The sequence below is a fragment of the Festucalex cinctus genome, chromosome 12 (genome assembly GCF_051991245.1).
Source record: "Festucalex cinctus isolate MCC-2025b chromosome 12, RoL_Fcin_1.0, whole genome shotgun sequence".
NCBI lineage: Eukaryota > Metazoa > Chordata > Actinopteri > Syngnathiformes > Syngnathidae > Festucalex > Festucalex cinctus.
Window position 1 is genome coordinate 23,612,347 of NC_135422.1, and position 72,089 is coordinate 23,684,435.

At 39.1% G+C, this 72,089-nt stretch overlaps 2 protein-coding genes and 1 long non-coding RNA gene across 3 annotated transcripts; 2 read left to right on the plus strand and 1 right to left on the minus strand.

Annotated features, from left to right (window-relative positions):
• Positions 1 to 1,652: 1,652 nt before the first annotated feature.
• LOC144032130 (uncharacterized) lies at positions 1,653 to 28,836 on the minus strand. Its single transcript, XR_013287693.1, has 7 exons — positions 28,707 to 28,836; positions 27,859 to 28,151; positions 11,869 to 12,010; positions 8,567 to 8,659; positions 6,644 to 6,725; positions 5,301 to 5,399; positions 1,653 to 1,691 (listed from the first exon to the last, which is right to left on the minus strand). It is a non-coding gene; the product is annotated as an uncharacterized LOC144032130 (long non-coding RNA).
• A 5,629-nt stretch (positions 28,837 to 34,465) lies between these two features.
• On the plus strand, positions 34,466 to 41,227 carry LOC144032129 (ORC ubiquitin ligase 1-like). Its single transcript, XM_077539819.1, has 6 exons — positions 34,466 to 34,645; positions 34,841 to 34,976; positions 36,225 to 36,316; positions 36,650 to 36,871; positions 37,001 to 37,089; positions 39,143 to 41,227. The coding sequence occupies exons 1-6, from the start codon at positions 34,574 to 34,576 to the stop codon at positions 40,395 to 40,397; spliced, it is 1,866 nt and encodes a 621-aa protein (XP_077395945.1). The 5' UTR covers positions 34,466 to 34,573; the 3' UTR covers positions 40,398 to 41,227.
• Positions 41,228 to 42,519: 1,292 nt separating this feature from the next.
• LOC144031542 (POU domain, class 4, transcription factor 1-like) lies at positions 42,520 to 45,484 on the plus strand. Its single transcript, XM_077538805.1, has 2 exons — positions 42,520 to 42,856; positions 43,246 to 45,484. The coding sequence occupies exons 1-2, from the start codon at positions 42,734 to 42,736 to the stop codon at positions 44,242 to 44,244; spliced, it is 1,122 nt and encodes a 373-aa protein (XP_077394931.1). The 5' UTR covers positions 42,520 to 42,733; the 3' UTR covers positions 44,245 to 45,484.
• The last annotated feature ends 26,605 nt before the right edge of the window (positions 45,485 to 72,089 follow it).

A 72,089-nucleotide genomic window follows, 5' to 3' on the forward strand; every position in this document is an offset into this window, starting at 1 on the left:
TTATGTCTAATATCATGGTGTTATTTTACAGTTGTGTAGTCACTGAAGAATATCTACCCTCTCTTGTGTGGCAAATAATTCAAAAAATATTACAAGCAACCCCATGGTGCATCACCTTTTCAGTTGTTATCTATCAGTACAAGCTCTTTGTGCTTTATGAGCCTTTGGGCGAGGACAAGGTAGTTGGCGTCATTGGGCCCCAAGATGCAAGGCTCCACTCGCATGCCTTAAAGCAAGCCGCATATGCAAATGATTGGCCAATTGCAGATATACAAATATGTACCCATGGTCCAGGAGGTCTAATGGCCCCCGCTCCCCTCCCTCCTCTGGCTTGCTCAATGGCTCATTAAGATATCTGCTTGGTTTATTATGTGAATAAGTCACGCCTGGCTTGTTATGACCCTCCAGGTTCCTGTTTGTGCTGCAAGATGTGTGGCGCTCAATTAGGCTGCCTAGCTGGCAGTGTTAACCCTTCGCACCATCCACATAGCCTGTGTACAGTGTGGGGAGGCGGTGGCGGGTGTTTGAGGCAGGGATCAAAAGATCAATCCTAATACAGTGCTACCAAGCTGACCTCTCAGATGTAATAAAGGCGCCATCTTTCACCCTTGGGGCCTATTGGGCGCCTCACACCCCATGAACAAACCTGGTATCTTTAAATTAGCTGACTGCTGTGGCCTGCAGGTAATTGCATTAGTTTATCAATGTTCACCACTATTTATTACTTGCTGTGACAACGCTAGCATCCCGGTGTTAATGTCTACAGTGAGGGGACAGGGAAATAAGGCCTTTGTGTGGCGTGCCTCCTTGCAAATAAAGAAGAAGAAAAACACAAGACAAAAAATGAAATCACTTGTTATTGGTTTTAGCTTCACAATAAGTTCAGTTTTAATGATTGTCAGTAAACTTTAAAAAAAAAAAATAATCACCTTACAGTATTGAAACACAGTCCATTCCACCACATTGATCAACCTCTAATTTAGTTTCCATCTAAAAGTTCAATGAATTCATGCAAGGGAAAAACTTAATTGTAAAAATGTTTATTTAGTCAAAAATTGTCTAACCGGTATTTTGATTAACATTGCGTTTGTGGAATATGAATTCAGCAGCAAAATCCACCCGTTTTTACTCTATCTCGGAGACGGCCATTTTGCCACTTTCTGTCAATTGGAAATGATACACAAGGCCAAAGTAGCAACCGTCATATGTTCATATGGTTGGGTTTGGTCATGTGACAGTCGTTTATTGAGTATGGCGAAGATGAGGCATGGTTGCTGTTCAGTAGATCACATGGTTTCATTTTGCCAGGGCGGTTTATTATTGTTGCTTTTGTTTCATTGTACATTCACCCCATTGTACAAGACCAGCATGAACTTCTGTGACATGGATCAAGTGTTCAGTATTTGATCAGCAAGCACATCTGGATGGGGCTCTTTCAATGAGGGTCTTTTTTTTTTTTTTTTTTTTTTTCTCAGAGATCAGTTTGTAAGTCGGCACGTCACATGTAGGCCGGAGGTTTCTTATTTCATTCCTTTCCCAGAAGTCGCCTTTTGGTTGGTTACTTCCTGCACTGACTGGTGTGGATCCACTTTGGTGTTGGTGGTCAGCAGCACTTGAAATGACCCCGTCCGGCGTTGCTAATCCAAGGTCATCCTAATCTCCTGGTTTTAAATTGTGGAGCGGTCTTTCAACTGTTGAGAAACATGAGAGAGTGCAGTTACCAGCGACTTACAATATTGGAAATCTGTGTCATCAAAGAGATGTTTGGATGGTAGAGTTTTTTTCTTTCCGGCCTACGGGTTTAGATTCTGTCTAATTCCTTTTATCATTCTCATGTACCTGAGGACAATGGGCAGGATTGTGGTCCAACTCATTCCTGCTTCCTGGCAACATTTTCAATTTATTTATTCATTTGTTTTTATATTTTTAAAGTAACTAATTAGTTTACAGATTACTTGATTTTAAAAGTAACCAGTTACTTTACTGATTATTTGATTTCAAAAGTAACTAAATTACTTTAATAGTTATTTTTTACAGATACCAGCAATTCTGAACATAAAAAAATACAGCTGGTTTTGCCAGTACTTTAATGGCAGCACATTTTTTAACAGTAATGTTGAGGACAAGGTTGTTGCTGTGCAAAACGAGTCGTGTAAACTGTAAACACAGCAAAGTCTTCAAGTGGGTGGTCTTATCTGGTTTCTGAGAAAGATCTATGTTTTGTTCTTCTTGGTATCTTAATGAGGGATGAACTCAGCTTGTGTACTAGGACTGTTTTGTGATGTGAGGCAGAGATGAGGGAGTGAGATGCCTTTTTTCAAAGTGTTCTGTTAATCTGCTTTTCTCTGAGCACTAAGATGATAAATATTCTTAGCTTTAGTCTAAATCAGATACTGAGCTTTATTTCCTCATCACACCACCCTTGGACTAATAGAAAATTCTACACTGATCCACTGCATATCGACAACCATGTTATGATAGAATCATTACGAGATTAGCACCTTTAAAACCTTTATGAGAGCAGGCTTACTATATGTGATTAAATCAGTGGGATTGTCACACTGAAAAACAAGAATACAGCCTTTGAAAGAAGCAGCATTATGATCTGTCGGAGGTACTGCACAGACCCGTCATCATTCTCTGGCCTTCAGATGGATGAAAGCTCACGGTGCAACATGTAGATGAGTGGCGCTCCGTTGCCTGATCAGCCCTTTGCGTATTTACTGGCAATAAATCACAGTCTAACACATCCTCCCTCCTTCCACTTTTGAACCTCCCAACTCTGGTTCACACTTTCTTTGTCATTCACTCTCACTTTTTTTTTTCTTCTGCCATCTTTCACACTGCTTCCCTCATTTTATGCATTCCGCCGTCTCTTGATCCTGCTCCTTGCGCTCCCTGCTGCTTAATTAAAGCATGTATTATTAATGCGGCCATATCTTTGTCCATCCTTCTTCCCCCGTACATATGACTGCTACATTACATTTAAATTGTTTTGGTGTAATTCGCCTTTTAAAGTCCCCCATGTAATCAGTGTTTGCAGAGGCGAGGGAAAGTGGCCGAGATTACAAGCTTGTACTGCGACTTCCCGTTAGATGTGCGCCTTGCTCACTATAGGCGCCGTAATTAGGCCTGTTTTACAAAGCAAATCAAAATGGCTCCATTCTGCACAATATGAGCTTAATAAAAAGAACTTGTCAGAGTGTACAGTCGCTGCCTTTGCCAAACCCCAGGGAAAGAGCGGCAACACTTCAGTGCTTATAGCCTTTTGATAACGGCCACCATTTTCCTCCGGAAGCCATCAAAATGCAGAATTAAAGACTTGTGGGATTCTTAACGTTCAGACACAGTTTCCCGTTGGATGATTTTTATTTTTTCAATATCTCCTTTTGTCACGTTGGCTCGTGCTTTTTACAGAGTTTATTTACCAAGACTGTCAAACAAATTCCCACATCTATAGCTGTATTTTGTTTAGTCTGATTTATTTGCCCTACAAAAAGTCCTAGTGAATGAGTTAATATATGGAATTAATAACAGGTTAAGTATATTTTTTTTAGGCAGGAAATTCCCTATTGCTGTGAAGCAGACATAAGAGCAATTCGAAACTAATTAGTTCCATTTTAGAAGTCATGAGTATTAATTAAAGCCATTCGGGTTAGTTGTGATAATTTAACTGTTTACTCACCTGTGTGTACTAGATGGAAGTAGAAAAAGGAGATTGTAATTTCAGCCGTATTTCATAGTTTTGAAATCTAATTTCAAACACGACACTGGACTCAATGTTAGTATAGAAATATGGCGCAATTTGGTGTTTATACTGCAATTTTGGTGATTTTAATTACCCATTCGAATGGATTTGGAATTTGGTGGTTTAAATGGCATATATATATATATATATATATATATATATATATATATATATATATATATATATATATATATATATATATATATATATATATATATATATATATATATATATATATATAGTTTGTTTGTTTGGTTTGTTGCCATTGCTAGAGTTATGCTAAATTTTCTAGTCTTGTAGATGTAATGGCCACATTTGCAAATACTGTACATAGTTCTATTCAAATACATTTGACACAGAACACGTTAGAACTTGTAAATAAAAGTTATGTTGCTGCTGAATAGGTATTAAACCACATAGACGAGTGAAGTAATCCCATCAAAGTCACTTTCTTCTTGCCTCCTCTGACGATCATGCTTTTGACGTTTTTGCCCATTTATCACTCGCCAAAACCTTCTGGTCCAACATTATCGATTAAGATGGCCAATTGGCTGGATGATTTAGAATGTCCGTCCTTCATTGTCACATGATGGGCGCAGAATGAGATTGAAATTGAGGCCGAATGAGTGTAATAACAATAAATAAAGCAGATGAAGCAGAATCTGGCAGTCAGACAAAAGCTGTCGATAAGATTCTGCTACGTTCTACAAGTGATTACCAGGAAGTGCTCATGATTAGCTGTGTGGAGATGTTTGAAAAGTGTGCTGTGGGAACGAGATCTTCCTTTAATGGGACAGATGCTGCACTTGAGTAATGTGGTGCCTCTTCATGTAGAGGAGTAGGTATTACTGAAAGACTCAGTAATATTATACAAGAGTGTTTAAATATTTTAATTTGTCAGAGGGGCCCCTCCCATGTCCTGTATTACCCTGACAACCATCCTTCATCATCTGAATGAATACATTATTCATTAGCACTAATTATTTTCACATAACGTCTGCCCTGATATATTTAACCTCCACATTACACCAGGGATAATGGCCTTGTAAAATTGAATTGCAAGAAAGAAGTGGAGTTGGAAAGCTCATTTAAAGAACATAAGAGAGTGAGGGAGGCACCGGATGGGATGAGAGGGCTTTTGAAGCAATTGAAGAGGGACAGGAGAGGGGGATGATGGGAAGAGTGCTAAGCACTTTGGGACAAGGAGCCCCGAAGTGACAGGACATTTGTCCCTGTCTCATTTGCATGTTAAGAGAAGGGCCCAGTAGGTCTCCATCGGGTTTAGGATAAACCTTGACACCCCGCCGCTCCACGTTCAAATTGGCTCCCACTGACCTGATTCAAGACCTCACCCATTAAATATCGTGATCTCCACAGCGACCACCACCACCGTCCTCACTGAGAGACAGTCGTCACCAGAGTGGGGTCACCAAGCTCGCTGGTTCTGCCATCATTTGGGGTACGTTGTGATGGGGATCCGTCTCGACACGCGTGTACCGTTCAGATTTTATACTCATAAGTTTGACATTTCAACAATATTACAAATGTTCACCTGCAAATGTAGCCTTTTGTCTTGTCTGGCACTCATGGATGTGCGATGCCATGCACCTCAGCTAGCCCAAGCATCATGGAAGCGATATCTTTTTATGCTCTGTAATAATAAATATGAAAGTTGGTCATATACAACCAGTGTAACAAATGTAAAAAATACTTACTTGACAGATATGTGCATGTTCTTTAAGCAATGTCAAATATTGACATTCAATGGAATGTGAAATAAATACCGATAGGTATGAATGTAATGTTTATAATTAACATTTATAATTAGTGTTCTGTTAGCAGATATTGCTTAGTACTGACCTATTCGGGGCTATTCACACTTCTCACTGCATCGTGTCTGCACAAACAAGTTGCCACGTAGCTGTAGATGAGTCCAGTCGTAATCAACTCTCCTTATTACAGTCTTTCTACAGCTAATCAGTATAATTTTGCTTATCTGGAGGGTAAGTTGTGAAGAAAAAAGCCTGATGTACTGTACTAGAAAAAAATGAATGCAATTTTGGAATCAATAAAAATCTAACTCAACAGATTTTTTTCCCAATAGTTCCCCAGTGTTATATATTTTATCCCCCCCCACACACACACACACAGTCCCATGCAGCAAAACCATCCACCCATCAAGTTCTATACCGCTTGTAGAGTGATGCAAAACAAGGTGATCAAAATATAGAAACATCTCTAATTATGATGCACTGCCATTTTACATCAATTTACACGAAAACTAAATGATAAATATTATCTCTCTGTGTCAGTCCAGCGTTATTATCCTGGTGAAAACAAAAATGTTTGGCAACGCTTTTATATTGAATCTCATCATATTTCACAGGTGCGCTTACTGTTGTGGATGGGGAGTGTAGACATGTACAAATGCAATTTCATGCTAAGTAACACAATGATCATTTCAGAGTGACATTAATACGCATTTTTTCCCTCTTTTGTTGTGTTTGCTGCAGAGGCGACTCTCTGCAGGCTATGTGAGCATAAATGTGAGCGAGCTACTTTGTATGCTTGATGCCGGGTAATTGCAGTTCATTTCAACTGGGAAAAATCGGATTCTCACGCCTTTTTGTGTTGGAGGCCCAGAAGGCATCGCTCTCTTTGTGTAAAGTATCTGTCTCTCTGACATTTAGATTTGCCTTTTAAAGATGGCATTTTTCAAAACTGGCATTCCTTCATATGTTTTCTACAGGCGACAAAATTATTCTTTGACATCCCAGTCATTGTTGCTATTAAGTGACACATTTATCCAACCTTAAGCCATTTTCTTTTCCTTGGTAATAATGATATTATTTCATGCTATGGACAAAAATGGTTGTGTCTGAACATAATCATTACCAGCATTGCCCAAAGACGACTTTCCTAAATGTCAAAACATTCCTTGGACCTTGTGCCTGAAGCAAGTGGAGACGCAGCTCATCTGCAGACAAAAAAACAAAACAGAACAGACGTAAATATGTGCCACATGAGTGTGACTTATATGTCAAATAAATAACCTATAATGGCAATAGCTTGATGGGGCTTGATGGCTGCTGAGAGTGCGCACTTGTCTCACTGAGGAGTAATGATGTCTTCAGTGAACGACTGGCATGTTCATCCTTGAATGACTCCTTTGGATTGCTCGAATTTTCCAATTACTGCTCTCTGGTGCCTCACAATCGACCTTTACCTACTCCGAAAATTACCATGCTATCCCTAAATAATTTCCTCAACAAAGATGGTGCTTTGCATTATGAAATATTCACAACTCAATTTTCCCTGCTCTATCAGACTTTGGTGCGCGCCATAATTACATAATAATCCATAATGTAATTCATTTTGCGTGCTTCGGGAATTGGAGTCCCTGTCCCGGTAATATGTCAGTGGAAATATGAGGATGGCTGTCTTGCGGAACACTTTCTTTCTCTTTTTGGGGATCATCTTTAGAAAATATTAGTTTTAGCCAAAAAAGAAAACCCAACAACCCAATCTCAACCACCTTTTTCCTAAATTTGTTTATATTTAATTATAAATAAAATACATAAAACATTAGTGTCATGATTTGTGTTTTATTTTTATTTTATGATAGGTCTCGATAGGGTTTTGTGTCCACCTGTTCTCGTCACCACCTCAGCCATTTGTGTCTTGTCCAGGTTATTCTCGCCTCGTCAGTGTGTTTGTTTTTATGCTGCATTCGAGGATGGTCGGATGTCAGACTTTTCCGAGTTCAAACCAGGAAGTGTGTACGGGAACGCCCCCTTTAACTCGGAAATTCCACTTGCGAAGTCGGAAAAAAAAGGACTTCACCGTAGGACTGCAAGTGACGTCACTCTACAATGGTTTCCCCTTTGGAAACACAGACCGTGAGGGCTCCAGGTGGAGGAGTGGAACCGTCACTTGCCTTCGGTGTCGGTTGGCGTGGGTTCACTTCTCGGCCTGGGAGACATTATGTAAGTCGAAATCTGTGATTATCAGTTTTGCTATTCAACGTGTTTTAATGAGGCGCAAAATAAAATGAACAGATGGAGTCGAAACATCTAATGTTTATACCTTGTGTACCGGTACTCATTCTGCGACTAATTTTTCAAAAAATGGCTTTGTCATTGTTATCAAATTGTGACTCCCTTCATTCACTTGACACCAATCAGTGCTGAATTGCCATTCCTCAGAGTATTCCTGAATACTTTGCTCGGAGGAGGTGTAATTTAAATGGCATCAGTCACTGTACCCCTGTGTGAATGAGAATTATGTCCACACTCATATCTCATGTGACACACAGCAGAGGAAGGAAAGAGTGCTATAATTCATCAAATGTTATTATCAAGCTAATTATAATGGGAAATATAGCCGAGACTCCCCTTTCTGCTTCAATTAAGAATGGATTAACAAAATGATCCGCGATGCTAATCATGTTCAGAATAATTGATCATTCATCTGAAGATGAATGAGGCCGAGAACAAAAACGCAACAGGACCTTAATTCATTTTGAGGATTCAGGAAACATGTTTCAATTATTTAGAATTTACTGACAAACAAAATGACATTTTGTGGACGCACATAGGCTACTGCATCCAATAATAAATGTAAGGACAGCAATCACCACTTAACATTCATGTCACAAAATGGCTCAGTGGTACTTGGCCATGCTCTATTAATTTGCAGAGTGTGCTCACTTGGTGTCATGTCTTCGCAACGCGGGTCCCCTATGACTCTTACCTCCCAGACTCATGCACAAGGGGGGCCCTAATTAGATTCTCATGTGTATTTAATGGACTCACTTACTTTGGTCCTGTGAGAGAGCTCAGGATGCTATCAAGTACTTCAACGGTTGATGCGTGACCACGTTTGAGACCGAAGGACCAGTCACTGTTGAATCTGAGGAGTGCATAAGTAATACTTCAGTTCAGGCGTCTTTTTCTTTTTTCTTTTTTTTTTTTTTTAACTTGCATGCTGATTTAAAAACAAAAACACAAATTGAAATGAAAGAATTTTACCCCCACAAACCAAACTTCAGAGTCAATTTACTTTAAATGTGACAAACGTTACTTTACTATACTTTAATTACTTTATAAACACTAATATAACTTACATGTTTTATAAATATATTGCAGATTGAAATACTGTAATATTGTTTTATCATTTTAGTGTGTGCAAAATTTTGTACAAGCGTAAACAAATGGAACTTTGGCATTGATACTAGCAATGGCAAGTTGAGTTAGATTTATATGCTGGTTAAAGCTAAAATTGTCATGCTGAGTCCAAAATTGCAGTCATTTTAATTTTATTTTATATATATATATATATATATATATATATATATATATATATATATATATATATATATATATATATATATATATATATATATATATATATATATATCCTACCTGGGTGGAGTTTGCATGTTCTCCCCGTGCCCGCGTGGGTCTTCTCCGGGTACTCCGGTCTCCTCCCACATTCCAAAGACATGCACGGCAGGTTAATTGGGTGCTCCGAATTGTCCCTCGGTGTGATTGTGCGCGTGGATGGTTGTTCGTCTCTGTGTGCCCTGCGATTGGCTGGCAACCAGTCCAGGGTGTCCCCTGCCTACTGCCCAGAGCCAGCTGAGATAGGCGCCAGCACCCCCCGCGACCCTTGTGAGGAATAAGCGGTCAAGAAAATGTATGTATGTATGTATGTATATATATATATATATATATATATATATATATATATATATATATATATATATATATATATATATGTATATATATTTTTTTTACCAAAACATCAACATTTTTCAGCGTGCCCTAAGCAAAATTCCACTGATTAGATGTAGTAAGACCATAGTAAGAAGAGCTGGTTTATGGTCAAAATGATTTTTAGGTACAATACCTAAAATGCACCCGCCCCCCCATCAAAATGCCCACATAAATTAAAATGCTGCACTAAAATTAAAATTATAGTCATTTCACTCAACTATTTAGAATCTGCACGATTAGCAGAGCCACATAAGGTTGACGATGCAACACTGTTCTGATTGTAAATAAAAGGCGAACGTTGGGTCCTTTGAATTGTTGTCTTGTATCCTAATAAGGACAAACATCTGGACCGACGTGCTGTGATGGATGTGACCCCTGTGGTCAGCCCTTGGCCCCTAAACCCGCCAGGACCCATCAAGCAGAAGCGCAGCTCCTGTTAACGTGCTGCATGGCAACATAAATCGGTCCTTCCGCCACTTAACTGTCCAATTTGCATGCCCCTTTCACAAAGACAACTCTTAACAACACAACCATGCATGCATGCAGATGAAAATGATACGCCGCCCAATTCAACTTTGCAGAAAAATCACACTGACAGACTGACAGATGGAACTTTTCTTCTCTAAGTATGAGCACCACGGAAACACAAAGACAGAGAAAAAGAGCGAAGACGTCTGTTGGGAGAAGGCAAGATAAAGAGGGTGGTGAGCCGGGAGTCTGGGTAGTTTTATCTGGTGGGCAGGGAGACGGTGGCGGGAGGATCTGTCTCTGTTAGAGAGAACACGGCCCTGTTATTAAAGCCATTTATCACTGGCTGAATATTCCCCCTTTAATAGGCTCTGTCGTTAATTACCTAACTTTGTCAAGATAGGGAGTCTGGGGCTCTCTGTTCTTTTGGCAAGCACGCACATGCTCACGCACACATATCAGGTGAAGAGACATTTCACACATACGGAAGCAGATTATACGCACATGGCACACATCAAATGCTGTCACAGTTCTGTTGTTCTCGGTTTTCCAAAACATATCCACAACGTATTACAGCCAATAACAAACAGACCAAAAAAAAATTAAAAAAAAATCATGTTATTGTTACTAGGATGCCTAGAACTAATTATATTTTGGATTTTTTTTGGTGATGTAATTGAGATGATGAATGACTGGTTCATTAATCGGAAATTAACTCATTCACTGCCTTTGACAAGTATACTTGTCAATTGTATTTTTTAGAGCGGTGCTAAATGGGGGCGAATCTGAGCATGCTCCACTGTAAATATCAAACTTGGAAACAACTTTACTGATGCCCAACCACCGGTAGATGACATCATTGCCCCATTTTATAGGAAATAAACACAGTTTCAGAGTCCATGGGAGAAATGGCTGTATTTTGGCAAACCTACATTTTTCTGCTGTCAATTATAAAAGAACGGGACGGGACAAAAAGTAGGGAGTCTATTCTGTTACTTGGTAGATTCGGTTTATATATAATTATTGAATGTAATATCACGTGAGTATTGGAAATGTAAAAATTTTCTATAATGACTGGCAGTGAATGAGTTTTAAGAACTAAATTTTAATGTTGATTAATTGTGACTTCAAGAGCCAGATTCATTTTGAAGGTTTGGTGAATGCACATAGGAAACCGGTGGGGTTCAGTACCTCCAACAAGGTGTTAAAGACCACTGGCCTAAATCTAATCCTAACCTGCCTAACTCTAATCCTAATCCTAACCCTAACCCTGAACCGGCTACATGAAATCCGGTTGTTTTAACTAAGATTAGGCCATTGCTATAAATTCTCACATCTGAGTCTGGTGGCTGTGAAGTTGACAGTGTGTGCAAACTGATCTGGAAATGAGTACATCAGCAGTGAATATGATAATAAGCGACTCAAAGAGGGCTGCATAATATGGAGTCATTTCTCAGCACTACTGATTAAGAAGAGTCAAGTCAAGTGTGTGCACAGATTCCCACATGCAAAACAGAAAGAGTTTGCTATGTGTCCCAGTAGGTTTTCCACTAGTGTCCGATCGTTTACATTGCACTTATCTGAAGATAGGAACGCGAGGCGATGTGACAGCCACACCATTGATCCCTTTGGCCTGATTAGCTCCCCCGTCAAAGCAAACTAATCAGATACATTGATCATGGAACGCTTTTTAACGCTTCCCCCGGCAATAATATGATTTTTCTCCAGTCCAGTAACTGGTTATCTGTTGAGAAAGTAGTGCCAGATATTTGAGATTTCAAGATTTCCTAAGGGACACCGAGAGAGTCAGTAGCCTGATTTTTTAACACATTTAGCATCCACTCCAGTCACGGTGATAAAATGCTATTTCATTACCTGAACAACTGCCATGATTGCTGTAAACTTGATTTGTAGGACTCATAGCAACAAGGGCTGTTACACACCACACACCACCGACGAGGCCTTCATCATGCGCTTTGCAACTTTCCCGTTTGTCCAGAAGAGGAGGCTGTGTTTCCTGCAAACAACAGGAGGCCGTCAGGAAGAAATACAGTTTGGTACAGCCAAGAGACTTCACGCCATTAAGAGAGAAAAACATGGAAAAGTTGGTTTGAAATGCACTTGGTGCTATAAGACCCATTAAAAACAGACTTTTAAATTAGATTTTTTTTTTTTTGAGAGCTGTGTATGACTTCACCATTTTATGACTGGATCATATTACTCAATTAAACTGAGACATCATTAAATAATTTGTATATACTGTGCATTAAATCTTAAACTTGATTGATTTAGTAGTCATTAGTTACATGACCTAAAAACAAGAGTAACATATACTCCTCTGAAAGAGACATAGCCTACTGCACCAACATTTATTTGACATTTTAGGCTACAGTATATTACCAACATATATTAAAGCTATATAGCGTTCGCAAAGGCTCATATACATTTATTCATTAACACTGCATGTACTTAACCACAATGACATTAGCTACACACATGCGCAATATGATGAAGTCTGCAATTCTATCAATTTTTATTTTTATTTTTTACCTCTCTAAGAAGGGTGTTTTGACAACTTTCACCCTTTATTCATAAACAACCGAGAAAAATAGCAAAACAGCTCTCAGTATTATTGAGTACCGGTACACTTGTTATGACTTTCAGCTTAGGGAGTCATTCACAAGATTTGTTTGGCACAGTTTGTAATTTCTTATTGTTAAATAAAAACCTCTCCTGTGTCCCACTCAAAAGTGAACATGACTGTTAAAAAAAAAAAAAAAAAAAAAAAGTCAGAATATCGTATCAAGCTAAACTCAATTATTTTAAAGTCTCCAAAAGCAAATCAATAAAAGAGGAATCATTTTATTGCTAGTTGTCACTGTGACAACCCTTAACACTGAGCATCGTCTAATTGATTATAGATGTAATTTTCATTATTGACAATAGGGGGCAGGATCCATACATTGATTAACCATCCATTGTGTGCAGGACACGTAATTGTGCTGTGATGCCAATAAACGCACAGCTTTGGAGAGTTCAGCTTTGTTGTTGTCATCTGGATTGCACTTGACTGGACCTTTATATTCATGCTGCTGACATCATCAACGTGACACGTGTTCACCTGTTTACATGTAAACACGCTCCAGATCCATGTGTGAACAACACCTGACATCTTCTGTGATATTCGTGCAATGATGGTGATCAAACATTACGATAGCGCAACATCACATCCCTTCCTGTGTGCCACAGCCTCAGGCGAAACATCAGCACGGTGCCTTGCAGCTCTTCTTATGACAAAATGTAAATGTCTGCATTCATGTCTGCTTTATTGTCACTTGTCACTTGGCTTTAGCTGCTTATCCATCTTGTGAGTTTTTGTTGGAAACATCTGACAGTGCGAGCATGTCTTATTTAATCCCTCTCACTTTTTAATGGCTGTTCAAAACCATTTTGCTTGTAAAGTCAGCTTGTCAGAAAAGGTGAAGCTACCTTACAGCCAACATTATTCCAAGGAAGAATATTTCATATTTTATATTGCAGCTGTGATATTACACATAACATGGAAGATACCTACTGGAGAGTGCTAGTAGATTTTTGTACAAAAATATACATAAAAAAAATAAAATAAATCTACTGTATGGTGCCTGGCTGAAAATTTAAAAACACTTTTAATACCACCCCTCATGTTTTCGCAGACAAATGTGGCCAGATGTTCTCTGAAAGTTGACCACTCCAAGGAAGTGCACGTCCCATCATTATGCTCGACAGTTAATGTCTCATGCACCCATCAACATTTAAGCAGCCCTTACGCATGATGATGTGTGACTTAAAAGCCTGCCTGGTCACATCTGATTAGCGGATGCCTAATCAGACAAGTCCCTGCACACGTGGACCGCCGTGAAAAGCTGAGGTTGATTTAGGAGACGAGCACAAAGAGGGTCAGAGCGGAGGAAGGCTCCTTGGTGTAAACAACCGGAACAAAATAAGATTTCAAATGTAAACTCAAGAGCAGCAACTCTTTTTTACAAATTTTTTTTAAGCCACATTTAAAATGTAGGCCCTGTTTTTGCGGCGCATCTGTTCAATGGAGCACGAGTTAATCATTTCTGGCTTTTTACTGGACTTGTGAGACACAAACCTCAGTGTATCTGTTTACCGTTTGATTAACGAGACACTAACATGCATACACGCACAGGCCACAATAATTTGCTAGGGATGGGCAAGTACCAATACCAGCTATCAGTATTGGGCTGATCCCAGTCTTATTTTAAGGCAATGGTTCTTAACCTTGTTAGAGAAACTGAACCCCACCAGTTTCCTATGTGCAGTCACCAAACTCTTCTTTATTGACAAAAAATATATATAGTTTTTTTTTTTTTCTCAAAGTCAAGACATAGGTATAGTGCTTAATGGTGGACAAAATGAAGAGGGAAAGTAGCCTCTTCATCGAATTTGGCTCTGCACCTTGAATTCAGAAAGTGTTCTTGTATTCTCCATATGCCTGCATTTTAAGGAAGTGTTCCTTTAGTTTTACTCGATAGCTAGTAGTGCTGGAGGAGAATTTCTCAACTTGCCATTGCAAATCATGCAGTTGGGATGCTGACTGCTGTCATGCAACTCTATATTTATAGAGCAGTTTAAAAAAAAAAAGGAAACCAGGTACAGTGAAAACAGCAGAGGCCCCAGAAGTGAAGCGTGCGGAACACCATACAGTACGTTATACGTCAATACATATTGCACGTGTTCATCTGACCACTTTCTTTTATTCCTCAACTTCATTAGTATGACGACATTACAATAATAAAGAAATCATACGACATACCATCACAACAGTCACTACTCAACTAATCACCTGCAGCCACTGATGGCCAAGTGTCGTCATGATTCGTATGAGTCGAATGTGTGTCTTGACCTCCGTCCAACCCCTGAGAATGACTCACCAAACCTGTGGGGTTTGATTGAACCCAGGTTAAGAACCACTATTTGAAGTTATCAGGGCCTCAAGGAGGATGCCGGTATCAGCTACTCATACTTATGGCCCCCAAAAATCTGACATTGAAGAAGTCCTCCTCAGCAGTAGTTGGCATTATTCTGCAGCGGTTTAACACCTCGTGTAATCGTGTGGATCAGAAGAAAGTTTTTTTTTCACATTTTTTTTTTTATTTTGCTTTTGTGTAAAATGAAATTTTATATAGGGAAAGTACTGGAGGTGTCGGTGCTCGGTGTTGGTGTTGATACTCCTACTAGTATCTGAAAAAAAAAAAAAAGTGGTATCGAATCAAAAATGTTAATTACTGGATTGCAATTTTCCTTTTGTAAGATGTTTGCAAAATATTAGATATAGCTCTAAATATAAGACTGCAGTTCCACACCACTGCACACCACAATATACTCTACTGTACAACAGTACATACGAGCTTCACTGTTTGTACAAGTCATAATGTTGTGGCTTGAGACACACTTAAGAAGCTTGCCACTAATGTATCCATCAGTACAAGGCAGACAGAGTGAGATAAATGCGAATTGGGATGCGTTTGAGTCTTGGCTGGGTTTTGTAACAACCAGGAACACATAATGATGGGAAGTTGCGAAAGCATTTTTTGAGGCTGTGTTTTACGAGGTTTGCAAAGCCAAAGAGGAGAGAGCAGGCACCTCAGAGGGTGTGACATCATACAGGGGTGACATGGGAGGAGAGAGCAGCAGTGCAGCCACAACTCTTCACTCAGTGGCTCCCTGCATTGTAAAATATTGAAAAGCTTTTGTTGTGCCTAGTTAAACATTCACTGATGTGACACAAACTGTGAACAATGCCATTTCACACGCACGGAAAGGCCTTTCTCTCTGTATAATTCATGATCAAGAGCTGCAGAGGAAATGCACAGTTTGCTCTCAATGTTGCTGGAATACAAAAAAATATCTTGGGAATATTTACATTACTAAATATGAAAAAGGACACTGATTTGAAAATAAAAGCAATGCAGTATGAGTCTAAATAACATTTCAGAGTGTTTCTCTCATTTTTAGACGAGATGTTTTTTTTTTCTTTTTCCTCCTTTTATTTGAGCTATTTTTAGTTGTACTTTCCCCTGCAAAGAAGGAGGAAAAACAAAAGAAGTTTTAAAGGACTCATACTTGTAGTCTTAATTTGTTTACACATTGAAATACGAACAATGTCGGATTGTCGTTCTCCATATCTAGGGAGCTCATGCAAATGTTTTATTTTGGCACCGCTCGTGTGTGCGGGCTGATCAGTTGGGAGGTTCACAGCAAATTGCTCTCATGATGCTCTCATAATAAATAAATCATTTCATCACCGCAGTTGGGAACCTAATTCCTACTGACATTCAATGAACATGATTTTCCAGCATGTGGAGGTATGGGTCAGCAATTTAAACTGTAGCCACATATTTGGTGTGTTGGCTTGTGTGTGTGTGTGTGTGTGTGTGTGTGTGTCATCTCCAAAACAAACGCGATGTGGAGGAGCCCAGGGACACTCCAACCATAATTGTTCAGGTGGCATTTAAGGAATACTCACACAACAGGGGTCAATTTCTCTTCAGGTCACTGAGAATGACATCATCAAACCACTATTAACTCTGCAAATAATTCGAGCCGTGCAACCTCTCTATCGACAGCACATTCCCTCAAAACAAACAGGCGGCTCCGGGCTTTGCCCTCAATCTAAAAAGCAGCACCTCAGAGTGGATAAGAGAGAAATGGTCATCCAGGCAATAGAGGACCAGCATTGAACAACTAAAAATGACACTGCAAACAATCCTGAGCAACCATTTGCCCATTACCCCCACCATCACTTATTTTCTCCTTCTAGGATGTTGTTATTAACCTTGTTGGAGGTACTGAACCCCACCAGTTTCCTATTGCGTATTCACCGAATCCTTATTTTTTGAAAAATAAAACATGATGAAGTATAGAGTACTCTTTTCAGCGAATCTGCCTTTATTTAGCTTGAATTAGAAAGCACTGTGGTCTTGTATTCCTTATAGACAACTTAGTTTTGCTAGATTGTTGGTTGTGCTGGACTAGAATTGCTCAACTTGTCATTGCAAATCATGCAGTTAGGACGCTGACTCCCATCACTCAACTGTATAGAGCACTTTAAAAAACAAACAAACAAAAAAACAAAAAAACAAAAAACCAGATACTATGAAAACAGCAGAGGCCACTGAAGTGAACCCTGCGGAACACCATACGTTCCGTCATACATGTAAGTTCATGTTGCACAAATTCGTCTGACCACTTTCTTTCTTAGCTCAACATAGTTTGTATGAAGGGATTACAATAAAGAAATAATATGATGTAGGGATTACAGTCTGTGCTTGGATACACACAAGCTTCCCTCTCTCAAGATGTTAGATTAACCTATAGAATTCAAACCTGCACTTAGAAAAATAATACTTAATTTTTGAAAATCTCACCAATGAGAAATTGTCGACAATCATGTTTTCTGCAATAACATCAAAGCTCCACATTGCAGTAGATGACATAGTAACATGCAAGGTGCGGCCCAATGGTTTTTCTCTAGTCTGCAGCACCGCAGTTGAATAATTAATGTGGTCTGTCCAATACTAAATAAAGTGGACGTCAGTGCTCTCCAGTGCATTTTTTCCCCTCCCCAGATAGGTACGTGGTAATTGCACTTTTACTGTAGGACATGTTCATTAGATAAAACAATATAACTTTTCATTAAAGGTGATGAAAACACATTTGATATAAATGGGATGCAATTCTTCTTTGTTATGAACAAATCAGTGTAAAGTCACAGCATACTGTTTGTTTGTTTGGGTCAAAATTTTGTAGAATGAATTCACACAAGCACATCAATAACTAATTACAGAGATGTCAGTTCCTGATTTTTTTGTAATACTATTTAAAAGTAGATGTTTGGAAATGTTTGGATTCATGTGATTACAAGATATTATTGACATGCTCACTTAGTTCTGCGACTTCACCTTTGCTGAAGCCAAAGTGGACTAAAAAAAAAAAATCGAAACATCAATTTCACCGAGTGAACCGAACCTGAGTGACGGTCGTGCTCCCTCATTGAGCTCGCATTCTTTTTTCCTGCTGTTTTTACAAGAAACAATCGGCTGTGGCATTACAATGCAATAAAAGCACAGACAGCATATGGGAGGTTATGGCGGGAGCACGACACATGATCAATAGCCACGGTGACTCGCTCTTCTCCACGTGCACCTTCAACCGCATCACCACCTTTACCCCCAATCGATGAACTTGCCTGAGTAAACAGATCTGTCCCAACTCGCTGCTCCTCATTGTAAGATGAGCCTCCTCCTCCTCCTCCTCCTTGTCTGGGCCAAGTCACAAAGCGAAACCAGATAGTTTCTCTCGGTGTTATTGCTCTTCTCCTCAACTGTCTGTTGAAGTAATACGGCTAAATAAAGACCAAATACACCATTTGCATTATCATCACTGCTGTTATGTCCTCCAAATGAACTGCCAATACTGTACATATGTTGTCTTCCCAAATCAAACAACCATCAGTGTAAAATTACCTGCGGTCCGCTCTATAGTGATATGATCAATACTTTTCATCCTGAATTTATACAAATGGGTTGTTCTCAGAAAACATGCTCCATGTTTTACACAATTTCCTTTACACTAGCCATTGTCTTTAAAACAAGAGCACCATCTAGAGGAGTAAAAAAGTATCACAAATGCTTCATGAAGCTTCATTTTCCCATCACAAATGGACACCAAACACTGAGCACTGAAGTACAAAATTATTTAAAAAATATTTTGTATACTTGAGCACCTTCACTACCTTCATACAGAGATTTTCAGTTAAAAAACTGGTAAAAATGACCAATTTTATGTAGAAAATTACCTCTGAATGCTGAACAGATGGAAACAATGGCTGTCATGTATGGTTGTTGCTTGCAAGGATCACGGTGGACACCATCAACTGATCACTGTTCACTTTGCAAAATATGAAAATGCCAGCAGCTGCACTGCACGCCTTTCAAATCCTTCTCACTCACACTCACGAAAACACAATAAAATAAAATAAAATAAAAAAATATAAATAAAATAAAATAAAATAGTGTGTGCAACTAGCATGAAAAAATGTCTTCATCAATTTTATTTTTCGGTCATTTCCAATAAACTGGACACCATGCTCAACACGTAAACTACTTGGTTGTAGCAGAATAAAGAAAAAATGTTTATTAACCATGTTAACATCTTTAAGTGAAACAATTTGAACTTCCGGTTTTAGTTTCTAAAATAGTTCCTGGGGACAATATGATTTGTTTATTGTTGCATGTACCTTGTGGACTCAAATGAATGACCGTAATTTTCAAATGTAATTGTTTATTTTTATTTTTATTTATTTATTTTTTTTTTTAATACGAGGTTTTTGTCATGTAAACGTTCACCCATTCTGTCGACTAGGCAAAGTGGTGACAGCAACAATACAGTGGTATGATTATATGGCAACTTTTACTGTGACATGACATAACAAAGTGTCATTGCAACTTTTTTCTCATGTAAAGGATTTCAGCAGCACTCACTGTGTCAGCTGTATGAGAAAGGACAGATCTGTCCATCACCGTAGATCTTATACACCGACTTCCTCTTTTATTTAAGCTTCCATCTGGAAAGCCACGCTGCTTAGACACAGCACCAAATGTGCCCTGTTTGATTCTTAATGAAATGCTCTCATGCTTCCCTTTGATTTGAAACGTTGAGACTCACACTCATGTTCAGCTGATATTAACAGTCTTATAAAATATATTGTTATGCAGTACACATTCCAAATCCTGCCCATTACATTATATTGCGCTTTCAATCTGCAAGGTGACATGAACAAAAATCCTCAGGAGCCTGAGAACATCATACTATTCATTCTTGCAACAATCCAGCCAGAGAGCGCGGAGATGCAGACCAATCTATATCTCCTGTGACCCTCAGTAACATGTCTTTAAGCTTGCTAATTAGATTTGGAGACACCAAGTGAAAGGGATGGCCTCGCCAGGCAGTTTGTTATATAACAAATGGATCTGCTTAATATTGGAGATTAATAGACAAATATGTAATCTTACCCATGACTGAAGCTATGATCTGGTTAGTGAGAAACATGATGGATGTTGAAGCATTGGTGCACGAGAGTCGCCTTAACCCTTTTAAGACGAGATTGCTTTGCAGGTTATAGGTACTTAAAAGGCGGTGTGGTGCAGCAACCATATAATAATAGCAGACGTGGCTGAATGAATACTCCAAGTTTGCCGACCATGTTTAATTATTTGCCAATGACTGTAGTTTTAAATATTATTAGAAAACTGATGACAAAGTATGAAACCTTTTGCTTTAATTAAAAAAAGATCGGCTGTTATCTTCATAAAGGCAAAGTATTTGATTCAGCTCTTGTATTGCATTTAATTGGAGTGTGCAGATACCCAATATTGCAGCTGGTGAGCATGCAAAAATTAAAGTAATACAAGATTGTTGTCTTGGCATAGCAGAAATCTCTGAGGGTCCAGAAAAATCAAAATTCCAATAATAGTTGAAAAACAACATGGAAAGTACCCAAAGTTACTCATAGCAATTATCAGTAATTATCCATCTCTAGATTACAATGGTTGTAACTGCAACAAAGTAAGCGGCATCAAACCTTTTAATGAATGCCGTGAGAAAGTTATGATATTTCATGCATGGTCTTCTCGAGAGTGAAGACTGCTAGAGACGTTATTCCCATGCAGAGACAGGTGTCAAAAGACAGGAAGAAAGTCTAATAAAAGATCTGATTCAATATGCAGCACAGGAGGCCCACTGAGTGGCTTGAGGATGTGAACTGCACGCCACTGCCTTTGCAGCGTTGCAGAGTGCAGTGAAAGACTCAAGGCTGTCTGAAATTTTGACATTGTATGATATTACTATGTTGTTATGTGAGTTTTTTCCAGGTTCATACTGTGCCCCCCTTTAAAGGAGCACAGCACTCCCCCACTTCCTTATATTTTTCTTATTTTTTTTTTCCTCCTCATTTAGGAAACTCTGGGCACTGCTTCCCGTTTTGTCTCCCTCTGTTGGTCATTGTCATTTTCATCTTTCTTGGATAGCTTCTGCTGGTGAAGTGAATTTCATTGCTCTGCACTTATACATGTGCAATGACAATAAAAACAAACAAACATTCAATTCACTTTTTTTTTTTCAAATAATTTGGGCTGGTAAGCCTTGTTCTGGTGAATTCAAGAAGACAAATGTGACAAAGACATCAACAAAGGAGGGCATCCAACATCATGCCTGCAGTAGTCAAAAATGCATTCAGCATTTGCATTTCGAAGTTGTATAGAGTGTATCAGCACACAATTTCCTGAACAGGTCATGCAACCTTAAAATTGTCTTCTTTCAAGCTTGGTGCGCAACCTATTTTGGGATGTATTGTGGAGTGTGTGTAAAACGACGGGGTCGAAGCCACATCACATTAAAGTGCTAAATCACAGAGAAAAGCTTCTGTCCCCGGCAGAGCCTTGTTAGTCACTTCTGATACATAATGACTCCTGCCTCACGGGCAAACTAATTATCAGGTGCTTAACAGCCTGAACCTACAACACAGCTGCCATAGACCTGTGAGGAATAGCAGGCACATGACCACCTCCTTCATCTCATCTTCTTCCTGTCTTGTTTTCCTCTCCCTGCTCTGTTTCTCTCCCCCTTTTCTGTGTTCTCCCAGAGTACCAGCTGGGAAACTGGCCTTGGGATATGAGCTAGAAGCATACAACCATATGCTAGATATTTTCATGGAAGGTGCGTCGAAACAAGTGGAGGGTGGGGGAGGATTATCTTTCTCAAATGTAATAGAATGTAATTGCTAAGTAGGACACTTCTCTTGTTGGGCTTTGCTTTCCTGTTTCCATGCATGTTATTCTGAATCACAAATGCCTTCAATGAAGAAAAATATTGGTCCCTTTCAAACACACAATGAAAGAAACATTGCAAACCAAAGACTGCAGGGAAGAGGCTACTAAGGACACAAACACAGCTTGCTCATTAGTTACTTTCTGTTTGGACTTAGTCCAAATTTCTGCAGGTCATAACACACCGTTAACAGGGAATCTAAGTCACTGATCCGGCAAAGTGTTCAGAACATACACATGGCCTTCCAAAACAGCCTATTATACATTTATGTGAGATATGTCACCTCTTGTCAGTGAGTATACGGGCAAACGCGGACGCGTCTGCTGTCACTGGGAGATCATCTTATTGATTCAGAATGACGTTGGCACAAAAGGGCTGAGGTAGCAGAGGGCAAAGTTCAAATCACATCTAGCCGATATCAGATTCTGATGGTCTGATGAACCGTGAACAAAAAAAAAAAAATCACGATATCACGGTTTTAAAATTAGCTGTAAAATGACCTTTTTTTTTAAATATTTGGGTAAATAAAAATAAATATATATATATATATATATATATATATATATATATATATATATATATATATATATATATATATATATATATATATATATATATATATATATATATATATATATATATTTTTCCATTGACAACAATCTATTTTATTTTCAACAAAATATATTACCTGGATTGGCTGGCACCCAGTTCAGGGTGTACACTGCCTACTGTCCAAAGCCAGCTGGGATAAGGTCCAGCACCCCCGCGACCCTTGTGAGGGGAAACAGTTAAGAAAATGGATGGATGGATATATTTGGTACAGAAGGAATATGTAGCTACCATGTTAATTTTAAATAAATAAATAAATAAATAAATAAAGCAAACAAACAAACAAACAAACAAACAAATTCAGGTATTCTGCAAGCAGCCTGTCATGTTGGGCCCAGCTGAGATGTCCCCTCAAAACAGAAAATAAGAGCTCATTACCAGTGACAGCCGGTAATAGCGGTTATTGAAACCTTGAGTTTGTAAAACAACGGTAAACTGTCAAACCGATAACCGGCCAATGCCTAATTACAACATGCCTTTTCAGCATCTGTTATAATTTTCCAAGTGCTTTCTTTATATTTGAAAGATTATTGTCCTCAGTTGATTAAAACAATCCAAGTAACGCGATTTTGTGTTCATAGATTTACTTCACACTCTTTACGATGAATGATAAATCAAGATAGCTCAGATAGCTGAGATCATATGTTAAATTGTTCCTCTAGTTTCAAGCCATGAGTAAGAATGCTGCAGAATTACATCCTGGCTAAGGTTGCTCAGGTCAGACAGCTTTTTATTTGTCCTGTGCACCACTTTACTGTTCATAAATTTAAACTTCTTCAGACAATACCCCCAATCTGAGTGAGATTCAAGATGGTGAAGGGTCCTCTAGTTAGCAACATACTCTCGATCAGTGCTCTGTCTCATGTCGTTTACAAGGGAGTCCAGTGCCTACCCCTGTACGAAAGGCCTGAATGGCCGATTTTTTCACTGTTATTACAGTGAACAGTTTCAGGCCCCTCTGAAAGGGTCAGGAGTGTAACCCAGAGACAATGACTCCTCAGTGGCCTCAGTCTCGTTTCTGAGCAGATCGGCTTTTGCTAACAACATTCTATTGGGCACTTTCTATCAGTTCCCTTATTTCCCTCCATCACTCATTAACCCCTCAGCTGGCTGATTCAAAGTTCAGGGCAGAGAGGAGAACCTCAGACGCAGCGATTCAGATAAGAAGAACACCCTACACCCTCTTATAGCCTCCAGCCTAGTGATATATGGATCTGCAGGGGCTAATAGCAAAGTATTGACAGGGAAATGGTGTGCTTATCCTGCTACTGCATGCTGGCAAGAGCTCCCCAAAGCAGATGGGGCATACTTTGGGGAGAGGAGGAGGAGGTTGAAGAGATGAGGTAGAATTGTACTGGGACAAATTAGAGTTTTAATTGCTTTATTTCAGATAATTTGTCTGTGTATTTGTATGTAAAAACACTATATCCAACTCAAACCAAATACTCTAAATTCCGTTCATAGTATGGGATGAATTAATTGTTGGTAGAACTTTTTAGGTAGTGCTATACACTGTCAGTGATTTTTTTTTTTTTAGTAATGATTTTCATCATTTGGTTTGGCTGGTGCTGCCAAAAAGAACAAAAGTACAGAGCACGACACTTCCATAACATGAGGTAAAGCTGTGCACTCTAATGAAATCCAATACAGGAGCTAAATCATACATTTTATTTTTAAAAAGACATTATTGTTTAGATCAGATGACACTTCAGATGACATTCATTTAGCAGTATGTTTATATTAGTTTTTGTAGTTTAAATGAGCAATGAAAAAAAAAAACTTTCATGAAAGATAAAGATGTATACTGTATAGACTGTTGCTAAGTATCAGATGCACAAGGCATAATTTTGTTACAGGTGCCAGTGAACTGCTGGCCTAGTAGTTTAGAGACTGTAACTACCACTTAGCGACTTATCTCGCTTGATAATACACATTCACTTGCCACAAAATGAGGTACCCCAGCACAAATTCTAAATAAATAACTAACTAAATAAATAAATAAATAAATAAATAAATAAAGCTCATGACTGTACATCATTTTTAATATTTCACAACACCCATGTAGCTAAATAAAATGTGAGAAAATAACTGAATAACTCATTCTTTTATACCAATTAAAAAAAACAAACATTCCATTATTACTTTTCTACAAATATACAAAGCAAAAATATTTTACAAGGGTGGTGCAAATGTGCAGATATATATATATATATATATATATATATATATATATATATATATATATATATATATTTATATATATATATATATATATATATATATAAATAAAATGTCACTATGAAACTGTTGGAAGTTCCACCATGAACTAGGAAGTAGCCTACATAGTAAACATAATTGACAGATGACAAACACAAAGCTCTATGACGACGGCCTTGAGGGCGTGCAACATCCTAAGTAGAATTCCAATTGTTTATGATCATTATGGCATTGCTAAAAAAAAGAAAGAAAAAAAAATACAACAAAAAACAGTACCCTAGTGTACTGCAGTCATTTGACAACATACATGAGCAATTGAGCATGAAGCTGCATCAGTGAGCATTGGGCAAAGACAATGCAGCATCTTGCCAGGGGGCGCCGAGCACTGTGGGCTACGGCCATGATTACCCACTTGACATCTTTATAGCTACGTGGCAGACGCCCTCTTCAACATAACTGGAGAGGGAAATGCAGCGTGCCAAAGTGGCCCCACAGTGCTCGGTGTGGGCCATCAGAGTTTTGTGTTGACATAATTAGCCTGCTTAGCTGCCATCTGGGCTGTGGTTGTTGGCGGGTGGCATGAGCCAGGTGCTTCATGGGTAATACCAAAGAGAGGCATACAGCAGATGCGCGTGGTGGCTAAAGCTGCATGCCCACCCTGGCGGAGATCTGGAGTCAGTTAAGTCAAAATATGGGAGTAGTTTGAGGGTTTTGAATGTTTTAAACAATTTAAGCCTTCTGTTAGGATGGTTTCTCTAGAAGAGCAAAAATTTTCCCCGGTCATTTTGACCCAGGGTATATTTAATAATAAAAATGAAGACTGAAAAACATTATTAACCGCTTTTGTTGCACATATGTCAAATTAACAAGTTTTAAGTTTCATTATGACATCCTCGTAATTTGAAATGGGTCCGTGCTATGCTTAATTTTCCAAAAGCGTCCTGATAATGCATTATAGCCCATGATTAACAGTTTTCAATGAAACCGTGTTAAAATGAACCATTTTCATTGTCTCTTGATTAGAGTTTTCACAAAAGATATATCTAAAAAAACTTTTTCACCCTTAAAATTGGTCAATTTGACCTGGAATGTTTAATATTCCAAAAGCAACCCAATAAATATAGCTTAATCATTTTCATTGCACGTATGTTGAATTTAACAATTCTTACTTAAAAAACAAAAACAAAAAACAAACCAAAACCAAAAAAACAACAACACAAAAACATTTGTAATTTTTTTTAACTTTAAAATGGGTCAGTTTGACCCAGGCTGTGCTCAATGTTCAACAAGCCTCCCGAGAAACATATTTGAATATTATATATATTATGAATTTCTTCATTGCAAATCTGTAAAAAATAAGCTATTTCTTATTGTCTGCTGACGTGACATTTCATAGCGAAAAAACATTTCTAGTTTTTTTTTAGTTTAAAATGGGTCGAATTGACCCATAACATAACAGAAGGGTTAAAGAAAATGTTAAACTGGGTCAGCAAGCAAATAATTGTTATTGTTTCCTCTATCTAATCTAATCTACAGCATTTCATTAGGGCACAGATGCTGAATCTGAGCTAAGCTTTCTTAAAAAAAAGAAAAAAAAAGCTTGCCAAACAAACCAAGTAATCACCACTGTTATCAAAGAAAAGCAGGTGCCATTTAATTGCTGCCATCCAGCTCAAAATTGGAGGACTTTCTGGAGCAGTTGAGTTTGCCAGTAACTTGATAAGGCCGCTGGATTTACTCGATGAGCTTGAAAGTTCCTGAGCAAGCAGCCGGCATGTGGTTGTTGTTCCCAGAGGGCTGGGAAACCGTATCTGCCCTGCAGGAGCATCCTCTTTGGTAAGCACTTCTTATCCAGGCCATCACTGCGGGCCGATAGCAGCAGGGTAATATCCAGTAACTGCAGCTTTATGTGCGATCCAATACTTGGATCAATCCCTTGGACAGGAGGCTCGCCATTAACCCCTGAGATCTCTCTCTTGTCTCTCCTTTGTTTTGTGTGTGGACTGAATATTTTGTTTGAGACTGCAGCTCGAAGTGTGATCGTGAATTGAAGATGGCAAAAAAGACATTCATGCGGACATTTTTGAATTCATTGTGAAATGTAATGTTAATCACCTAATGTAGCCTGCGGTTTTAATAGCTTGAGCATGTAATGTAAAAATACAACATGCAATGGCCACATTCTGAACACAAGAAAGCATCACCAAAAAGTATTCTTCAAGTATATTATTGCACAGTTTGATTTTAGCTAAATAAGAAAACGTCTAGTAAGTAGACCATACTTGCACTCAACTGCATTATGTTACAATAAAACGAGTCACAATTTTTTATAATTATTATTTGCATTATCTCAAATTAATTTTGCACATGTAACCACATAGCTACTGGTGTGTCCAGTGATAATGTGCCTGTGCAAGTGTATGCTCTGTTTCTCAAGGCAAGTACAGAACAAGGCAAAGGCTTGTGTGTGTGTGAGTGTGTGGAGGGGTGCACATGCTTACTCGTGTAAGAGTGTATGTGCAGGCAGGAAAGCTAGAAATATGTATAAAAGAGATGTTGTGGATAGGAGAGAGACTTTCCTTAAAACTCCCAATACTTTAGGGAATCTTGCCCCATATATGGTCCCATATGACAGAGCAGAAGAAAGGCAGGCTGAACCAAAGACACGCAGCTCTGAAGAGCATCTGTAGTCCTCCCACGGAATATAAATGGGCTGTCGCTGAATTTGGTGCCATGTGCTTTGCTAGTGTCACACTAGTCACACTAAGTAGTAGCGCATTTTAAAACATTGAGTTACACAGATTGTTCAAAAGTAACATTTTTTTTGGCAAGCTTAAAAAAAAAATAAAAAAAATAAAAGCCCAGAATTGATATGTAATAGAGTGTTTTGTCTATGACAGGAATTTCAGTATTATAAATATGAAATCTCAATTACAAGTCACTCAACAATACACAAACTATTTAGTTTTTAAATTATATACATATGACAATGTTTAGATAAAAAAATAAAAAATACACACACTGTCCAAACCAGTCAATCTTGTCTTTACAAATTCAGACGAATGTGAAGCTGATATTTTTAATTATATAAACAAAACAGAAACTATTGCAGCATTTAGTGAAAGTCTTAGAAAGTTCACCTACCTTGAATTCAACTTTTTTTGAAGTTTTCAGTGCTGGACAATGGAGATTTCAAGCCAAGCATGAGCTGGGTTGAGCGCATCCTTGTATTTCCGGGCCACGAGGAAGCTGGCAACGCTCGGCCACATTCCAGCGGGAGCCACACGAGCTGGGGCGAGGTCCGGGCATGTCGGAGGTTTGGCCAGTGGATCCCGGCAGTGGAGACCTTGGGACAGGCTCACGGGGAGGCGGACTGAGCCAGACTGGGCTCTGCTGCGAGGCTTTTTCGCCTCTCCTTTACTGAATGAAAGCAATCCCTAAGAGTGAATGGGTAATGAGAGACCGGCTCCTGAGATTTTAGCTTTCTTAATCATGTTCATAATTAATTCAAGAACATTGATAATTTCATTACATTCTTTTTGTCTTATCAATAAATGATGTGCCTGCACTTTTGGTCTTGTGTATACGGCAGAGGAGAGAGGGAGGAAGCAAGGGAGGGAGAGCGACAAGAGAGGTAATACTGCACTAAAAGCACAAGAGATGGAAAATGATACAAACAGGGAAGTGGTAATTATAATCTTTGACCAAGCCACTGGCTGCACAATATGAAGTCAAGTGGCTACAAATAATTAATAAGGCCTCCTGGTGTGTGTGAGTGTGTATGCGTGGAGTTGCGTGTGTGTGCAAGTGTTGGGGGATTGCACCACATTTGCGCTGACAATGTCTTAGATGACTGTTGTTTCAACCGCCCACTTTTAGCAGATATTGGATCAAATATGAAAATTAATACAGAAATTACATCCCGTGATGTTTTCATCAACATCGTGTTGTACACATTGTGAGGCAGTTAGTTGCAATATACACTCACTCACCTTTGCACAAGGCTGGAAGACGCCTGTCTATTAATGCCCTTCAGATCCAATAAAGGCTCAGGTTTCAGGGAGATTAGTGAAATGAAGGAGACCTCACACCCCCCCCTCACACACACACACTTCTTTGCCCTTTGTGCGGTCAGAAAAACTAAAAAAAAAAGAAAAAAGTGAAGCACTTTATTTCTCTTTGTCTTCTACAGTTTCTAGTTATTTGGCAGCAGGACTAATGAGATAATATGCATTTTTAATATTTCATTTTCAGAATATTCAATAACCCTTCACCTCAGATATGCACGATGCGCGTAATTAATCAAACCGCTTGCTGGTCAAACCTGCTCTGAAAATAGAAATGATGTCATGGATACCCCGCCCCACTCGCCCCACACTTCCTAAAAATAGCAAGATTGAAATGGAGGATTGTGCCGAATCTCCTATTTTGAGCAAAAACAAAACCAGATGCCTTCTGATTCCAAATCATCAATTTATTGCAACCCCACAAAATGAATCCCAAAAAGTTAGTGCTTCATTTATACACTTGAAGACAATAGAAATAGGAGCCAGTTACAGTACATCAAAAGTTCAATAAGAAACATCCAATATTCCCCCCATGTTAAAATGAGGACATTCTTCTCAGATATCATGTGCAGGAAATGTTCCAGGATTTTTTTTCTTTCCCAGGGCTAAAGTGGGGCTGGGAAAATAATTTCTAAATATATTCAAATAAAATGGGCTTAATGGGACTACACAGATTTCTGACGGGGCTATAGTTCCCCCCTAGCGCCGTCCATGAACGTGCAAAATGACTTGTAAAGAACCTGACATTATGTCCACCAGAAAATGATTTAAAAAAAAAAAAAATCTACATTTTGGCCTTTCATTTTGCATTTAACTGATTTTTCAAATTCTCTTGCCATGGTGAACATAAACATGAAAACTATTTTCAAACTTTGGTTTGAACAGAGATTTTAATGACAAAGATGAACATTTGTTTTCAAATCATCAATGTATGCTGGGATATCACGCTATGGTTTGTCATTTTATGATGAGATGATAAATCATTATTGTCTGGATTTCATTCGTGCCTATAAGATGTCAGAGTTTTGCATGAAATCAGAGCGGTTTGGTGAAAGGTGCAACACAAGGCTATTTGAGTTCTGCCACTTTTCTAATGGATTTTGAATTGATTACAATACTCTCGGGTAAAGCTCTATGGAGCATTAGCGATTCAAATACTTCATGTCCTATTTCTTGCTCATGTGCCACGGGCCCTTGTCCTGAGATATGACCAGCCTAATACGGGAAATATTAAATAAAATACAAAAGTAAAGAGGCAAAAATATAGATTTACAGCAGGCACTTTCGACAGTAGACTTGATATAAGGGGTTCATAACAAGTTTTGCATTTTATCCCTGGTCGCCCTCATGCGCATTTTCATCATATTTTATGTGATCTATGCATGCAGCACTCATCCTTGTGACGTGTCCTTCTCAAATCGATTGCTACAATACTTGTCATGATGGCCCCTTCCCAGCTGTGCAACACCACAGAGAAGTGGGGCAGCAGGCTATAGCATTACCATAATTCCCTCACCCTCCCTCCACGGTCCCAAGGGACCAAGTGGGCCTGCATGGGGATGTGGGCTATGTTGGCTGTGGAGGGGACTCAACCGGCTGCCGGACCTGCAGGCTGTATACAGTGTGTGTGTGCGTGAGAGAGAGAGAGAGTGCGAGACAAGGCTGAACCTGCCTGTGGGCAATGTAATAAAACCGCCACACGCTGCTGGTAGTGACGGTGGCACTGCTGCTATAGCGGCAAAGGAGGGGATAAATATAAACTAGGCCTGCATCAAAGAAACGGCCCTCCAGTCACAGCCTGACTTACACCCTAATAATTAGGGCTCTTTCCAATAAAACAGGGGGTTGTGGCCATGCATCTATTTTACTTGTGTTTGCAGCTCCAGTGGGAACCGTCATCGGATTCAGTCTTTGCATGTAGCACAGGATGAGCAATATTTAAATTTTTGACGTTTAGGAAAAATGTAAACAATTCAGATGTAACTTTTTAGTCACTTGGATTGTTACATTTTGATATTATTTTCAAACTGTAATTGTCAACCCGTCATTGTTATTTTGATTAGAATTTTATTCTGTCATCGCTAAATTACAGCTTCTATTTTAGTACAGTCAGTGAATTTCACCAGTTCATCAGTCTGTCATCGCTATTATTGGGATGAACTAACAAACTCTATTAAGTGATGCGAACGGCTCCAATTAAGTATAAAAAATGAGATTTTCTCATCTTTCGTACTTCTATATACATTTTACATTTTCTACATTTGGAGTTCTTTTTTTTCTTCTTAATCTCCTTCTTTTTCTTCTTTTAGTTTATTGGCGGATTGGAACTTTTCATACTCAACATGGCCTGTCCATGTTGTAGTCTATATTCACCCAGGCTATAGGAGGCAATGAAGAGCATCTATGTCATCTGAACAACACGTCACTGAAAATGAAGTAGAAAGCAATTGTATGCATTTATGTATGTATTTATTTATTTATTTATTTATTTATTTATTTTATAAAGTATCGACAGGAACAGGGTGAACAGTCTACGGACATTTTAATAATAATAATAATAATAATAATAATAATAATAATAATAATAATAATAATAATAATAATAATAATAATAATATAAATCAGGAAGTACAATACACTGCTGGAAACAGCTATTGCGGGGACCGTCCCCATATAGTTTTATATATAAAACCTCTGGACTGCTAATGCCTCCGTAGCGATAAGTGAAAGTTGTCTAACTTGAATACATTGATTTCTCCGTGGCATTTTCTTATTTTCTGTCTCTCTCGATAAATGTCACAGTACACGGCATACAGTTGTACCAATAAACACGAAACAGGAGTCCGTCAGTTGGTACTTACCCAGTTATTGACAATTACACTCACATCAATCTGTCGTCTGTCATTGACAGATTGACCGACCTTCCGTCAGTATTGACATAATGCCCACATTTGAATATTTCAGACATGACTATTTTTTTTTAAACAAAATAATTGTTACCTCACTAAGTTCCTTGTGAGCTTTATATTTATATATTTCCAACATTACATTTGTAGTCTCATTTAAGAAGCCATATGTTTCCTGGAATGTCCATATTTTGTTGCACCTCTGGCTACAGTGCAGCTAAATCATTCATAAATTACACTGATGTGCGATTGCAAAAGGAAGACAGAGAAACGTTGAGAGAGCGAGGGAGCGGGCAGGGGGCGGTGGCGGTCCAGGCAGGGGGTATCAAACTAATTAAAGCAAGCATTTGTCAGAGATTAAGCCTTAAACAGAAAAGGTCACCTGAGCACCAGCGCTCACTGTTTCGCTGCTGTGCTCTTAGGGCAGTCTAAACCTTTCCGAGCTAAATGGTAAAGATGCTATTTGGCAGCACTGGGGGGGGAGGGGAGGCCATGCTCAGTGCTGGTGAGACTGACACCCGGGTCATTGGTTCTTTGCTGTCCATTACACGTGCTGGTCAAATCTGGCAATTGCTGTCATTTAGGGATGAAAAATAAGTGCTGGACAAGATCAATAGATGCAGCCGTCTGTAGCAGCAGTGATTAATTGACGGTCGCCAATTAATGACCAGCCTGTTGCACAGCAATACAATCTCAGAAGGAAAACGGGGTTTATTGAAAATTTCTTTCACTTCAGTCCAGTGTTGGTTATTCGGTTGTCATCGTAAACCATAATAAGAAATGGATCATCTGTAGACAATAGTTGTTTTTAATAATATCACACACAACAACTAAAAAAGAATATGAACGAGATGGGTCATGATGGTTAAACTGCAATTTATTGTTCGACATGTTTGTGTCCGTTGCTTGGATTGAATTCTAAATGTATCCAATGGACACTCAATATATTGTTATGCTTACAAACCACAATCTGTGTAACAGATTAATTTGGGGCCAGTCAATTGTAATTGTATTGAGATGTCCTGCTTGTAGATTAATGAAGCACAGAACATGTTGGTTTAGATATGACTGATAGCTTTTGACGGAAAGTGTACTAGTGAGTCCTTTTGTGATGAGAATTGTGTAATTTGATTTCTTTGTAATTACCGAAGACAATAACATTTTTTTTTAAATTATTATTATAAACTGTGCATAAAATGAAATGTAGAAATCATGAAAATTTGCCATATATCATCCAACAGTTGTAATACTGTATTATTTTTAGTATTTTATTTTAACCAATAAGAACTTCATTTTCTCTTTATAATAAATAAAGACTCCCCACCCCCTCAATGTTTTCACCACGTAACATAGATAGAGGACGTAGAAGTTTACTTTAACAACAAATGTGTTTGTTGAAAAGTTAAATTTAACCTGAAATGAAGACATGTTGTCGAGTACTACTGCACATGCTGCCTTATCGGCTCGATGAATATGATGCCAGCAGAAACGCTGTTGCTGATATCGCTTGATTTCAACTTTTTTTTTTTTTTTTTCCCCAAAGGTATGTTGTATTATGCAAATAACATCCTATTTTAAGCAGTAGGCTGCTGGGATGTAGATATGCTGTATTCTCCCTCAAAACACATGCAGACTTTTTTTTTTAGGTAAATATGGCAAGACGTGACATCATATTACACATGTTGACACAAGTGCAAATATACAAAACAAAACAAGTCACTTTTACTATGAAGGCACAGTCCTTACGAAAGACTATCATTTGGTCATCATTTCAGTTCTACCTGCGGCTTGGAATGCAGACAGACTTGGAATGCAGACAGATAAACATCAAAAGTTACCAAGATTGCCATAATACATACAGACACCCAACACATTATTGAAAATAAATATAAATACGTTTTTTTTTTAAAAGGTGTCAAAATAATGCACAAATGATAAATTAGCATCATTTCTTATGTGCTCAAAATATTGGCCTTCAACATGGACACATTACTGTAGTACACTATGCACACTTTGACACATCCGCATTTATTGTTATCAATTATATTACTGTTGAGAAGCTTCTCTTATGGATTTGCATGTGTCATTAATAGTGTTTCTTTAAAATATTTGATCTATGACAGCACCCCCAAAGAATACATTCACTGGGTGAACTAAGGTGATTGTGTTGGCCAAAATAAATATAAAGAAAATATATATATATTTGTTAAACAAAAACAAAAAAACAAAAACAGAAATAAAGGATGTGTAAAGCTATGTTAAAAGAGGGAGAGAGAGAGAGAGAGAGAGAGAGAGAGAGAGAGAGAGAGAGAGAGAGAGAGAGAGAGAGAGAGAGAGAGAGAGAGAGAGAGAGAGAGAGAGAGAGAGAAAGAGAGACTTTTGTACTATTAACGTATTTAATGTACGCCAAATAAATGCTCTGACAATTTCTTGATTTGGAATTTGGTAGCTGTTTATATTGTATATGATTCGATTGAACCATATAGCTGACTTAAAAACAGCAAAATGGGAGAAACGTAGTAATTTTCCATAATTACTAAATACTATTTAAAGGTTCAGGGTCTCTCTCTCTCTCTCTCTCTCTCTCTCTCTCTCTCTCTCTCTCTCTCTCTCTCTCTCTCTCTCTCTCTCTCTCTCTCTCTCTCTCTCTCTCTCTCTCTCTCTCTCTCTCTCTCTCTTTCTCTCTCTCTCTCAATGAAACGCTTGAGTTGCCATCAGACTACTGATTGATCGTTTTCGTTTTGAGTGACAAGGTGTTTTGGCCTTTCGGCCTTTCCGTAGCCCGATTTGGATTTCCGTGTCAGATTTGGCGCGTGTCTCCACACTTCCTGTTGGCTCATTTGAACCTCCCTCAGGAAGGCGCGTGTCACGTTTGTGCTTGAAGTCATGGCTCTCAGCTTTCAAACTTCAACACTATGTTTGACTCTGCCGATCTCGTGTCAGATATGCCTCGGAAAGGTAATTATCATTTTTCTTCAGTCTGTTACCGCAACAGCTGCAGAGAGCATTTTCCCGCGGTGAAAGCGGCGTCAAGACAACAAGCCGGAAGCGTTTGTGCAAACAAGCTTCGGCGAACGACGTCGTTTTGAAATACAGTATTCGATTGGCGTAATTTAAGCGTGACGTACCAAAACGGACTTTCATGTCTTGTAGGTAAGACAGCCGGTCATATGTGGCAACCACCACGTGTTCTGTTCCTCCTGCATGGAAATGTGGTTAAAAAAAGCAAGCCAGTGTCCGTCCTGCAGAATCCCCATTACATCAGAAAACCCCTGCAGAGAAATTATAGGTGAGTAGTTGCAGCAAACACAAAACACTCGGCAGCAGATATTGAGATCCAATACAACTGTTTCTAGAGTCAGCATTTTTCTGTTTCCTCAAACAGACAGAGGGCAATGTTGTTAAATTATTATTAGTTATCTTGTAACTGTTTTGACGTGGCGTGAAGCTATTATTTTTTTGTTTGCACTATTTTGGCCACTAAGTGCTAACTTTTTCTATTGACTTGAGATTGGCACAAATGTTATCATATTTATTTATTTATTTATTTATTTATTTTATTTTATTTTGTTTTTTTTTTAAATAAATTTTGCTTCCCTAATGGACTTTATAATTTAGACATGATCCATCCATTTCATGAAGTGCTTATGCTTTAATTTAATTATTGAATTAATTTTTATTTTATTTTTTGTATTTATTTATTTATTTTTTTTTTTTTTTACATAAGCGATATATATATATATATTTTTGATGATGTGTCCGCTCCCACGTTGTTATTAGTTAAGGAGGTCAATACCTGATATTTGGAGCAATATTAATTTTCAGTAAATATGGAGAAAATATTGTTGAAAAAAAAATACAAATTCCAACTCTTTGTTGAAATGTCTTAATGCATGTTTACTGAACAACTTTTCAGATTTGCAAAATGTTGGTTTGTATTTTAAATCTTACATAATAGCCATCTTTGTTTTAAAAATGCTAAGAAGTTCAGCGAGCTCTCAAAGTCATCAGTTTGTCTTAAAAAGTTAAATGAAAACTTAAAGTAGCTCCCTTTAATTTTCTACAGTAAATAAAGTTTTTCAAAATACCTGAAATGTTAAACTTTCACATATCGTTGTTTTAATTTCAAACAAAACCAAAAGGTGCAGAAAGTTACCAGGGTCAGTAGCAACTCTGATACAGTTAAGTGAAAATGCAAAGAGTTACCTGAGGCAAATTGATCTCTAACAGACATCAGACTTTTAATACCGATATTTGTCAAAATGGCAAACATCTGCACAGGTCTTGGTCGATAACGATCTATCCCTATTTTTTAACCGTTAAATTTCATATCATGATATATACCTTAACCATAAATAGATGCAATTTATACCATAAAAGCTGCAGGCCATAGTGCACAGCTCTACATAGAAGTTAAGCTTTTTCTGTAACAGTAAATGAAAATGTTCTTGTATACTGTATTTAAATTATTATCTGACAATTGTGCTAGTTTACCCACTCATCTCTGTGTTATTGTCCTTATTGTGTTGTGTTACAGGAGGTACAAATGAGAGTGATCACACTGAGAGCCCCTCTGTGAGAAAATGTCTCAGGAAAACAAGGGGGGAGCTCCTTCTGCGAGAGTATGAGGTAACTGACCATCAGGCCATATAGACATTAGACAATGTTTTCTAGAACACCGACAAACCTTCATTTGTCCCACTGAGAAATCTTTAAATAGAAGGAAAGACCAAATGTTTTGCAAATTACAAGTATAGGGGTCACTCATATCTGAGTAATCTGTGTTGCGATACACATTTGCTAGACTCGGGACTCAAACTGGCCTCAGTTATCTTAATTTATGTGCAAAAATGGCATTTTCTTTGTTGATTTTTTTTTTTTAAAGAAAATCTCTATCGAAACAGTATTTGTTATTTTCAGTAATTGTAAAGATGTGCATTTAATGCATTTGGTCTTTGACAGGAAGAAATTGAAAGTCTTGTCAAAGAAAATGAAGCGCTGAAAAACAAAAATCAAAACCTGGAGTTGCAACTGAGGACGGCTTTGGATCCCTGCAGTATTAACTCTGTGCAAGCGGATGACAAAAAAGTGGATCCAGTCTTCATGGAGGAATTGGCAAAGAGGCTGCAAACAGCCCAAAATGTTTGTGATGAAGTCAAACAGGACATGCTCAAACTGAAGGAGGTATGCAACCTTTAATGTTGTACTTGATAGTCTTCGGACTCCTTTTTACTGACCTTTAATCAAGTAGTTTATGAAAAGACACTCAAAGATGAGACCATGTGTTACTCGTGTTACTCGTGTCACCCTCAGGCTAATAAAGCACTGCGATCTCAAAATGTTGACCTGGTACAAGAAAATATGAGACTGAAAGCTGAGGTGGTCAGTAGATCTCCACAGAAGTAAGTAATTCATATTGGAGGACAATTATTGTTATAGAACAAGAGTCTTTCATGTCCAGTTATAGAAATAACTCTTGAAACACACTATGAACATAAGCACAGAGACACAATCAATCATTTTGCAGAAACATTTTAGGCACGGCACACACCGAGTGATGACGCCAAAACAGACACAGCTGTTGCGCACTGTGTGGGGTTGGCCACTAGTTTTCATGAATGGTTGATTGTTGGCCACTGTTTTTGCTGTGATTCAAAATTTGAATTGGTGGCAAATATCGTTGCAAAGGCCATTTGGAAAAATTGGCCTGCTTGTATCATCATAGTTATAAATGTTAGCCAGTGCAAACCGCTTCTTCCTTGACAATTGCACTATGTTATATGTAGTTAAAGAAACAAGAAAACCTCAAAACATTTTAATGATTGAAAACACGGGCATCAATGTTTTGCAGTTACAGTGGGCTTTTTTCTTTTTTTTTTTTTTCTTTTTTTGTGTGCAATTGTTCGGTCAATTTCAGCTGCATTGCTCGGTGTGTGGCTGATGAATCTGTGCTTTCATTTTATGGGAACAGCTTGGGGAAGGTGCACAAAGTACAAACCATAAATGACTGGTCGGATAAGTTTGATATGGAAGAACTTGTGAACCCTGACCTCAACTCCCTTTTGAGATTAATTAGAATTTATCCAGGCCTTCTCATCAAATATAGGTGTTGTCTGACATCAAATGTTATGGATAAACGGACGTATGATAAAATCCTAAAGACATACCCGCAATCTTGTAGCAAGGTTATTTTAGAATAGATAATGAAAACTAGCAAACTAAAACTGAAAAAAACAAAACACATTATTAAATAACATTAAAATTCTGTAAAACACGAAAACTAACTGAAACTACATTTTACATTTACAAAACTAACAAAAATATCTGTAATTATATTAAAAACAAAAAAAAATCTTTTTTGTTTTCTTCAGGAATTCAAGCCACAAATCCGCTTTATAAGTTGGCATCTTGGCAAACAATCGATGGAAAGCGAGACCAACCTAGATTATATGGTAGCGTTGTCATGCGTCTATCTTTAGCTTAGACTGCCGCAGTCAAACTCATGTGTTTTTACATATTTGGTCAATAAAGATGATTATGATTAGAAGCAGTATTATGCTCTTGTTGTACTCCAAAGTCTGTGGACTTATACAGTACTTGTTTCTTAGTTGTAGATAAAAAAATTACAAAATCTGTACAGTTACTGTAATGTTTTTTTGTTTTTATCTTGCATGCAAGAAATAGATTTTTAAAAAATACACAAACTGAAAAATATGAAACAAAACAAAGCATTTGAAAAAGAAAAAGAAAAAAAGCTAATAAAAAATAACTAGCCCACTGAGAAAACTATTTAATACTGACTATTATACTAACAATTATAATGAAAACACCAAAAACTATTATAACCTTGTTTCATAGAAATAGAAAGTCTTCGCAGAAGCTGGTGGGACCAACTGTACAGTTTTAGTCCCTACTTTTGTCTGCAGTGAGTGAACATATGGAAATCTACATTCAGAAGAATTACAAGTGGTCATTCACATTCAGTGGAAAGTAAAATGTCTTCAAAACATATTTGCCACATTTATACCTAGTTCAGGACATTTTTGAAAGTTGTTTTTCTGGTCTGTTAAGATGTTGTGGTGCGCTGAATATCGGAGAACATTACACGATTTTAACAAAGATACGATCAGGAATCATGATATTGCTCATACCGAAACATGCGACTCATTGATGGATTTGACTTTGAGGTGATATTTGAAATTCATTTGGTGACTAAGCACAAGATTTGAATGAAAGTATTTGACAAGCTTTTGGTTCAGGCTCCTGCAAATTTATCTTACCAGATTTGACTCACTGTTGAATGTCTTGTAAAATTGTCTTCACTTTGTGCTTTAAGTTGGTTCAATATATCAATTAATCCCTTCATTCAGAATGCAAAAATATGATTAAAATATTTGAAATTTCAAAGTGCAATAAAGTGTCTTTTAGGAACTCTAAAACATGATTCGCCCTCAGGTTTGGACGTTATACCGTTGCCGCCTTGGAAGCCAAAATCCAGCAGTACCAGAGAGACGTCGAGCACTTGAAGAGGGCTCTGGAGCGCAGTGACCAATACATTGATGATTTGGAGAATCGGGTCAGGATGTCTGAAAAGAGATGTGCGGAGTTGCAGGAGTCGTGCAAAAAAAGCACACCCGGCTTCGAATCGCTCAGCCAGCAGCAAAGGATCCACATGATGATGAGAAGCTTGAGTGATAACGAGCGGGGCTCCATCTGCAGCAATCCTGAGGCAGATGCTCTGACGTTTTCCAAGACGATGTTCATATCGTGCGTGGATCACAAGGACTCTCCCCATAATCTTTGTGGACTCCCCAAAAAGGACGAGGACTTGGATGGCACCTCCTCGGACTTGTTGCCCTCCACCCCCTCCTCTGCCTTCCGCTCGCTGACGCTGAGGAGCCCCGGTTTGCGTGAGAAGAAAGTGGCGTTTAAGCCTGTGACTCATCTCAGGAGGCTTGATTTTGATGACGGTCCAGGCACAGAACACCCGTTCAGCAGCGGGGACTTGTTCCCCAAATGTTTGCCTCCAAATACCGACGACATGGAGCCACTAAAGCCTGTTTTTTGGGCAACTTGGAAGCTGTCAAAATCAACTGACCAATCATCTCCTGGTCCGAGTAAACAAAGCTTGACTGCGGATTCCGCGGCTGACGGCGAGCCTAATAGTTTCCAGAAGTCCAGCGAGGCCTCCATGGACGCAGCTTATCTCAACAAAATCTCCGAGTTGGACTCCATGATGCTGGACGTAGAAAGCTCCAGTAGCCGTGGTTCTCAGCTCTCCCCGGCGTCCTCCATTCCCGCCGACTTGGACCACACTCTAGTCGCAGAACCGCAAGCGTGCTCTGGCGTCGTAGCACACTGCGGCACGTTAAATAACAAGGAGGCTTCTGGAGGCTGCGCTGGAGAAGGATGTCCTCCATGCCTGCTCTCAGATGTGGACGAGGGCAGCGTGGATCACGGAGGGACATCTCATGCCGAAGAGCTCTCGTTTGATTTGCTCTTTGATGCTCTGGAAGAGACGAAGGCCGGTCCCTCCGGCTCTGTCAGTCCAGCGGGCCGGCGGCAGGATCGCGACACCTCCTCCCCCTGTGGGAAAGCTGTGAACACATCAAGAGAGAGACACACACTCAGCACTGGCCAGCCAACGAAGAGAAAGTCCCACAGCCCCTTTAATGCAAGCAGTCCCACAAAACTTTCAAAGCTCATGTGAAGTTTTCGAACACTTCTGTGTCCTCTGCACTGAAACATGTGGTAACATGTTGCTCACACAAGATTTTGTCCATTAAACGTGAAGTCAACCTTAAGATTTTCTTTACAACAATGTTTTATACCCTCGCTAGTCTAAACATGGCATTCTGATAAATATCGCATTTGTGGAATATAAATTCAGCAGCAAATGCCACATTTTTTGTATCCGTCTCAAGGGACGGCCATTTTGCCACTGGCTGTCAACTAATAATGACATCACAGTTGCTCAGGTAACAACCAATCACAGCTCACTTGTTTTATGACTTTGGTCATGTGACATTCACAAACTGAGCCGTGATTGGTCGTTATTTGAACCCTGAGAAACTGATATTGTTTTCAGTTGACACCAAGTGTCAAAATGGCTACCTTCTGAGATTGCTAAAAATGAGTGTATTTAGCTAATTAATTCATATTCTACAAACACAATATTAATCAGAATGCTGTGTGAAGCAGGTCTGCATATAGAGCATATTGTAAATATTTTTTGGGGTTGCCTTCATCTTTAAGTGTTACATGTCTTGAAAAACTGGAGCGTCAGATTGCTTTTTTGGTGTAGATTTTAAAGTCGTGTGTGTGTGTGTTTAAAAAAAAAAAAAAAAAGGAAAAAAAGTGATAGTGTTCAAGTGGTAACTTGTAAGACAAATTTCTGCTGTATAGGTTAGCACTGCCTGTCTTACTGTCTGTTCTGTTTTGTCCTAGAGATGCTGTTGGTTGTGCAAGATGAAAACCTACTGGAAAAAAAATACATTCAAATGATCTTGCAATAAAATGTTCAATTTTCTCAACACCTGAGATAGGGGCAAATAATTGACTTTAAGTCATTTGAATTTAGTGTTGAAACTTTAGCAAACATCACTAATTGTTCCAAAAATATTAATTCCATTGTGATGCGCTTCCTCTTTACGCCACTCTTCAATAATTTTCCTTATAATTTATTAATGTTCTATAATTTAAAGCAGAAAAGTGGTCACTCCACAGCTGAGAGCTTGATGTATATCATGACACACAACCTTTCACGCACGCACACACACACAAACTAATTCAATTGTAGCAGAAAACACTTTATTATGCAAATTTAACTATCACGTGTATTTCACATACTGCTAATCACTGGCATGAAATTTTAATTGGACAACCGTTGTGTTTTGAATAAATGAAGTGTTAATTCATTGAGATTCATTAATTTAGGTGAAGACTGTACAAGGTTACACTGGAGTATTAAATCAATTTGCTTAGTGCTCAACTGAGATGATGAGCTTTGAGGATGAAGATGCATCTTTCATTTCTGACATTGTAAATAATCTAGTTTGCACATTTAAAGGAAGTTGCATTTTATCCACTGCATCAGCAAGAAACATTTAATTTAATTTAAGTATTCCAGTCACCAGCAACAAAATAAGGTCAAATTTGAGTTTTTTTTTTTTTTTATTATTATGCTACTGTTGTGTGAAAATATATTTTTTCCTGTATGACAGTTGCTGCTGTGCTGTTCTAAACCACTTGAAATAATTTTACTTGTTAAATTATATCAAGAATTTAATAAGACAACATTGTTCTCATTCGTATGCAGGTGATGCAAGTTTTTATTTTTTATTTTTTATTTTTTTGGGGGGGTTAGGCTATATTTACACTTGACTTTTTTTTTTTTTTTTAAACATAATTTCCCGATTTATATTCAACTATCCTTAATCGTATAACTTTAAATTTGGATGGTTAATATTTATATCTGGATCTCCCATCATTAGCACACATTCTCCACAGGGAACAAATTCCCAGTGGATCGAGACCTGTCTAAAATTGGATGTCCGCCGGAATGAAATCAACTATGCTTTTCGGTTCCCTTCGCAAAGAATCAAGGGGCCAGTTCCGCGGCTGGATGGAGTGGCACAAGCCCTTAAAAACCGCAGACGTCTCGTCTCCTGACGTTAGTGCCTCATGCCCCGAGAGCAGTTTTTTTTTTTTTTTTTATCTGTCAGCCTGTTCACTGCTCTGGCACTTTATGTCTCGCGAGAGCAACCGGGCTGGGCTTGACGAGATCTGAGGCGCTCAGGTGTAAGAGGCTCTCTCATCCCAGCAGTGGGGAAACAGTAGACAGATAAGTGCGCGTGAGAGACTGCAGGCATCTCTGTGATCTCCGAGCTCAAGGCTCGACTCGGCGCACACAACACTGCGCACTCGGCTGCATCACAAGCGGATAGACAAAGGATCACTGGCGGTGTCAAGGACTCCCTATTCGGGCTCTTTCGTCCGTTTCAGCCCTCTTCTCTCCGCGCACTTTAATTGGAGAAGCTCGCCAAGATGATGTCCATGAACAGCAAGCAGGCGCACTTCGCCATGCATCCGTCGCTACCGGAGCATAAGTACACCACCCTGCATTCCAGCTCGGAGGCGATACGGAGAGCATGTCTGCAAACTCCACAGGTAAAAATTCATTCTACTTAAAACTTGCACGGGTTTCAAGTGTTTGGCTGCACGCGGTTATGAGCGACGACTGTGCGTAATTCCAAGGGTCGCTCCAAGGCGCATTTGTGCGCGCTTAATGTTGTTGTTTTTTCTTCATGTATGATGTGATCTTTTTGAAAGCACGCAAATGCCGACTTCACAGTTTTCCAGTGATTTCTTTTTTTTTTTTTTTTTTTACTTGCTGCTTCTAAAGGACTACATCAACTTTGTAATGTGTCGCCCAAAGTCCCAACTGACAGATGCATTTATTAATGTTTGACCCTTTCATGCTGTCTTTTACACCCTCTTACTAAATGAACGCCACATCATTCTCACATCTTTTTATTTATTTATTTTTGCCCCTGCAGCTGCAAAGCAACATTTTCGCCAGTTTAGACGAGACGCTCCTGGCCCGGGCTGAGGCTCTGGCGGCAGTGGACATCGCCGTGTCCCAGGGCAAGACGCACCCATTCAAACCGGACGCCACGTACCACACCATGAGCACCGTGCCGTGCTCGTCGACGTCCACGGTGCCGCTGGCCCACCACCATCACCACCATCACCACCACCACCACCAGAACCTTGAACCCCCGGACTTAATGGACCACATCAGCTCGCCCTCTCTCGCCCTCATGTCCAGTGCGCACGACGGGGCCGGAGGTGGAGGCGGCGGCGGCGGAGGAGGAGGAGGCGGCGGAGGGCTCATCTCCACCTCCTCGGCGCCCGCACACGCACACTCCCACATGCACGGCTTGAGCCACCTTTCGCACCAGGCGGCCATGAGCATGAACTCGCCTCTCACCCACCACGGCCTCTTACCGGGTCACCACGGCGCGAGTCAAGTCTGCCCCGGGCTGACGGGCAGCGGGCTGCCGTCCATCAATGACTCTGACACGGACCCCAGGGAGCTGGAAGCCTTCGCGGAACGCTTCAAGCAGCGGAGGATCAAACTGGGGGTGACCCAGGCGGATGTGGGAGGCGCGTTGGCTAATCTCAAAATCCCCGGCGTGGGGTCGCTGAGCCAAAGTACAATTTGTCGGTTCGAGTCGTTGACTCTGTCCCACAACAACATGATCGCGCTCAAACCCATCCTCCAGGCGTGGCTGGAGGAGGCCGAAGGGGCCCAAAGGGAGAAAATGAGCAAACCGGACATTTTCAACGGAGGGGAAAAGAAACGCAAGAGGACCTCGATAGCTGCTCCGGAGAAAAGATCCTTGGAGGCGTACTTCGCCGTTCAGCCGCGACCCTCCTCGGAGAAAATAGCAGCCATAGCTGAGAAGTTGGACTTGAAAAAGAACGTGGTGCGAGTGTGGTTTTGCAACCAAAGACAAAAGCAGAAAAGGTTGAAATTTTCCGCAGCCCACTGATGCTATAGGGTAGGGGAAAAAACAAAACAAAAAACAGACACGCAAACTAAAGTTGTTGTGACTGAATTTGGGGACCAATGGACAGTACAAGACTCGAACACCATTTTCAGTCTTTTGTCTCCGGCGAGTTTATCCGCTGGTGCGCAACGGGCTTCAGTCAGTCTATAAGAGGCTTCATATATATTCATTATTTTTTCACGTTATCGGTGAATGTGAAGTATGCAAATAAGATTACACCCACCTTGCGCCGTCTCTGTAACAAGGGAAAAAAAGTTTAGCGACGTGGACGTTGCCTTTTAAAAACACTCGAGAAAGGGAAAATTTAACGAGTTAATTTCTCCGAACAGGCCTATTATTTGAACTAATAGCCATTCACAAATTACCTCATTGATTGTCGTATAGCCTACTGTGTTTTTGGTTTGGCTTCTGTCGTTGCTGTTATAGAATAATCCACATGATTGTTTATTTATTCATGAGTATTTTTTTTTCCCATTTTGGGGGCTGCTATAATTAAAATTTCGTTGCGAAATCTTCTGGCGAAACGGAAATGTAGGCCTGCATGAAATCCTTAATTCACAGGCAACATTTTATCCGATAGGCTCTCACGTCTGTAGACATAGTTATTTCAATTTGCACAAAGACCCTTTATTTATAAGAAATGTCCACATGTTTTGTAAATACAAACATCACTTTATCACAAGATTGGAGTTGTGTTAGAATTCAAATAGGGTCGGTGGACATGCACCTTTGACATCACATATAAAGGTTTAAAAAAAAAAAAAAAAAAATCAACCAGAGAGCACGAAAAGCCTTGTCTGCCGATGAAAACGAAACTGAAATGTATTTTTTTGTGTTTTAGTTTGCAGTGCAAGCACTCTATGCATTGGACGAGGAATGATTCATATTCTTTGGTACAGTAGAGCCGATGTCTACTGCAATAGAACTTGCCTTGTGATGGTGTAAGTCACTGTTAACTGCCTGTTTTCACATGAAGCTCACCACGTTGTTTGTCGTGTTAAATGTGAAGGAAAACCTTGTAAGTTTTTAACTTTGTGCACAAATATGTTTACAGAGCTGCGGCGATCGTGTGTGCGTCATGGAAAATATCTCTTTAATTCGATCCGTTCTCCTCACAACTTGTCCACACGCATTTGCTGTCCCCTTTTCTGTTGCTCTTATTTTTAATTGTATTTTTCATCCTGTACGCCAAATTCAACAGGGAGGTGTGTTCCAGCAATCTTCTAATAAATCGAAAAATTAAAGTTTGCCTCTGGTTGTGAATGGCCCACAAATGAAGAAAGGAGAAATTTCCTGTGTTATTTAATGCTATATAGAATACTTAAATTAATCGAGCTTTGATTTTGTAATGATTGTTAAGGCCTTCGTTTGGCTTTTATTTTTTTCTGGATAAAATTGTTCACAAAACAAATTATGATAAAAGCCAACCAAGATGTTCATTACATGACGAGCAGATAAAATTCTCAGCACGCGAATTTTACTTTAATTCCGGATTTTTTATTTTTTTATTTTATTTTATTTTTTTAAGGAAATGCTTGACAAGCCCCAAATATTTTCACTTTCCATACCTGCATTTTGTCTCGCCTATTTTTATGCAATATCAAGTAATGTGGAGATGCAGTAGAAAATTGTTTTGCTTTCAGGTTTGGCATCCTGAAGACAGAAATCAATCTTTGCCTTTACCAAAGAAACGTGACTAGCAATATTTTTCGTTTTTGCCTTTTTGTTGATGTTGTTGTTTTATTTTATTTTTCATTATATTTCCTAACGAGTTGCATAAAGCATACACGGACCTGTAAGGAATGTTTCCAAACACCACCAAGTGCGTATATGTTTCAAAGAGTTTGTTTTAATCCCCCCCACGTTCTGAAAATCCATCCATAATTTGCATGTTGTTTGGAACGCTGCAGCTACACGGCAATAATTTCAGCACCACGAACAGCTCCGCTGGCGGACCGAGGACTGATGCATTATTGAAAAGCTATATCAAACAGCTCTGGGCTGCTGTCTCGCTGCACAGGGGCCGTGGATGAAGTCGGACGGTCTGCCTGCACAATAGCCTCTAATATGTTAATGGCCGTAGGGGATGCCTGAGGTTCCGTCCCCAGCTGGCTCGCCTACCATATGTCAGCCTGTTACGACAGAGGCCTCTATTAATCAGAGGCATATTTCATCAGTATAACTTCACCGATATCATAACCCTTAAAGCTCCATTAATAACGGGCCGAGGTGTCGTTACTGCACCGGCCTCTTATAGGCCTGCCTGTATTTCGGTCACATGACTCACATCATAGCTGCCATCTTAGTTAGCACCCAATTATTATTGGGATTACGTCCTCCAAGGAAGGTTTTTTTTCATCGACATTTATAGATGCATGGCCGAATAGCAAAAAACAAACAAACAAAAAACAAACAAAAAAACAACAACAAAAGGTTCGCATCCTAATAGAAAGCGATAGGACATAGAAACCATTACAAGTTGGTGCAAGTCTGGATAAGGTGTCGTTCACGGTGCTTATCTTTAGCCATAATTGTTAATGTCAAAAGGCAATTTAAAAAAAAAAATTTTCAATGACAACAACTCTTTGGAGATAAGAGACAATAAAACCCGTGTGTACATATAGAACTTTTTTTTGAGGAGGGTTGTTATGACAATTTTTCAATTTCTTATTTTTTTATTTATTTTTTCAAAAAGAAGAAGAAGAAGAAGAAGAAGAAGGTGGGCGATGAAATATTTTTGGGAAAAATCGGAGGCTTTTGGTGGGAGTTCTTTTCTTGTTTGTAGACCCTTCAAATTCTTCCAAAACGCTGGTAAACCTCTAACATCAGCAGAATTTTCCATGAAAAACGGGGATTGTCGCCAAAAACCCCACCCACACATTATCATTTTTAAGTATTGGGGGGGAAAAAATATCCACGAAAGATGAATCTCGGGAGCCGAACCGTGAGTATGAGAGTTTATAATTTCTGTTCATTTTTTGTTAAAAGAAGAAATTCTATTTAAAAAAAAAAACCCAGAAAGTTATTCATGTAGTAAAAATAAAAGAAACTGATAATTTAGCATGCAGTGGTCTCGAGTTTTACATAGCACCGAGTGAAGCAACAACAACAACAACAACAATAATAATAATAATAATAATAATAATAATAATAATAATAATAATAATAATAATAATAATAATAATAACAACAACAATACAATATCATGATGATTATTACAGTTCCTTCACCCACGCTGGTGCCCACGAGACCGTAAATGGAACACCTTCAGGCCATTAGTCAGGGCAGTAATTAATCTATAGCATGGATGTAAATAAGAGGAAATTGGATTCCTGACAGATGAGATGTGAGCTTCTCTGACACCACGTCGCCAAATAATGATTTGAGCGCGCGTTATGGCAACGCAGTGCAGCTGCAGATTTACGAGCGTCTGACTTTTTCGAGGCTGCGAGCGGAAGCCAGCGGGCCTGTGAGCTAATCGCAGCTCTTAGGCACCCACGTGAAGATGGATGACATCATTAGAACGCCGCTAAAAGGTAAAAGAAATGCGAGAGCTTTTCTGACATTGTTCAACTTCAATGCCGTCTGAGAGGAAAATAACAAGAACGCCCGTCGAGGGCCCAGTTGAGCCAACAATGCGCAGGGAGGCTGCATGGCCTTTGACGGAAATGTCAAACCGGGGGATGCTGAGGGGGTAGATCCCCCAGATCTGCACTCATTTCCCATTATATTTGCTCAGTAATCCGCGGTGGCAGCCATGCATCGCCCGGGACTGGTTTCGGAAGCGATGCTGTTGACACACGGGTATATTTCAATCACAGAGGGTTCAAAGTCAGGCGAACATCTTATTTGTATAATAAATCCGCCATTTAGTAAGAAAAATATTTGATCTTGGGGGGGCTGACCTCTTGTCATGTAGCCACTGATGCGTCAAGGATATGCAGCTTGCCTGCATATCAAAATCTTGCAAATTGGATTCACTCGGAAGGAAGCAGTGCAAATGAAAACTCGAGTTGGAGGGCGCACAAGTTGCTTGTAAAAGTGACTTTGATATGCTATTTCAAGTTAATGCGCATTAGGTGCAAGTAAACAGATAAGGACTTTCCTATTTCTTTTTATGAAAGAAAAATCTTATTATTGTGTAGGTTTATAAGTGTATCGTCGTGGCTTTTACATGCAGATTAAAAACAAATATCAAAATGACTGTCACATTATTTCACTATTATCCAATAAAGGATGTTGATGACATTTTTTGGGTGCGATTTGGTGGCCATCAGGATGTAAATAATTTTCAATAATGTTTTCGTTTTGTCACTTTTTTAATTTGGAAGCAATAAAAATGGTGCACTTTGCAAGTGGCTGCAGTTTAATTATAGAAGTCTTATGGTAGCCAACTTTTCATTACACTTGCAGTATAGCATTTGAAATGTAATGAGCTAAATGCCATTTATTTGTCAGTCTATGCCTCTCAAGCGCAGTCAGGGCCCTGGGGCGACGTGCTCTTTGAACCCGATCAGTACTCAACCCACTTAGCTGTCGTCATCGCACCTGCACGTACCGCAAATAGAAGGGAACGCCACCCAAAACAAGTCAAGATCATCAGAGTACTTGAAATAAAATGTTTCCGTACTGAATTTGTGTTAAAGGCAATAAAATAACAGCATATAGTATAAAAATGCAAATTTAAAATGCAAACTATAGCTTAATGCAAGTGGGATGTGTATTTAAGGGGCGTGGTCTGGTGAGTGACGTCAGGTTCTGCTGTCAGTCGGTCTGGTGGTTTTCCATGTTAGCATGACGTCATGCTCCATGCCCCTTGTGAGTGTTTTCATTTTGTGTTTGTTTGCAAGTTCATTGATGCCTGCATGTGACCCACTTCACTCAAGCACGAAACCGACTCGAGTTAATCTGTCTTAATTAAAGACTAAGTTTTTTAATGTGTGAGACTAAATTATTGTTTGTCTGCAATTGACTGGTGACCATGCAGTTCAGGTGTACCACACCTCTGACCCAATAAGCTGGGAGATGACATAAGAAACCAGTTTACACTGTCTTAAAACCCCTCATGGAGCTCAACAATGTAACCTAAATGTTAGCAACAGTGATACCGTGCAGAAAACTAAAACAAACGTCCATCTAACGTGAGCTTAACTATTTTTGTTAAAGACCCCGTAAATAGAAATGCAGCAAAAGTGAGGCAATGCTTGACTAAATGGGAGGAAAAATTACAATTCTACTAGAGACTGATGATTCTCAGGTAGGTCAGTGTCTTCTGACTGGTGGTTCAATTATGTAAGGATGTGTGGGCAAAAGTCGTTAGCCAATGTAGCAGCAAGTTTTCAGGTCATAGTAGAAGTATTTGATTGACAGCTGAGTGAGGCATGAGCATTTTGTGGACATGCCTACAGTGGGCAGTAGAGACAATAGCACATTTTTTTCACAATTTTGAAGTCTTATTCTACATACTTGACAACTTTTTTAACCATTAAAATTTTGTAGGTCTTCTTCTTAAGACAATTTCTTTTAATACTTTTTTTTTTCTTTACCAATTTCAATTTAGATGTTTCTTTTATTTTTTTTATTTTTAACTTTCTTTATTTGTTTATGTGTTTATATAATTATATATGTATATATGCACATGTTCAATAAACTTCAAACTTCAAACTTCAATTCCAAGCATCCATCAATGTTGCTTTCAAGAATTCTGATTTTGATTTGTATACCTCCACATAGGCTACAACATTTCTGTCGGGCCGTTCAGGCATCGCATGCTACGTGTGGCCGAGAGCAGCTCTCCATCCGTTGATATTCAATATGTTCCCTCTGTACACACGGACTTCAATAATGAGGCGAGTGTCGGCCACTGGTTGTCCGCCGCCGCGCCATCAAATATTCATCACTGTTGATTAAACAGCCGGCAGCTGCCGATCGGCCGGGTGTCAAATTTGTATCCTGCTACCTCCTATACGCACACAGCTAGACGGAATAAATCAAATGGGAGTGGAATAACACTAGAGATGATATAACCATGAAGTCCAACCTGTACATGTATGTAAGGGGGAGTAGAGTACTCATGGGTGGAGTGTGGTGCAACACTTGCACTTGAACACCTCCCTTACATTGACGTTTACATTCCTCAGCCGGAATTTTTATAGCATAAATGCGAGAGAGAGAGAGAGAGAGAGAGAGAGAGAGAGAGAGAGAGAGAGAGAGAGAGAGAGAGAGAGAGAGAGAGAGAGAGAGAGAGAGAGAGAGAGAGAGAGAGAGAGAGAGAGAGAGAGAGAGAGAGAGAGAGAGGTTACTGAGGTGCACTAAATATTTCATGAGTAGTCGAGGTAGGGGACAGAATGCCCAGGAAGGTTGGTTCACCTCATTTCTTGAACTACACTTGAGTATCATTGCGGTTGTACGTATATTGCATTGTTACTTCCTATGCACACTTTTAGGAATAGTGCAAAGCAGTCATCGGAAAACAAATGTCTGAGTGAGTCACAGACAAAGAGAGAGCTCATCTTACCGGTCAATGATCGCGTCTCTGTGATCCTGTTGGCCTCTTGTTACTCAGACTGGAATATCATCCTCTGGATTGCGTTACTGGAATATTGGACACATGACACAGCTGTCAGATCAGCCTTTCAAAATGAGTGTCAGCCAGCCAACACAATACAAATGACAACTTGTGCTCCATTGGGTGGGCTAAAAATAGTCTCATCATTTTTACATTGTTTAACAAACTTTTATTCAAGAAATAAATCAAGCCTGTTTCCTACCATGTTAAATCATTTTTGATAAATATTGAGAGAAATCACGAACATGATCAGTCTTAACATACATAAATTTAATTAATTGTTAAAATAGGCAATTTTAGATAATTTGTGATTTCAAAAGTGTGTATCAAAAACCGGTTGACCTTGGCTAGAAGTATTGAACGTAAAGTAAAAACAAAAAAACAAAAACAAAAAATGATCACATTTTTTAGACATTATCTGTACCTCGGCAATACCTAGGTGTTGTAACAAGAAGAAAATAAAAATAGAATCACTGATTTATCACACATTTCATACACAAGGTAACTCAATATGCTTCACATACTGTAATTAAAAGTACAATTAATAGCAGTTACAGAGTTAAAGAGATTTCAAAGCCTAGTAAAGAAACAATAATAATAAAGAAACGCTTACTAATATTACCAAAGGATCATATACACAACATTAAGATTTTAGAAAACATGAGTTCAATAATAATTTGTAAGAAGGGTAAGTTCTAGATCATAGTTTTTAACCTGGATTTACTAGCATTCACACTTTATTGTTATGTTTTGAATATTCATTCATATTATTCACTGATAATAAAATATAGGACTACCGCAAATTGGGGGACGGTATTATTTTGCTTTGCTTTTATTTGCATGGTCCCAATCCACTTTTCTACACAAGAACAATAAAGAATATGTTTGATTTAAAAATAGTGTCTGACAAAACATGTAAATGAGTTTGCTATACCCCTAAAAGTATACCACTCATGATGTTTGCTAGCAAGAATAAATTAGTGGCTAACGCGTTAGCCAGCTAAACGTCCTGTCAGTTAGCCAAATATGTTCTTTTCTAGACATGAACAATAAAGAATATGTTTTATTTAAAAATAGTGTCTGACAAAACATGTAAATGAGTTTGCTGTACCCCTAAAAGTATACCACTCATGATGTTTGCTAGCAAGAATAAATTAGTGGCTAACGCGTTAGCCAGCTAAACGTCCTGTCAGTTAGCCAAATATGTTCCATGTGGGAACTTTTTACGCTTCTGTACTATAACAGAAAAATCTCAGTAAGATACATGTTTTTTTTGTTTTTTTTTGCCTGTGAAACACCAGTTTAGAATCACTGATTTAGGTGATAACAAGCAGTAAAGTGACTTGTAAAGGCATGAGGACAAAGTAAACGCTTCACCATCTCCAAAAATATGAGCAGCAAACGTATGAGCATCTTGTGTCCTGTTGATAATCATGTTCACGGCCAAGAGACACTCATTGTGTGCCTGCGGGATCCCATGTAACTTCTCGCCATTTCTGACATCTTTCATCAATACCACGTGTTCTGATTGATTGCTATGTTCCTCCGTGTCCTGGCTTCTCAGCACGCAGGTCGTACGGTGAGATATCAGCTCTCCTGTTTATTACTCATGGGACTCGATCAGCTCCTCAGAAGACTGACAGCTATGACAGGCAGCCGACACGCTACTGATTAGCCTGTCACTCCGAATGGAGCAAAGCGATAAAAGCACGCATGTTATGTCGTCAGGCTGGATAAGCTGAGATCGCTAATTATGCTTGTACTGCAATTAGACGCTTATGCATGTCTTTTATATTACAGTTCATACGTTTACCCGGTCAATTAACAGTATGACATATCAGATTGTTCTTAAACCTTCACCTTATTTTGGCAACCAACTCCTTCAACAAGACGTTAGGTGAAGTTTAGAAAAAGTCTCGTAAAAAGGGTCTTCATTTCTTGAAATCCATAGATTTAAAATTATTCGGAAAGTTTAAAATAAATGTTCTGATTAATATGTATTCCTTTTTTTCTGCCAAGAATGCACAAGAGAAGGAAATGTTTTCATGGCCGTTGAACGGTTAAATTGCAAAAAAAGCTGTTTTTCCACCAACAAGCCCAGGAATTTTTGAGTTCTGGGTAAAGAGAGTTCTTGGTTGTAAAAGTTCAGCAGTGAATTTAGAATTGTGTTACTTTCCACAGCGTTTTCGAGTTCTCGGTAATTAATTCAAATGAGTTTTATTGAGCCCAGCCGATGTAAAAACAACGCCCCAAATTTGACCAATCAGCCGTGGCCATTGCAGCCCGCCCTCTCAAAGTTCCTGCCTGGCTCAGCAAGACCCTGCTGCTGAGATAGTATAGATAGATAGATAGTATACTGGGGAATTTAATTACCCTGGTATTTTTGTTGGTGGAAAAACACCCAAACTGAATTTTACCAAGGTAAACTGAAAAGTTCTCCAAAATTCCAGCAGTGGAAAAGCGCCTAGTGTAAGCAAATCCTAGGTCAAACAGGAACTCACCTAAATGGGTGCGAATCCCCAAATTCAGAAATGAAGATGGCGGACATGACTTCGGCAGTTAGTTGTCAATCATTTTTTTCAATGGGCAGTACTGCCACCTACTGAACTGGAGTGAGTAGAACAAAACGGACAAACGGCCATGCTCAGAGTTCCTCTTCTTCTTCTTCTTCTTCTGATTTGATGCTGCTTCAATGTAAATTTCAACAACTCGGCAACAACTTCACGGATGCACAGCCACCAGTAGATGGCAGCGATTCTTTATTTTGGTATGAGATCCACGCAATTTGTGAGTCATGTGAGAAATGGCTCCATTTTGGTAAACTTACTTTTGTGCTACTGTTGATTATTAAAGAACACAAAAAGTAGAATTAAACAATTTTTTCCCTGGTGAAAAGAGCGCCTATTCTTTCTTTTGGTAGATTTGGTGCATATGTAATTATTGGGTCTTGAAATAGCCTGAATGCTCTGAATTGGCTGCCAGTGAAGGAGTGACAACAATTTAAGATCAAATCAAAAGCAAATTTCTCTCCCCAAATCGCTGTTGCCCAGATGACTGTTCTTACATACAATTACAATGACTGACTCTTGTGCAACTTTATCTGACTGGCTGCTCACACAGACGTCATCCATACTGTATCTGGTGGTCCTTCATTGCTCGACAAGATAAGTGGTGAGGAGTGGTGGAGGAAGAGAGAGGAAGGAAAGGTGAAAAAAAGGACTGAATAATTAAAAATGAAAACAGAGGGAATCGATCAAAGAGGTGAACATTGACATTCATAGCATACTTTGCATTATAATGCAAGACAACGGTGAAGTCTATGAGGCAGTAAGAGAATTTATTTCTTGAATCTGTCATGTGAATCAAAGTCACGCCGGTAATTGGTTTGACTTTTAAGTTAGGATTTCCAAGGTACTGATGACAAGACTAACTGTAATGTTTTATGTTAGTCAAGCAGATGCTAAGTAATTATAATTGGCTATCATAGACCTTTATTGGTCAATTACCCACTCAAATCAAGTGACTCAGCCTGATCTAACCATCTTATTATACTCAATTAAAACAAATGCTCTCTGCGGTGGTAGATAGGGCTGAGAGGAGGAAGCACCAGATACTCAGTATATCATCAGGTAATTAATATTTTCATTAACTTGCTCTTCGTTGAGCTGTGACCTGCCTCTGATCATTTCATTTCCTCACCAAGGGTTCAATACTTTAGTGGCTCAATAATTAGTTTGATTTATACAGGATCTGCCTCCTTTAATGAAGGCGGGCAATCACTTCCCCTTCCTCCTTGTGCCAAGCTCTGCTGCTCAGCTTGCTCTCTTCTAATGTCCAATGAATAGTGCGAGAGTAAGAATAGGCCTTGGTGAATTCAGACAGCTCATGAACAAGAAACAGACACATAGTTGATGAAATATTTACACCTGGATCTTTGAGGGATGGAGAAGGGGCTCGCGCGCAACACGACAAGGAAACATGGCCTATTAAAGATTGAAGAAAACACACAGGTTTCCTCTGCCTATAGAGTAAAAATCTTAACACCAGTGACCAAATACGTACATTTGGGTTAAAGTAATTTATCTGGTACAATATAAATGAATAAATAAACAAAGCTCTGGTCATCGTATGCCGTGCACCCAATGAATCAAAATGGTACTCTCCAGCCATTCAGTAACCACAAAGCAGGGTTATTTTTCCTTATACTTGTTTTTTATTTTGTTTTGACTTTTTCTTTTATTAAGTTAGTTGAATTAGTTTTTAGAGCAAATTCATTAGTATTTATTAGGTTTCACTTTTAGATAAGGATCTGGTTTAGTTTATTAGTTTTAGTATTAGTTTTTTTTTTTTAAAGATATGGAGCATTGATCGAGTGCAAGATAAAAGAAAAAGTCACAAAGTATTATGTAATAAAGTTCAATTCAGCTTTAATTCCAACTAAGGCCCAATAGAAATACCTAAATAAATACATTTAAAATAAACCCTGAAAGCTCATGTATGATATTAATTGACAAAGAAAAGGGCATTTTCACTAAAAAAAAGAAAAAAAAATCATTTTTATTTTATTTCATGAACGAAAAAGTGGCACAAAGATGTGAGAAGTCCATGGCAATTGGAGGATGTCAGTTGTGTGCAGTGGCTATACAGTCCCACACTAATATTCTCTTAACAAATTACTTTACAATACTCCAAAATTGAGATGCCTATCAATTGACTCATTACAAATATTTCAGCAATTGCAATGATTTTGTCTTTGGATAAAAACAACTCCGTGGCCTATTTTAGAGACAATCTCACTCTTGTACAAAGTCAAGCCCTCTAGCTAGTTCTGCATCAACGTTCCCTCATCTCAAGATTTCTAAAAACATGTCTGTCAGCATAATACATACTGTATACAGAGCACAAGCCAGAGGGGGGAAAAACGTGCAACTATTGCTTGTCAAGGCATTGTTTTTTTGCTGTTGTTGATGGCCCAACCCAACACCAATCTTCATTGGGAAATAGTTGTGATTATGCAAATGAGATTTTTTCAACAATATAATATAAAGTAACGATAGTTTTAAAGCGTTATGCAAACAATGCCATGTACCTCAAAGCAACTGATCAAGTGGCAATAACAGGATATATCCATGTTTGTTTGAGCTCCCAAGCAAGGCGAGTCGTAAAGCTAATCTTCAGTGCCACATTAAAATGGAGGCGAATTAGTGAGCTGGCCAGACTGTCCATCTGAGCCTCTCTCAGGAACATTTTGCAAACCCTGAATGCAGCTCTCTCTGCCATTTCCCCTTACTCAATTATTGATGGCAATTATCATGGCACACTTAGACTCTACGATAACAATATATTCTTAACAAGAAGCAAGTCACTGGGCTTTGTGTCCAATCATCTTTTATTTCTTCGGGGATATGCTTTATTCCTGCATCCCTTGAATTATCATTCCAAAGAAAGAAAGCAAAACAAAGGGGAAAAAGGGAAAATTATATACTGTAAATTGCATAGCCCATACAGTAACTGGCATGGCTAGGTCACAGTCCTAATCTAGAGATCATAGCTGTAACAACTAAACAAGGCTCCCTCTCTCTCTTTCTCTCCCCGCCTTTCTTTTCATCCCTGTTTGATATTTTTGGTGTCTCTTAAGGGTTTGGTCATTGCACTTGATGGGTGGGTTTGGAAACTCACTCTGATGCTCTAAGACGACTCAGAGAGTGGGAATGTTCCAAGAGGCTCCCCTTCTATGAATTAACAAACACACCCTTGTTTTAGTTGTTGTCGTGATTAGTGAGACTACTGTAAATAATAGCTGCAGTGGCTCTTTCAGGAACACTGCGAAATAACCCCCAACTTCAGATAATGTCAATAACATCAGGCACCAGGTCATTATAGTTAATGAAATGTAATGGAATAAGTAAAACTGAAAAAAAAAAAAAAACTAAATCACATTTTGTGTACATAAAACTAACAAGCTACTGGTAACTATAATGGTAGCAAAAATGTCCTTTATTTTTGTCCTTTGGGGTCCATTTCAATATTGCAGTACAAAAAGGAAGGTCAGTTATTAAAGAATTATAATTTGCACCATATATTGCGACTCATGTGTTATTTTTACTTGCACACAATATTCCTAAAAGGGTTAGGTTGAGTACTAGACCAAAATATTTATAATAATAGTAGACTATTGCTAGATAAAAAAATATGTACGTTTTGTAAATACTGTAACACAGGGAAAACAAAAAAAAAATAATGAATGCATCCCCAGCTACCAAGTTTACAAGTTTAAGTGTTTACTTGTGTTTTAATCTATATTTGTACAATAAAAAAAATGATTATGATGATGCACAGTCCACTTTTGTGAATGTTATTAATAACAATTTGTGACAGTTTTGGAGCTACATTATTTGAATCGATAGGACTGTTTACCACACTACACCTGTGAACCCAAATATTAGTGGATATGTATGACAAAAAGCATTCCAAAGGAGAAGAAAACGACAAATTAAAAAAAACAAAAAACGACTACAGGCCAAGATGTGTCACAAAGCTCACTGCATGTCCCACATATGTAAATCCCTGTAGTGCCATTAATGTAAACAGAGCAGTGTGTCAAACATTAAACACTCATATTTCTGGGCCCTTGCTGTCCTTTATTTCCCCTTCCACTGCAGAGGAAGGCCCTAGCTTGCTGTCTTCCAACGCCGCAGGGCATGAAGCTAGCCGGCAGTGAGTTTCCATCAATTAGTGCACCCCTGCGGCCTCCTGGCAGAACCCACCTTTGACTGCACGGAGATATTGATTAGTTCAGCTTCGCTGTCAGGTCTGGACTGAACAGGCCCGGGTGATCCAAGGCCTTCACCTGAGACAAGTTCATGTTGAGTTTCTGACTCGTGCGCGTGCACACACACAATGCACACACATTCAGAAATGCTCCCTCGGATGACTGCGAGGTGAGAGAGAGGAAAGATGAGAGGAAAAGTCCACAACAGTGGCCTGTCAAGAGGCTGACGGCTGAGAACTGACAGCCGCTTGTTAGTTTTCTTACTCATCTTGGCACTAGTTGCTAGGAAAACTACCATCTGGAGACAACAAATATCACAACTCAAGATTATTTATATAAACAGGACATTCATATACTGTTTTGTTTGCAGATAACAATAAATCAGGGGCTAAAACAAGATGCAGTTATTCAGTTTCATTCATGTTTGGTACCACTTTTTGTCAGACCAGTACCAGGATGTGTACTCAACTCTTTAGTATCCACCGATACTGATACCAAGTACCAATACCACTATTACTTTTGATGCCTACAATTGCTCCTAAAAGAACAATAACAGAAAATTTTAAAGAAAGACCTGTATGTCATTACAGCCATTGATAAAATGATATAGTGCCAATGATAAAATGTACAACATTTAGGAATTATAATGTTATTTATTTTGTTCTGTTGTAATTCCAGGTGATTCATGGGCATATTTCAACATTTTTTTCAGTTATTAATTGGCTTGTTCCAAAGAATGTTTGTGTTTCCTTTTCTGTGCTATGTATAGGGTTGAAATAACACTCACATAAATATTTTAAGCTTATCTTATAAGATCTATGTAATTTTTTTACATGACAATTTCCCCATTTACTTTTTTTTTTTAATAGATAAATTTAACACAAACCTACCATATAAACCTTACAGTATATGATACATATTCATTAGTCTAATAAAGCCTATTTATTTGAAATGCATAATCATCAGTTTATGTATTTAGTATTAATAAAGTATAATTACTCTAAATTAATAACAATGACAGCATTTATTTAAAATACATAGAGTATATTCTTTGAATTGCATAATAATCAGGTTACCTATCCACAATAAATAAACTGCTATGTTTGCTAAGACAATAGACTGCTATGTGGAAAAATTATTTACTTTTTTTTTTTGGGATGCAGACATCCCAAAAACGTAATAATAATAATAAAAAATATATATACTCTATTATTACTAAATACATAAACCTGAGGATTATGCATTGCAAATAAATTGGCTTTGCTTTACTATACTAATGAATATGTATCATATAAGTTTTATTTGGTAGGTTTGTTTGAAAATTATCAAAAAAAAAGTAAATGAGAACACTTGTGTAAATAAATTACATAAATCTTAAGTTAGGCTTGAAACATTTTTGTGAGTGAAACCATTCATTCATTCACCAGTACAAGAAAGCTGAAGGAAAAACCTATTCATAACGTCATTTACATTCAATATTTGTGGCAAAATGTTCAAAGCATCCGCCTTAGTATTTTTTGAAGTACTTTTGTGGTTGTAAACAGTTTGAATTCCTAATGTAATATGTTAAGATGAAATAGGTGGAGAAGACCCTTCAACACATCCTGATTATGACTCGGCCAAATTAAATGTGTCAAATCAAGTAGTTAAGGAAGGCAGAGGTGTTTTAAATGTAGCAGTATAACAGTGCAGGTGTGACTGTACAGTATTTTTGCAATGGAGCTCACGCATCAACGTAGCGCCATCCTCCCCCTCCCCTTGACTTTAACCAAGCAGAACAAAGTTAATGTTGAAGAGCGGAGCCCCCTGTGGTTCTTAACGCTCTGATGAAATGAACCGTTTCACCTTCTTTTTATCGCTGTGCTCACAGGAGTTGCCATCCCATTATGGTGGCATGTCAAGCTCTCTGTCACAGTGAGCAACAGAATAGTTGAGACTATCTTAGCTGATTCAGCCATTTTCACCGCCGTTCGTCATAATTTCTCCTTCTCACATAAGCTAAAGCATGACTGTGGAGTCATGTGGCTTTAGATCGTCTCAACTCACTATTCATGACATTAAGCTTTCTCAATGTGTTTGCAGAAGTTAGTAAATATATCTAGAATGGAAAATGTGTTCTCTGCAGTGTGCATCTTAGTGGAATGTTTAACAATGGCCAATTGGGTTAAAATAATTCAATCATAACGTGTATGAATTAAAAACATTTCTATTAAGTCAGCTTAAGTCACATAAAGTTGTTGGACTCAAATATATTTGATCTTACTTAAATATATGTTTCTTACTTGTATGACAGAAAATGTCATTGTCAATTTTCTAACCTGCCTCTCACTTGTGTAACATGTGCAAGGTGTCACGTCCTTGCCAAATTTTTTTTTCAAATTGACTATGTCGCCTCATTGCTTCCAGGGCCAACAGGGCAAAGCAACGGTTGTAATTGACAGGAGAATTAGCAAAACCTTAAATATGTGGCAGGTGATATATCATTACCCATAGACTTGACCCCTCACGACCCGTCCCTACTCCCAGGTGGGCTCCTGCTCAGGCTTGCGTGCAGCAGACGGGGAGGGGGGCCGTCTGCTTCTCAAACAGCTAAATCAACAGTGTCTCGCCACTGCGTTTTGCTTGAACGGTTTCATGAAAAACTAATCATCTGTTCATCATGGAGATCAAACATATGTGCGGCGCAATGATCAGGAAAAGCAATCTGATCAACCTTGAAGAGGCTCTAGTCCAGATATAATACATTTCAGATGAAAATTTCTACTTCCCGGCTGTCACTGCATTATAATTCTCCTAATAAGTCCTCCTGCCAGCTTTTATATGCTGCTCAAAGTTCAAGAAAGTGCCGAAAACTGTTGTCTTGTTTTTAATTGCAGCTCAATTGCTGGCTGCATTTGTCAAAAGTATTTCAAGTCAACATTTATCTTGTGTGTAAAAGACTAATATGTCTCGATAAGGTAAGATTTAAATTTCAAAAACTATAGCTGAATTTTAATTAATAATTAATTAATTAATTTATTTATTTTTTTCTAAAGGCTAGTAAGAAAAATACATTCAATGATTGCACTTGACCTTGTCAAAAACCTCTACAGTCATCTGTGTCCACTTCTGAAATAAAAAAAAACTAAACCTGAAGTAAGAGGTCAAAGTACAAATGGGTGATAAATGAAACAAACAAAATGAACAATTGCAATGAGAAAGTTGAACAGAGTTAGTGGAGTAAAGTTGAATTGGCGCAAGAGAAACCATTTAAAGTTGGCGGATTTCAGCATTCCCCGGAGATAGGAGGGGAAAACGATGATTTATGACACGCAGAGACACTCCTGACCTTAAAAGAATTACCTGCAGATGCGCCTGTGCAGCTCAAGCAAATAAAGAGAAAATAAATAGCGGCTATGTAATGTTTGATACACCCGCTGAACGTAATAACATTTTGTCGTTTCCCACAAAGTGGACTGGAATGAAATTAGAGGTCCCTGTAGTGTGTAATGAAACGTGGCATCTCCCAACTCTAATGCATTTTGTCATCATGAGGCCATATTAATGCTCTTCTCCAACTTTCTATTGATTGATGGGCGCCTTGGAAATCGAGACAAGCACAAACATTAACATCAGGGGACTGCGTGGGCAAGATTCACTTTAAGAATAAGAGATGAAATATGATGTGAACAGCTACAATGACATTTGGAAGATTTACTTAATGCACTTGATGTTTGCTTATGAGAGGGGTTATAGCTAAAAGGGACTTGATGCTGCTTGTCATTTTTATTTTGAACTTGAAAATGTTATGACTGAACAATATTTGTGTTTTATTGTCAGCAGGTTGTCAAAGTGACATGGTTGTGAAAATGTGTATTTTTGTCACATGTTAATCTTCCAATGGAAAATAAAAACAGTTGAATTTGTAACTGGATTTCATTGCAGTAATTATTTTTGGAAAGATGGTGATAGCAATAATGAGAGTGAGTGTGCAGAAAAGTGGGCGGAAACTTTAGTGTGTTGGGCAATATGCACATAATGAGGCTGAGCTAAGACCTGGCACGCCAAGGGCAGCACCATCAAATGATGGACATAAAAAATGCTAGAAGTCTGCTCGTCAGCAAGCAAATATATTGCAGTCCATTCTAACAGTAAATTCCACTAAAGCCAAATGCAGTTTGCCTGAAGAACTTGTGCTGGAATCAGCTCAGCTGTGCTGGACCTGGCAAGATGCAAAGGTTTAGGAGTCTTCAAAAGTGTATTTGAAAACCTGCATTGTGGTGCAAAAGTTCTATTTCAACAGCTGTGGATCACATGCTAGAAATGCAATCGGGCCTGACAGGTACAGTGGTTAGTGTAGAACAGGGTCCCTGTTATGACCAAACCATAAAATGGAAAAAGGAAGAGTTGCTTCAAAATCAGTTTTCAAGGAACATGGGACACTATGGGGCCCTATTTTCGTTCCCAGTGCAAGTCTAGCACAAACTGTGCGCATGGGTGGAGTTTTTTTCTTTTGATATTTTCCTAGATTTTGCACAGGTTGGGCGTTAGGAGGCGTTTGCGCCATTGCGCGCCATTGTAGGATGGAATGCAGATGACTCTCGGCCAATCGAAGCGCCTCTCCTCATTCGCATTAAAATCACTGCCGTGGACGCACACACAAGCCTTTTACATACATTAACATTGCGGAAGCAGAAACTGACTTGTTGGGTTCCAGGAGATGAGATTGGCATACGTAAAGTGCGTTTATACAAGTAAAAGACAAAATCTCCCCTTGTGGATAATGTAGTCGGTCAATTGCCTACGCACGTGACGTGGGCAATCGGAGAATGCCTTGCAGCCTCGATTGTGCATCAAATTTTGATGCATGGCGCATGTCGCTAAATTGCGAGATGCGACGAAGTTAGCGTGTGTTTATTTGTGTTTATTTGTGTTATACACAGCAATGTATATATATATATATATATATATATATATATATATATATATATATATAAAATTTAATTTAATTTAATTTAATTTAATTTAATTTAATTTAATTTAATTTAATTTAATTTAATTTTATTTTATTTTATTTTATTTTATTTTATTTTATTTTATTTTATTTTATTTTTTTAAGAACTACAGCTTTCATTTTGGGCTAACTGTGTCCTGATTCGAAATCACAAGAAACATTTTAAAAGCTGCCACAGAGCACAAAAACACAAGTATTGGTCTCAGGAGGTTCAACAACAACAACAACAACAACAACAAAGCTTGATTTTTAATCCGGTCGTAATGCCAGTCATTTCTTTTGCCAGCTGTCACAATTAAAACTTAGCAAATAGACAAATGGCTTTTGTAGTTTGTGGGCACAGCTGAACTCCCCACCAGAGCCCTTAAATGGACCGTCGGACATCCCAGTGGGACCCGGCGGGATGAAATAGTGTGCGTCCACAATGGAGCGAGCAACTACAAATCTTCAAGGCTGCAGCTCAGATCACTCGCACCTCTATTGCATTAGCGCTCATTACAAAAGCTCTCCTCGGGGCAAAACCAGCAGATACACACCGTAAACTTCACGGCTGCGTTATCTTATGTAATAACTTGAATGAACTCGCACCTTCTGGTTGTGTTGGGCTCATTAATTGTTACTGGGAGGCGAAGTAATCGCCAATTAAGCTCAGTGTGTCTAATTTTACTGTCACCCTGCAAATGTAGACTAGGAGGAAGAGAGGTCATTATCGGGTGATGGGGGAGGCGTCGGTTAATCTGTGAATAATGGCAGGGGTGGTGGCGGCGTGATGCGTGAGCGAGCGCTTTTTAGGGGAGAAGCTCGCTTGGATTGTGTTGTCTGGCAGCTCATCTATATTTTATGCTGCCACTCAGACAAATGAAAGAGGAGCCACCCGGAACAAGAGGGGGGGACCTCTGACACTTCAAAGTGAAGTCCTATGGGTGGGTTCTTATTGAAGCTAGTCCTGCACGTAGCCCGACCCACATGCAGCAACACCCCCCAGCCGCAGCCAGCCCATGCTGAGAAGCTGCTGGGGCCTCATTAACCCTTAAACAGGCTTGAGAGGGGTGCAACATCCATGAAACTAATTACCCGAGCAACACACGATAAGACGTGACCGAGCTAACACACAAACACACACATGCCACACAGAGTACTGATGAGAGCAGCCATAGAGGTCGTGCGTACGCTACAGAGTCACCCCTAATTGAAACCCCCACCCCTAATTTTTGGTGGTTATTATCAGTTTCAGTGTTACTTCCCTCCCCGCTCTATGAGCGTATTTGCCGTCTCACACAAAAGCAGTATGTCACAATTAGTGGAATGTGAGTGTGATAATGAGGAGAAAAGAAAAAGATGAAAGGAGAGAGAAGGGACACAGGAGGAACCAAAAAAAAAAAAAAGAGGCCCATATCAAAGAATGGTCTAATTGAGGTAACGCAGCCTGCCCCATTTGCATGAGACAGTGCAGCTTTACTTGGCCGTGTCTAATGACGCTAATGTCTTAACAAATTAATTTTGCTAATTAGGCACGCCCAATGGTGCTCACCAACAGATTAAGCAGATTAAACAAACAACTGCTGATTATCCCTGGGCGGCCTGAAAGGTGCATTTCCCAGGGTGTGTTTTTCCGTTTTTCCCACTGACTGTTGACTTCACACTCACTTGGTATGACTCAAACAGGGAGACAGATAGACTTCAAAATCTCCTGGGTATCTGTTTCTGTATTAATTAGGGCCCGAGCAGCGGCGGCGGCGGTGCCGCTGCGAGGCCCTATTGTTTTTGTAGGAATTCTTCTTATTATTCTTCTTTTTCTTCTCCGCAAACAATCGCATTTTTGAGACACTAAACGTGAACGAAAACTCACCAAACTTTACACGCACATCAGGCCTGGCGAAAAATTTGATATTTTAAAGTCGCCATACATGATAACAGAAAAATGGCTCCTTAGCGCCCCCTACATAGGTTAAACGGATCCCTGTCCCGCTACGATTGTCCGACGGCTATGAAAATTGTGTGGCACCTGTAGCACATCCCAATGAACAAAAACCTCTTTGAAGTGTGTACCCTAAAATAGACAGAAAGTGAGGTATGAGTATTTAAATGTCCAATTTTTGCCAATTTTTGCACATTTACAGGGGTCATACTTTTGCCCGCTTCTCCTACACGGTTAACCCGATTGACTTCAAACTTGGGATGTACCATCTCAACACCTGGGACAACATCATTGTGAAAAATGAAAAGTTTTTGATATACTATATGACGGTGGCGGCGCATCAAATTTAGAGTTTAAAAATTCTTACTTCACGAAGCATTGCCGGTTGTACGTTTAATCTAGAGCTACGAAAATTGGTACACATATGTCACAGGCTATGACCTACAAAAAACTCTTTTTGAACCATATGCTAAACCTAACAGGAAGTCCACCATTTTGATTTATTTTGGAACGTGTTGCCATTTTTTTGGCCATTTCATTGGGGTCTTATTTTAACGAACTCCTCCTACAGTGTTTATCCGATCATCTTCAAACTTGGTGTGATTCATCTTAAGATGTTGAAGATGAAAAGTTATTGAAAGCTTTGTATTTCGTCGCACACTGTTGTCATGGCATGCACTGTTTTTAAAGGAAAAAAAATATCCTTAAAGAAGCATTCCCATTTGTACGAAGCAGCTAGAGCTACGAAAATTTGTAGACATATGTAACAGCCCAAGATGTACAAAAAAGTCTCTTGGTGCCCTGTGCTAAACCCAACAGGAAGTCCCCCAGGGGCCGGGCATCACATTTTGAGCTAAAAAACTCCTCTTTAACAAAGCATACCCGGCTGTACATTTCACATAGAGTTACCAAAATTTGTAGAGGTATATAACAGCCCTCGAGGTACAAAAAACTCTTTTTGAACCATATGCTAAACCTAACAGGACGTCCGCCATTTTGATTTACTTTGGAATGTGTTGCCATTTTTTTGGGCCATTTCATAGGGGTCATATTTTAACAAACTCCTCCTACAGAGTTTATCCGATCATCTTCAAACTTGGTGTGATTCATCTTAAGATGTTGAAAATGAAAAGTGATTGAAAGTTTTTTATTTCGTCACACGCTGTTGTCGTGGCATGCACTTTTTGCAAAGGAAAAAAAATCTTATTAATGAAGCATTCCCAGTTGTACGAAGCAGCTAGAGCTACGAAAATTTGTAGACATATGTAACAGCCCAAGATGTACAAAAAAGTCTCTTGGTGCCCTGTGCTAAACCCAACAGGAAGTCCCCCAGGGGCCGGGCATCACATTTTGAGCTAAAAAACTCCTCTTTAACAAAGCATACCCGGCTGTACATTTCACATAGAGTTACCAAAATTTGTAGAGGTATATAACAGCCCTCGAGGTACAAAAAACTCTTTTTGAACCATATGCTAAACCTAACAGGACGTCCGCCATTTTGATTTACTTTGGAATGTGTTGCCATTTTTTTGGGCCATTTCATAGGGGTCATATTTTAACAAACTCCTCCTACAGAGTTTATCCGATCATCTTCAAACTTGGTGTGATTCATCTTAAGATGTTGAAAATGAAAAGTGATTGAAAGTTTTTTATTTCGTCACACGCTGTTGTCGTGGCATGCACTTTTTGCAAAGGAAAAAAAATCTTATTAATGAAGCATTCCCAGTTGTACGAAGCAGCTAGAGCGACGAAAAATTGTAGACATATGTAACAGTCCAGGATGTACAAAAAAGTCTCTTGGTGCCATGTGCTTAACCTAACAGGAAGTCCCCCAGGGGCCGGGCATCACATTTTGAGCTAAAAAACTCCTCTTTTGCAGGCATACATAAGAGCCCACGATGTACAAAAAAGTCTCTTGGAACCATGTGCTAAACCAAACAGGAAGTCTGCCATTTTGATTTATGATGGGATTTGTTGCCATTTTTTGTGGCCTTTTTCAGGGGTCATATTTTAACGAACCCCTCCTACAAAATTTATCCGACTGTCTTCAAACTTGGTGTGTTTCATCTTAAGATGTTTAAGATGCAAAGTAATCGAAAGTTTTTTATTTTGTAACACGCTGTTGCCATAGCAATGCATTGTTTGTCAAGTGCTGCTTTTTTTTTTTATACACATGAAAACTCATGAAACTTTGCAAACACATCAGACTCGTCATGAACATGAATTTTCAGAGATTTATTGTGCAATTTGCAATAAATAGCGCCCTCTAGACATTTTTATGAAGCCTTTCCGATTGTATGATTATGCTAGACCTACAAAAAAGTATTATGTAGCCATTTGCCAAACCAAAGAGGAAGTCCGCTATTTTGATTTTATTTTGGGAATTATACATAATTTTTGGCCTTTTTCATTAAACTTTGCACAGACAAGGCATGGAAAAAAGTAACATTTTAAATGGTCCTTGTTCCATGTAACAGTTGTCAAGTGCTGCTTTTTTTTTTTTTTTATACACATGAAAACTCATGAAACTTTGCAAACACATCAGACTTGTCATGAACATGAATTTTTAGAGATTTATTGTGCAATTTGCAATAAATAGCGCCCTCTAGACATTTTTATGAAGCATTTCCGATTGTATGATTATGCTAGACCTACAAAAAAGTATTATGTAGCCATTTGCCAAACCAAAGAGGAAGTCCGCTATTTTGATTTTATTTTGGGAATTATACATCATTTTTGGCCTTTCTCATTAAACTTTGCACAGACAAGCCATGGAAAAAACTAACATTTTAAATGGTCCTTGTTCCATGTAACAGTACCCCAACGTGCCAGTACCCTGACGTGCAAGTAACCCAACGTTGTGCTCAATAGCGCCCTCTATGCATTTTTATGGAGCATTTCCAATTGTATGATTCAAGCGATACACAACTAAAGATGACTTGACCAAGATTTATGAAAACTGGGAGGCATACCTATTAGCTTAAGACCTACAAAAGGTATTCTGTAGCCGTATGCTAAACCTAAAAGGAAGTCCACCATTTTGAATTTATTTTGGGAATTGCACACCATATTTTGCGTTTTGATTAAACTTTGCACACACAAGGCTTGTCAAAAACATTTTAGATGGTCTTGTCCTATTTGACAGTACCCCAACGTGCCAGTACCCCGACGTGCAAGTACCCCAACGTGGCCCGGGTTGCGAGGGCCCTTTATAGCTGCTCGCAGCTCTAGTTATTATTATTTTTTTAAACAAAAATCTTCATCATCATTCTGATTGCCTGCACCAAATACAAATTCAGGACCACATTCTCACTATTTGAGTTTGTTACATGTTGTCCAGTGCTCATTGAAGTCATCAGTTATCACTCTTACCTCCAAGTTTTAATCCTTAGCTTCACCACGGTGAGAGCACAGGCCCCACCCTCCCCAACCATCAAGCCGCACCCACTTCCCAGTGCCCAAGTGGGGAGCGTGACAGCTGCTGCTCTCTTTGGTGCTAGTAAAATGAATAGATTATATGCGGTAATTAGGTGTGCAGCTGAATCAATGTAATCTGGGGCAAGCCCTAAGGGGAGAGGCCTTGGGTCTCCATTTTTGACAATATCAGATCACAATAAAATACAGTGATGTAAACAAAGATAGACGATAAATGGCTGATAGTCGGGATCATTGAGGGCTGCTTAAAGAACTAAAGTGACTATGTGCAAAAATATTAGACTCAAGGAGAGGTAAAATAAATTGCATGTAAAATAGGTTCCACTTTTCCCTGAAGACTTTCTACTGCTGGAGTGTGTTTGTGGACATTTTTGCTCCTTTATTCAAAAGGTTATGTGAGGTCAGAGGTCACTAATGTTGGGCTCGAGAAGAGGCCTGGCTCAGCATGTCTTAGTTCATCCTAAAGGTGTCTGAGCGCTTTCATACTTTGCCACACTGCACATGCCCTTATTGACTTTGATCCCTGAAACATACGAAGAGCCTTCCCAAACATTGCCACAAAGTTTGAGGCACGGAATTTGCCAAATTGTCTTGGTAAGATTTAGGGGAACTAAAGAGTCAATTCGTCAGAAAAGCGAAACAACCAACTGTTATAAGGCAAGAAAAAGAGCAGTAACATGTCTGAGAATCCCACCCAGTGATTTTATTTGACATTAGGTTTATAAATAAGGCGGACATCTTTAATGACACAAAAATATAAGAGCAGAAACTCTTGATAAAAGTTGGTTGCTGAAAGGAAATGCTGAACAGAAGGAAGCCGGAAAAGAGACCGAGAGGAGGGGAGCGAGAGAGGGGGAGAACGCATATGGACTTTGGCGGTGTTGTACTCATCCCCAAGCCCTGAAATGCCCTCCAGTGTTGCAGCTTCCTCAATTTTGGTGGCAGAGTGCTGGGTGACCTGCCTGTGATCTCCTCCATAATTAACATATGCTTGTTAGTCAGGGTTGGTTGAACGCTCTTCGGCTTCCCTCAGATTTTTCCGAGCAGTCTTCTGTTTTCGTCTGGTCACAAATAACACTTATCAGCACCATCGGCTCAGCTAGAGCTGATCAAATTTACTTTACAAATGAGTCCAGAGCCTTTTAATGGGGTTATGAATATGAAGCACCCAATGTACTTGTGTCGTATTTGTCCAATCTCACCCAACCTCATTTGGACATAATGAAGACATGAACCCACTTCTGATTATTCGCTCCATTTCCCGGGGTTCTTGACCTCTCTTTGAGAAGATAAATATAATCTGCGTAACCAAAATCAAGATAACAGAAGAGAATGAATGTGTATCTTTGGGGGTGGGGGCTTAGCTCATTTTAATAATATTGTTGTCAGCCTTTTGACCAAAGCTCTTCAGCTTCTTCATGCAGCTTCTTCATTTAAACGGGGCCAAGGAAGTTAACATGCTAATGTCCCTATGTAATGCTAATAAAGGATGGTATATATTAGGCCACTCAATATGGATAATAGACCACCTGTTCTAAAATAAAACAAGAAGATACTATCAAGCATCATGACATTATTTCGTGTGTAATATTTCAACTTCAGTAAGCTATCATATTTTCAACAGGAAGGGAAATGAGGAAGACTAATACATTTTTTTCCTACTCAAGAGTAACATTAATAATTACATTTTAGCATCATGGCTACCCCTGACCCCGTATCTCCACATCACAAATGTATCATAGGTAGAAAATGACCATACCACACAACATGTCATTTTTCAACCTAATGGACAATAAAGATTTAATAGTGGTACTAAATGAAAATAAATTCAAACCTGAATGAAATATATATAATTATTAAGTAAATGTTACATTAAACTAAAATCATAAACTAAACAGATATAAAGCAAACATGGTGAAGCGACATTTGGATGTTATGCTGCAGGCAAATCGAATAAGCTACTAACAGAAGTGAAGTCAGCCCTAACTAAGTGCTTTTAAATCTTGGTTCAAGACTGTACATTTTAGTAATTTTAGCAAGTTACTTTTTATCTCTTTGCTTTGCTTTTGAATGTCTATCATTGTGAGAAAAATGTCTGCATTTTCTTGGTGGAAAGTCATCAATTAAATTTTTATATGACAACTGTTGTCCAATGTCGAAATTGATACTTCCTATTGGCAAGCCAGTTAAGCACGCTTGTGTCATTGATGAGCAGTGGTAAATCTGAATGGGTTCAGCTTTCAAAAGATCCAGATATATAGGTAATATAAAAACTATTTATTTATTTATTTAATTTTTTTTTTTTTTTTGGAGAGCTCAGAATTGTTCATTCGGTAGTCTTACCGATTCAACGTCTTGTCATCATTGCTCTTTTTTTTTTTTTTTGTGTGTGTATGTGTGCGTGCGTTTGCGTGCGTTTGCGTGCGTGCGTTTGCGTGCGCGCGTGCGCGTGTGTGCGCCTGCGTGCGTTTGCGTGCGTGCGTGTGCGTGCGTGCAAATACGTATAAATTTATACTCATTCATTCACCTAAAACCTTATAAATATCCCATTACCCTTCGCCTTAACCAGGTACTTCAGAATCTTGCCAGAGTCGTGAGATTTAAATGGTCAGGAGACCAGAGAAAAGGTCAGAAAAAAAAAGAAATAAAGAGAAAAGAAAGGTAAATCAAAGTGACATCCAGCACCGACCAAACACTTCCTGCCTTCCCCATGATTACAAAATCAAAGTCTTACGCCAACCCCGGAAGCCTCTAAATTCCAGCAAATTTAGCGAGATCTCAAGAGCCCAGAGGAAAAACTAAAGAGAGGAAGGAGGGAAGGATCGATAAGGCAGAGTGAGATCAATAGAAGCCAGTACATCCAATCCATCAAAGTGAAGTCCAGCACCAACAAGACCCCTCCTGCGTGGTTACAAAACCGGAGTCTTATGCCAACCCCAGAAGCCTCATACTTCTAATAAATTAAGATCTCAAGTGACCAGAGGAAAAACTAAAGAGAGGAAGGAGGGAAGGATAGATAAAGCAAAGTGAGAACCACAGACACCAGCACCAACTGATTCAAGGGGCTGTGGGAGGGAGAGGGTACTTCTGTTGAGTTTCAGTAGATGCTGGTGCGACGGATCTGGCATGCATAAGGACCACCACCAAAGAAAGAAGCCGTCAACCGCGGTCCAGCAAGGCGAGCACCCCCCCCCCCCCCCCCGGAATCCCCAGGCCGCGGCAGCACCAAGGCCACCCCCAAGCCACCCGAGCGGACACCGGTCGGCGAGCCGACCCAGACACCCGGAACACCCCCGCCCCAGCCCCGGCCCACACCCCTGAGCCCAAGGCCGCAGAACGAGGCCCAGCGGGCCCCCACAGCGCCCCACCGGTCCCCAGCCCCCATCCCCCCACGACCCCCCCACACCCCACCCAAACCCGCCATCCACCACGACCCAGGCCCCACCACCCCCGACCCCCAAACCCCCGAACACACCCCGACCCCCAGCACCCAACCCCCCACCCACCCATACCTCCACCCCCCCCCAAACAAGCCGCCCCCCCCCGACGGCCGCCACCCCCCCCCGCGAACCCGGCCCCCCGCGAGAACCCCCCCCGGAAACCGGCATAAAAACTATTTTTAACACTACTACTGTATCTATTATTCTAAACAACATTATAAATTTGCAAATGCTCGCCAGCTACTGTGAGCAGTAGTACAACAGTATCAATATCAGGGGTCACCAACGTGGTAGTACCCGTGGGCGGGACCACATACAGTAAGTAGCCTGTTGTCCTGTTTTAAACATAGCTCACCTACAATTCGTAGGAATGTTATAGATCTGTAGTGATCCATTAATGTGCATGCAGAGATTTATACAAAAGAGGGCTTCATATTGATATTTATCTACTTCCTAAATCTTACGAGAAATTATCAACATGATTAGTGTTTTCACATAAATTCATTAATATAATAATAATAATAATAATAATAATAATAATAATAATAATAATAATAATAATAATAAGAGATAATAACATTATTAAAAAGACCAATTTGAGCACTTTTGTGATTTCAGAAGAAAAAATTGATAAGATTACTTATAACCGATTTATTGAAAAAAAAATGTAAACGGTGTAGAAAATGGTTGGAGGGATGGAT

Excerpts from the sequence above, each read along its gene's own strand:
- LOC144031542 (XM_077538805.1), top strand. The coding sequence starts at position 42,734 with ATGATGTCCATGAACAGCAAGCAGGCGCACTTCGCCATGCATCCGTCG. Across the intron at positions 42,857-43,245 it reads CATGTCTGCAAACTCCACAG|CTGCAAAGCAACATTTTCGC; the intron begins GTAAAAATTCAT and ends TTGCCCCTGCAG.
- LOC144032129 (XM_077539819.1), top strand. The coding sequence starts at position 34,574 with ATGGCTCTCAGCTTTCAAACTTCAACACTATGTTTGACTCTGCCGATC. Across the intron at positions 36,872-37,000 it reads ACATGCTCAAACTGAAGGAG|GCTAATAAAGCACTGCGATC; the intron begins GTATGCAACCTT and ends TGTCACCCTCAG. Across the intron at positions 37,090-39,142 it reads GTCAGTAGATCTCCACAGAA|GTTTGGACGTTATACCGTTG; the intron begins GTAAGTAATTCA and ends ATTCGCCCTCAG.